The sequence below is a fragment of the Muscardinus avellanarius genome (assembly GCF_963383645.1).
Source record: "Muscardinus avellanarius genome assembly, chromosome: 3".
Classification (NCBI taxonomy): Eukaryota; Metazoa; Chordata; class Mammalia; order Rodentia; family Gliridae; genus Muscardinus; species Muscardinus avellanarius.
The window spans coordinates 40,135,240-40,206,953 of record NC_137788.1 but is presented as its reverse complement, the minus strand read 5'-3'; the positions used below and the strand labels follow the sequence as shown (position 1 = coordinate 40,206,953).

The 71,714-nt window shown below is 43.9% G+C and overlaps 2 protein-coding genes and 1 pseudogene across 3 annotated transcripts in view; 2 read left to right on the top strand and 1 right to left on the bottom strand.

Moving 5' to 3' along the window:
• Positions 1 to 16,787: 16,787 nt before the first annotated feature.
• Positions 16,788 to 44,954, bottom strand: CYP4X1 (cytochrome P450 family 4 subfamily X member 1; the record flags this gene model as incomplete). Its single annotated transcript, XM_080693501.1, has 12 exons — positions 16,788 to 16,962; positions 17,658 to 17,740; positions 18,830 to 18,894; positions 20,194 to 20,327; positions 25,105 to 25,295; positions 26,521 to 26,621; positions 32,981 to 33,135; positions 33,221 to 33,348; positions 35,498 to 35,625; positions 37,682 to 37,726; positions 38,778 to 38,919; positions 44,778 to 44,954. The coding sequence occupies 12 exons, from the start codon at positions 44,952 to 44,954 to the stop codon at positions 16,788 to 16,790; spliced, it is 1,524 nt and encodes a 507-aa protein (XP_080549627.1).
• A 6,215-nt stretch (positions 44,955 to 51,169) lies between these two features.
• LOC308261521 (transmembrane and coiled-coil domains protein 1-like) lies at positions 51,170 to 53,124 on the top strand (annotated as a pseudogene). Its single transcript has one exon. The product of its transcript is annotated as a transmembrane and coiled-coil domains protein 1-like (transcript).
• A 5,737-nt stretch (positions 53,125 to 58,861) lies between these two features.
• The window catches only part of LOC308260075 (cytochrome P450 4A11-like), a gene marked incomplete at both ends in the record, with an annotated part of 14,529 nt that continues 1,676 nt past the window's right edge, over positions 58,862 to 71,714 (top strand). Inside the window, 11 exons of the mRNA XM_080691407.1 lie at positions 58,862 to 59,056; positions 63,066 to 63,207; positions 64,796 to 64,840; positions 65,308 to 65,435; positions 67,187 to 67,311; positions 67,620 to 67,774; positions 68,210 to 68,316; positions 68,399 to 68,589; positions 68,688 to 68,821; positions 70,242 to 70,306; positions 70,459 to 70,535. Coding sequence (XP_080547533.1) covers positions 58,862 to 59,056; positions 63,066 to 63,207; positions 64,796 to 64,840; positions 65,308 to 65,435; positions 67,187 to 67,311; positions 67,620 to 67,774; positions 68,210 to 68,316; positions 68,399 to 68,589; positions 68,688 to 68,821; positions 70,242 to 70,306; positions 70,459 to 70,535 — 1,364 coding nt within the window. The remainder of the gene's footprint in view (positions 59,057 to 63,065; positions 63,208 to 64,795; positions 64,841 to 65,307; positions 65,436 to 67,186; positions 67,312 to 67,619; positions 67,775 to 68,209; positions 68,317 to 68,398; positions 68,590 to 68,687; positions 68,822 to 70,241; positions 70,307 to 70,458; positions 70,536 to 71,714) is intronic.

The following is a 71,714-nucleotide window of genomic DNA, read 5'->3' as shown; positions in this document are numbered from 1 at the left end:
GGCCACTTAGCTGGGATTCTCCTTGCATGAGGCCACGTTCCTCCCACCTCTGCCCCCAGCTGTCCCTGGGAGGTGGAGGTGCACTCAAGCCTCTCCCCTCTGGCTTGCCAGGGCCGAAGCCAGAGGCTCTGTGAGCTGTTACCAGGAGGGGAGGCTTCTGCTTGGGCTCACCTCATCCCTCACAGAGGCCTGGGGCCGGACCTTGGCACCTGTTCTATGAGCCTCCTCAACCCCCACCCCATTGTCTCCCTCAGTTTGGGCCAGACGAGGATGGTGAGAATTCTGGGGGGCCCGCGGGGCTGGGCTGGCACTGACCTTACATCCTCCCACCCTCAGCTCATGATCCTGCCCTGACCAGAAGCACCAAGACCCCCATCCTTATCACTCCTTCCCACCTGCCAGCCTGGCCAGACATGGGAGGGGTAGGAGGCTGGGCCGGGGCCAGGGCGGCTGCTTAATGACCCTCCCGGGGGCCTAATCTCCGACTGGCAGCAGCCCAGTGGCTCAGGCTAGCTCCTGGAGGAGGCTGATAACGCACCAGCTGGGCCCCCCACCATCTATTGGGCGGTGTAAGCCGTCCCCAGGGGGGCGGCCTCCAGGGCCTGGGGGTGTGGCTGGAGGCGAGCTCCCCGCCCCTGGCTCCGGGAGAGGGATTCCGAGTGACTGACAGCAGACGGGAGAGGCTGCAGCACTGGGCTGCGACCCCGGGCTGTGCTCCTCCAGGCTCGCAGGCTCGCTAGGTCTCATTCTGTTTCTTCTTGCGGCTTGGTCTCCCGCTATCCCTTCCACCCTCTGTCCTGCTCCGGGACTAGGATGTCCTCCGACTGTTTGGGGCATTCTTGTTCTTTCTGCTTTCCAGAACAGTGCTGGCACCTTTCTTTCCTGTGTCTAACCCCAAACGCGTGGTTCTCCCAGGAGGGGAAAGGAGAGACTTGCCTGCTCAGGTGGAGGAAGATGGCAGTCCTGCTGACTGGTTAAACGTAGCGGGACTTCCAGCTTGGCTTTTTTTTTTTTTTTTTTTTGGTGGTACCGGGGTTCCTGGAAGCCCTTCTACCTCCGGGCTACACTCCCAGACCTATTTTATATTTTTGAAACAGGGTCTCTTACGCCAGCGCAGCTGGCTTTGAACCTGCGCGATCCTCCTGTCTTTGCCTCCCCAGTGCGGGGATTACAAGCGTGCGCCACCACGCCCGGCTTGGCTTTGGTTTTGACAAAGGCCGTGGGTTCTGTCTCCAGTCTCCCCTGGTGAGGACAGAGGGCCAGGTGGTCGAGAGCAGTTTTAAGATCACTTCTCCTGTGCTCAGGGGAACAGGGGTAGGAAGCATTGTATGCTTCAAGGAGCCTCAGATCCGGACCAAGACTGGAGGTGGGGATAGCAGGTATGGGGGTGGGCCAGGCCCCAACCAGCTTCCCGTCCTGCTGGATGGACCTCACAAGCAATTCAGAGAGCTAAAGCCATCAGAACAGGCTCTGGGTCCAGGGTGGGAGGTGCCCTCTTCTGGTCCAGATCTGGCTGGGGCTCTGGACTTTCCAGCTCACCTCTCCACCCCATCCCCAGTTTTGAGCCCCTGGCAGTGTGCAAGGTGGCCAAAAGCTTAAGCTTGGGAGTCAGACACTGAATCAAATTCCAGGTCTGCTCCTTGCTGTCCAAGTAACCCCCCTAGACTTGCAGGTAGAATTGGTTTGGCAATGGCTTCCCTGCAGAGATGCTGGGAGGAAAGAGAGGTAACTACCCAGAAGCAGGTCACCCAGGGTCAGCTGCTGCTTCAGCCCCATGCACCTGCCTTCATCTTTGTCCCTGTGTCACCGGCCCCATCCTGTCTACTTGTGGTGTCTGACTGTAATTCTGGATGCCCCTCAAGGACAGGAATGGGCCCACACCCTCTGTGTCCCCCAGGGCTGGACAGGGGAAGGGAAACCTCAAGAAGGGGTAGAAAGGTACAAAGGAAGGGGACTGAACTCAGTGGTCTGTCCGGCCACTGTCTCTGCCATGCCCCTTCACTGCACAGGCACAGACAATGTGCACGTGTGCACACCAGGGGGGAGAGTTGTGCTCTCTCTCTCTGGCTGAAGGTTCTGGTGTTTTCGAGGGGCTTTGCTGGAAATCGCCGGTCCATCTGGCCTTCAGTTTCAGAGCTGCTCTCCCTGGGCTGCCTGTGGCCTCGGCTGCCACCTGGTGGCTGCACACTCTGTGAAGGTCCCATTCAGCAGCACTTGAGCCTGAGGCCGACTCTTCCACCCTGGCATGGTCCTGGGAACACCCTCTGGTTGTGGGACAAGCACTGGGTCTTTCCCTGGGTCTCTGTGGCCCCAGTGGACAAATGAACATTATTTACTGGTGGGGCCAAGCTTTGGGGTTTAGCCATCCTGGTCCTAATGCCACCCTCCTCAGAAATGTCTGCCTTATGTCTTATCTTCCCACACCATTTCTGGGACTTTATTCTCTGAATAACCTGGACCCCTGGAAAAGCAGAATAGAGATAGGTGAAAGAAGAGGAAGGTGGGGAGAGAGAAGAAGAGGGGGGATGGGGAGAGAGAGAATGAATGAATGAATGAATGAATGAATTTTCCAGCATCGGTCGGTCCTGAGCAAGTTGGAAGACTTGCAAGTTGAAGCCAGGGCACTGCCCTGGTTGGCACAGGTGGCCCAGTCACTAGCCAGACCCTCAAGCCTGGTTTGGGCCTGTATCACCTGGGGAAGGGGCACCTTTCCCAGATTCTTGAGAAGGCTCTGGAGGCCAGGGCGGGGCACTGAGGATGGCAGGCCACAGTGGGAGCGTGTGGGGTGCAACTGTATTTAAGGCCCGTGGGAGTTTAGAAGCCTGTGGGACAGGACAGGCGAAGTCCTGGGGGGCAACTGGGAGCACAAGTTGGGTCTGAGGTTCAGGAGGGCAGTTAGCAGTTGAGCTAAAGATTTTACCCTAGAGTCAGTCGGATGCTCCTGAGCATCCATGTCTGGGTCAAGCAACCTGCGCACGGGCTGCTCTGGCGCCTAACACTGGTGACTGTGGTCAAATCACCCCATGTTGAGAGCTCTGGGGTTCTGTAAATCGGGTGACTGAATGGTGTCTATTTAATAAGGGATGTTGCAATTTTTTTTTTTTTTTGTGGTACTGGGGGTGGAACCCAGGGGCTTTCTACCTCCAGGCTATATTCCCAGACCTATTTTTATATTTTATTTGGAAACAGGGTCTCACTAAGTTGCTGAGAGCCTCAATAAGTAGCTGAGGCTGGCTTCAAACCTGAGTGATCCTCCTGTCTCAGCCTCCCAAGCACGGGGATTACAAGCGCGCGGCACCACACCCGGCTCGGAATTTTGCAAATATTAAAAGGAGGCATATAGGACACACAGAATAGTGCTTAGCACACAGTTGGTGCACAATAAGTGCTTGTTATTTATTTATTTATTTATTTATTTATTTATTTATTTATTTATTTATTTTTGTGGTGCCAGGGATTGAACTCAGGGGCATTCTACCTCCAAGCTACACCTCCAGCCTGATTTTTTTTTTTTTTTTTTTTTTTTTTTTGGTGGTACTGGGGTTCCTGGAAGCCCTTCTACCTCTGGGATACACTCCCACGGGCTACACTCCCAGACCTATTTTTTTTTTAACATTTTTATGTGGAAACAGAGTCTCTTAAGCCAGCAAGGCTGGCTCCAAACCAGCGCGATCCTCCTGTCTCCGCCTCCCAAGCGCGGGGATTACAAGCGTGCGCCACCACGCCCGGCTTCAGCCTGATTTTTTATTCTATATCTTGAAACAGGGTCTCACTAAGTTGCAGAGGGCCCCACTAAGTAGATGAGGCTAGCCACAAACCCTGATTCTCCTGTCTCAGCCTCTCAAGTACTGGAATTACAAGCATGCACCACCATACCCAGCTTATCTTATTATTTTTTACTTTTTATCTTTTGAATCCAGGATTGAATCCAGGGCCATTCTATCTCAGAGATACACCCCCAATCTTATTTTATTGTATTTTATTTTTTTAAATTTTGAAAAAAGCTCTCACTAAGCTGTGGAGGGCGTTGCTAAGTTGCTGAGGCTGGCCTTGAACCTGCGATCCTCCTGTCTTAGCCTCTCAACTACAAGCACTGGGATTACAAGTGTCTACCACCACACCTGGCGATGCTTGCTATTTTAAGTTGATATCACTATTATTATTATGACAAAATGAACTGAATTAGATGCAAGACCATAGTGTGTCAGAGCTAACGAGCTCCTTAGGATCCTGTAGCCTAATTTACTAATACTACACTGTGGAATCCAAACCCAAGGAAGGGACAGTACCTGCCCAAGGTCCCGTAACAAGGCGGGCGAGGCACAGGCTGGTCCTGCGAGGCTGCTGGACAGAACATGCTGGGCCCATCTGTCCGTCTTCATCTCTGGAGGCATCAGCAGCCTCAGCTGCCCAGGCTTGTTCGTTCCCCATTTGTTCTGCATCGCTGAGCCCCGCACAGTTCTCTATGTGGACTTTGTGAATGAGTAACTGGACCATTGGCCAGTTCTAGCTATGGGCCTGGAGGATGGGGTGCGGTGGTGAGGGTGGGGGTTGGCATGTGGGAAAAGGTCAGGGAAGAGAAGGGACGAGAGAGAGAAGGATGAGGAGGCTGGTGGAGGGAGGGTGTTTCAGGCCCCCAGCGCGAGTAGACTGGAGCAAGAGGCTGGGAAGGGACCGTGCTCCAGTCCCAACACATGGATGGTAGCGGTGGTGGAAGCTGAGGCTTACTCTGTGGTGTGTAGGGTGCGTTCTCAGCAGAGCCGCACAGTGATCCTTCTGGGTGGTTTTAGTAAGGGGGCTACTTGCTCAAGGGCATATAGCCAGTTAGCGGACATTGAAACCTAGTCTTTTGACTGTAGTCTTTCTTTCTTTCTTTCTTTCTTTCTTTCTTTCTTTCTTTCTTTCTTTCTTTCTTTCTTTCTTTCTTTCTTTCTTTCTTTCTCTTTCTTTTTGCAGTCCTGTGGGTGAAACCCAGGGGCATTCTACCTCTGGGCTACACCCCAGCCCTATTTTTTATTCCTTAGGTTTTGAAACAGGGTCTCACTGAGTTGCAAAGGGCCTCACTAATTCTACCCCTGCATAGGGTTCTCTGTAGGGTGTGTGTGTGTGTGTGTGTGTGTGTGTGTGTGTGTGTGTGTGTGAGAGAGAGAGAGAGAGAGAGAGAGAGAGAGGGAGGAATGGGGGCTGAAGAAGAAGGCAGTGTCTGCCATTGCAGAGCTCACATGTCCATTTGGGAAGTTGCTCCTGGGAAAGTAGAGGGTCCCTCTAAGTATCTAAGAAGAGGTGTCGGCGCTCATGTTCATCCTTCACACCACCCCGCACCGCTTGTCGCTCTCACCGAGAGCACCCGAGTTCCCCTCTTGTTGCAGGACACTGTGGCCTCTTTATTCTTCTGAGCTCCATGTATTAGGATAACATCCATTTGCTCTGGGAAACTGTTCCCAACCACCTGTCCTCAGGTTCTCAGCCTCCTGGTCAGGGTGTTGCTCTCTCAGGACACGACTGTGAGATCTGAGAGAATTCTCTGAGCTGAGCCCACACCAACTGTTTATTGTAAAGTGTCCAGCAAAGGTCTAGAATACAGGAGGGTGGCCAGTAAATATTTATCAAGTGACCTTTGTCCCCTCCACTGATTCTCATTTCTTCCTGTGACTGCCAAGCCCCCACCCCGGGTCCTCCGGCACGACTCCTGCGAGACATTGCGAGTACAGGTGGGATCTTGCCCTTTCCCCAGTGGGAGACTCTGGTGCCTGCTGGGAGAGCCTAAGTTCCTCCAGGCAGATGTAGCCTAGTAGCTATCTATGTGCATGGGCTGAAAATCCGAAGTCCCTGGGCAAATCTCATCTGCCAATATTGGTGTTGGGAGAGTTATTAACAAAGGTACCTCAGTACCTGAACATGCAAATTAGTATGAATGACTTCCATCTGAAAAGCTTGTGGTGAAGAGCAAATGAGTTAATATATTTACAAAAAGCCTATAGTAAATGCTCCATGAATGTTAGGAACGGCCATCCTGAGTTTCCTGTCCTTCTTGCCTGCAATATCTCTTACGGCCACTAGATGGCAACACCGCGACTCCACCTCCTCCCTGCGCGGCAGCAGTCGTCCATTCCTACCAGGCACCGCATGGCTGCGGGTCTTCTGCCTCCCTCCCCCATCACGCTGTTGTTCCACACCTCCGTGCCCGTGTTGTTTATGTTCAAGACTCATGTTTTTCCTTCTGCCAGCCTCACTACCTTCCCATCCGTGCCATCTGGGCTTGCTCCGGAGGGAGGGGCAGGGGCATTCCCAGAACCCGGCGCTAGTATTGCACACAACACCGGTTCAATATTTGTTGACTGAATGCGTGTGTCAGCCAGTTCCAGCTCAGCTGCTTACATCATTTGGATGACTTTAGGCAAATTACTTAGCCACTCTGGGTCTCAGTTTTCTTATTTCTAAACGGACAATTAAAAGATGATGTACTGCAGGGCTGGCGACGTGACTGATTTTTAGAGCATTTGCCTAGCGAGTGGACAGCAATCCCAGGCCACGCTCTAGCAAGACCAGGCGCGCTGCGGACCCAGGGCGACCACGCCCAGCACTTGCCTGTCTATGGCGCCTACCCATGGCCCTCAACCATGGCCCACCCTGTGCTCAACACCTCATCTGGCCCAGCTAAGGGTATTAACATTTGTTTTGCCTCTTTTAAAGGGTTCTTCTTTACTAGGGGGAGGGTCTAGAATTAGTCAGCAATGCTGTGGATCAGCTGAGCTTGGAAAGCACAGCCTCAGTCTCCTCTTCCCAAAATCCCACCCAGCCTCCTGGATCACTGTGTGCTGGGCCCCTTTTTGTCTACCTAGGTGGGGCTGAAGGCAGGTTCCTGCCCACCTCCCTCCCTCCTTCATTCCCTTCTTTCCTTCCTTCCTGCACTGGGAATATTTTATTTTTGCGGTATTGGGGATGGAACCCAGGGGCATTCAACCTCCAAGATACACCCCCAGTCCTATTTTTTATTCTTTATCTTTGAAATAGGATTTCACTCTGCTGCAGAGGGCCTTCCTAAGTACCATGCCAGGCACAGGAGTATGCTTTCTGTTTGCTAAATACCTGTTTTTGTTCCATGTCTTTTTCTCTGTATTGATTGTAGTATCTTAAATAGTCGCAAGATGGCAGAGCTTATACAGTCCCCGGAAAGACCAGCAACTCCTCTGTTTTTTTGGCAGGGGAGGGGCCTTGGGGATTAAACTCCAGGATCTCATAAGGTTGCTGAGAGTCTCACTAAATTGCTGAGGCTAGTCTTTTTTTCTTTTCTTCTCCCAGTACTGGAGATGGAACCCAGGGGCATTCTACTTCTAAGCTACACCCCCAGCCCTATTTTTTATTTTTATTTTGAAACAGGGTCTCAGGATTCACAAAGGGCCTCACTAAGCAGCTGAGGCTAGCCGCCAAACTGGATCCTCCTGTCTCAGCCTCCCAAAGGCTGGGATTACAAGCATGTGCCACCACACCCGACCTGAGGCTAGTCTTGAACCTGTAATCCTCTGGTTTCAGCCTCCCAAGTACTAGGATTACAGGTGTGCACTACCACGCCTGGCCACTTTTTTACCTGGTGCAAAAAAGAAGAGTCTGCCCAACCTGGGGGTGGGGGTGGGGTGGCCCCAGTGGAGTTGATAGGATCATTGGGGAGATTTGGGGGTGGCCCTAATGGATAGAATCCTGGTTGGGAACCAGGTGTTTGGGATTCTAGAACTGGCCCTGCTTGCCTCAAGTTCAGCTTCCATTTATTATTGAGGTGTCCACGGTGATTGGGAAACGTATTCAAAAGGTTTCAGATGCAGGTCTGGGGAGTGGTCCTCTCTCATGTACTCGGGAAACAGAGGAGACGATCACATCATACCGCATGCATTTGTCTGCCTTTCCCTACATGTCCCTCCTCCTCCCCCCTGTATGGGTACATCAAGCCTACCTTCTCTGGGCTCTGAAGTTGGAAGAACTGGTACAAAGTAAATGTTCAGTATAATTACACTGACTGTAAAGCACTGCTGTGTGCAAGGGCTGAAGGAAAAAGCTTTGTCCAACTTGCCCGCCTCTGTCGCCTGCATCACGAGGCTCTGCTGGTGTCCTATGTGACTGCCAGGAGATATTTTAATCCTCTCTGGCTAAAGATAACACCAAGCAGAGCCTCTACAATTCATCAATGTTCAGCAGGTAATAAAAACTTAGCAGGCAAGCCAAGAAGCAGTCCAAGTGACCCCAAAAAAGCAAAGGAAAAAACAAAACAGACATCAGAAATATTCCCGCAGGAGCTCCAACTACTGCGTACTCAGACAGAAACATTAAAATAACTATGATTAATACTGTCTAGAAAACTGAAAGAGAATCTCATCAAGAAATTTAATGTAGCTGGGCATGGTGGTATATGCTTGTAACCCCAGCATTTAGGAGGCTGAGACAGGAGGATCGCGGATCAGCTACTGAGTGAGGCCCTCTGCAACTTAGTGAGATCTTGTTTCAAAATAAATAATAATAAAAAAATAGGGCTGGTGGTGTAGCTCAGAGGTAGAATGCCCTTGGGCTCTATCCCCAGTATTGAAAAAAAAAAAAAACAACCCAAACACACACACAAACAAACAAACAAACAAAAGAAATAAAAATAAATTTAATCTATTAAAAAGGGTTAAATGGAAATTGTGGAATTATTTAACAGTGTTTGTAGTTTGGGTTCACAGGCTTTGGACATATTTTTGTAAATTATTCTCACATATTTTTATAATTTTGGCTGCTATTGTAATTAAAATTATGTTTAAATTTCATTGTAGAGCTATTCCTTGCTATTATGTACACGCCTTGACTTATGATGGGGCTACATCATAATAAACCAATCACAGGTTGAAAACTTCTACATGGAACCACCATCAGTTGGGACCATTTGGATTTACAAATATGATTGGCTTTGGTATTTTGATGTTAGGGTTTGGATCTGGAATGTCCCCAGAGACAAATGTGTTGGCCACTTGCTCCCCAATGCAGCAAGCTTGGGGTGGGGCGCTGGGAGCTGATTACTCATGAGGGCTCTGACCACTTCAGTGGCTTAGCTACTTGATGGTGTTATTGGAGGTGGTTTCAGCTGGAGGAGGTGGCGCCCGTTGAAGGTTGGGTCCTTGGGTCATGTCATTGGGGGGTGTATCTTATCCGTAGCCTCTTTCTCGCTCTTTCTCTGCTACCCAGCTCCGGTGAGGTGAGCATCTTTCCTCCCCCACACCTTTCTGCCATGATGTTTTTGTTTTGCCTCAGTCCAAAGCAATGGAACTGGCCAGCCACGGACTGCCTTCTCTGAAATCACGAGCTGAAATAAATCTTTCCTCTTTTAAGTTGTTTCTTTCAGGTATTTTCTCCACAGAGATGACAAGCTGCCTAACACAAGTGACTTTTGGATCAGAAGTCCTTATTTGTTGGGTCTGTGTCTGGGCTCTGTATTCTAAGTGTTCACTTGTCTGTCCGGATGCTAATACCTTATTTTGAGTAGAGAGAGAGAGAGAGAGAGAGAGAGAGAGAGAGAGAGAGAGAGAGAGAGAGAGAGTGTGTGTGTGTGTGTGTGGGTACTGGGAATGGAACCTGGGGGCATTCTACCTCTGAGCAACACTCCCAGCCCAATAGATTACTCTTTATTTTGAAACAGTATCTCACTGAGTTGCAGAGGGCCTCACTAAGAAGCTGAGGCTGAGGCAGGCTGTGAACTGCAATCCTCTGGTCTCAGCCTACCGAATGCTGGGATTACAAGTGTCCGCCACCATGCCCGGCTATGTGCAGATTTTTTATATGATTTTTTTTGGCATTTATGTATTGCTTAAGCAATATAGAATATTGAAGGAAACAGAATAGTGCATATCCTTGTCTAACTTAGATCTCATGCGTGCTTTCAATATCTCACTATTTTGTGTGTGTGTGTGTGTGTGTGTGTGTGTGTGTGTGTGTGTGTGTGAATGTGGCAGTAGGGATTGATCCAGAGGCATTCTACCTCCAAGCTACATCCCAGCCCTGTTTTATTTTTATTTTTTATATTTATTTATTTATTTATTTTTGTGGGTCTGGGGATGGAACCCAGGGGCATTTGACTTCCAAGCTACATCCCCTGCCCTATTTTTTATTCTTTATTTTGAAACCGGGTCTCACTGAGCTGCAGAGGGCCTCACTAAGTAGCTGAGGCTGTCCGCGAACCGCGATCCTCCAGACTCAGCCTCCCAAATGCTGGGATTACAAGCGTGCGCCACCACGCCCAGCTTATTTTTATTTTGAAACAGGGTCTCTCTAGGTTGATGAGTCTCATTACTTCCTGAGGCTGAACTTGAATCTATCATCTCCCTGTATCAGCCTCACAAGTACTGGGTTTGCAGGTGTGTACCGCCACAACCAGCCAATATTTCACTATTAAGTATAATGTTGCATTTGGTTTTTTTGATGTAATTTCCTTATCAGATTATATTAGTTATCTATAGCTATATAACAAAATGCCCCCAAATTGCCAGCTTTGGTTTCTTTCTTTTTCACCAGTTTTGGAAAATTCTTAGCTATTATCTCCTCAAAATATTGTTTTGGGTCATTTTTTCCTAATTCTGGGACTCCACTTGCACAGGTGCTAGACCTTTTCACACATCCCCAATGTCTCCCTTATGTTTTTTCTGTCTTGTCCATCTTTTACCTCTCTGTGCTTTAATCTGAACATCTTAATCTAATATTCCTAGTATTAACTAATTTTCTCTTCTTTTTTTGTGTGTGGTATGGGGAATAAAACCCAGGGGATTTCTACCTCTGGGCTACACTTCCAGACCTATTTTATGCATGTATTTATTTTATTTTGAAACAGTCTCGCTAGGTTAATAAGCACCTCACTAAGTTGCTGAGGCTGGCTTCGAACCTATGATCCTCCTATCTCAGCCTCCCAAGTACTGGGATCACAAGCATGTGCCACCACACTGGCCTTAATTTTCTTTTCAACTTAGTGAAATCCAAAGTCAATATACCCATTGAGATCTTATTTTTTGGTGTTAGTAATTTTAGCTATATAATTTGTTTTATATTTTTTATAATTTTTATTTACTGAAATTTTTCTTTTCTTTTCTTTTCTTTTCTTTTCTTTTCTTTTCTTTTCTTTTCTTTTCTTTTCTTTTCTTTTCTTTTCTTTTCGTGTGTGTGTGTTACTGGTGATTGAACCCAGGGGCATTCTATCCCCATACATTTTTTTTTAATGAGGTCTTGTTAGGTTGCTGAGAGTCTAAGTTGCTGAGGCTGGTCTTGAACTTGCAATCCTCCTGTCTCAGGTGGGATTACAGGTGTGCACCACTATACCCAGCACCTACTGAAATTTTTAGTCATGTGTTTTATCTCCTTGTACTTAGTAAGAAAAATATTTTAAAATTGAGTCTTATAACCCTGATATCTGGAACTATAAAGATCTGATTTATGCTGCTGTGTGTGTTTTCCTGCTGTTTTTCTTTTTTTTTCTATGTCACTTGGGCTCATTTTGTACCTGGCTACTTTTTACTGTGTACCAGGTTGTTGGCCAAATTGGTTATGGGCTTGAACTGACTTAAGATTCTTCCAGAGAAGCTTTATATTTGTTTGTGCCAGGTGCCAGTAATCACCCAATTCAGAATCCCCTTAATCCAAATATAGGAATTTGGATAATTAAAAGCTGAGCTGTTTGGGTAACAGTTTTGCATTTCTAGTTCAGTCTGTTTAGCAAAAAGTTAACTTTTTTTTTTCTTTTTGGTGGTACTGGGAAGGAAACCCAAAGATATTCCATCTCTGAGCTATATCTCTAGTGTTACTTTATTTTATTTTTATTTTGAAACAGGGTTTCACTAAGTTGCTAAGGGCCTCACTAAGTTGTTGAGGCTGGCTGCAAACTTGTGATCCTTCTGTTTTAGCCTACCAAGTATTGGGGTTACAGGTGTGCACCACCCCACCAAGCTATGAAGTTAGCTTTAAATGCTAGTTAAAAGTGAGTGGATTCCCAGGGGCCTTCCCCTGGAGAGCCCTGTAACCTCTCTGTAGTCCTTGCTGCCACATGAGGCTACCCAAGGCAATTCTGAGGTTACCCTTTGCAATTGGTAAGCCTTCAGCAAAAAAAGCATCTACAGGCTGAGCATGGTGGCACACACTTGTAATCCCCGCGCTTGGGAGGCGGAGACAGGATGATTGCGCAGGTTTGAAGCCAACCTTGCTGGCTTAAGAGACACTGCTTCAAAAAAATATATATATATATATATATATATATATATATATATATATATATATATATATATATATGACAGGTCTGGGAGTGTAGCCTGGATGTAGAAGGGTTTCCAGGAGCCCCAGTACCACCATAAAAAAAAAAAAAGCATCTACAAACCCCTGGACCAAATCCCTGAATCTCTGTCTCTCCCACCCCAACCCAACCTGATGTGTTTTCACTATAATATTAGCTCTTTGGTCAAGGGGATTGTGCTTTGCACGCCTGTGACTTGTGCGACCTTCGCTCCATTCCTTTGCTAATAACTGTCTCCTGAGTGTCTACTCTAGGTATCGTGCTTTGTCCTAAGCATGCTATGGTGAGCACAACATCTACAAGGGAATACATCACACATCTTCCCCTAAACCTGTTCTTCCTTCTGGATTCTTATATTAGTAAATCCCTGATTTTAAGACTGGAAGTATTATTGGAGAAAAAGAGGCCACTTTTATCAAAAGAACACAGCAGGAATAGATAACAATTCTAAATGGGTATGGTGGTGGGTATATTTTTGGCTCCCCAAAGTTGCCTGTGTCCTGAGCCCCCCAGTCTGTACAAGAAGAATGCTCAGTGTTGTGACCTGCTGTCTGATCGAGTGTGCCTAGTGTGCACGGTTCACACGCGCTCTGGTCTTGGCCAGATGTCCCACTTTGTCTTTCTACAGGACTGTGGAACAACTGCCAAGGAAAGCTGCCAGAGACTGGCTAGGATGGGCTGTAGCCAGAAACCATGGCTCAGCTAAAGCTTCTCCCTCTGTAGGAGTAGACGAAGGATGGATGTGGAGGATACGGAGAGTGTCTCTGCTCCAAACAACCTATCGTGAGGCAAGGACTGGGACAGGGCTTTTGAAATAGAAAGTGTCTTAGAGAGCACCGACCATGATAGGGTCACAATATTTAGAGTTCAGTAATCAAGAACCACCCTGATTTCCAACAGGATATACATGTTAATTTATAAAGAAAACATCTAGGCCCATTGCAAATTGGAGTAATGCCATACTCATGACCATCGCCCCTGCAATTGCGTTAAGATCCTACTTAATTCTACCCAGGATGAAACGCTGCCTATAGGTTTCCAGTTAAACCAGCTGAGCAGGGGAAGCTTCACCCAGGCGATGGTGGTCTTCCACAGTCGTGCCTACGGACACAGCGGGCACTACAGGAAAGCAGGAGCTGTGTCAGAGTTGTGAGCCTGCCAGATGTTTTTATGAGAGGCATTTGGTAGTGCTACCGCTGAGGAATAAATCTGCTCAATCCCCTCACAGACTTTTGGCAGATTTTGTTAAAGCAGCCAGAGACAGACAGTCTTTGGCCATGCCCCCAGGGACCCACCCCCTCCAGCCATGTCCTGCCTCTAAGCTTGGGTTTGTTGCCCACCAGAAGGCTCAGGGGACATTTTACATTGAAACCATAACACCTAGAAATTTACCATTTTCCTATCAATCTGTAATATTGCTATTAATTTTAGTTATCTATTTTATAGATCATTTAAAATTGTGACTGCTAGGCCAGGCACGGTGGCGCACTTGTAAATAATCCCAGTGCTTGGGAGGCTGAGACAGGAGGATCGCGCAGGTTCGAAGCCAGCCTTAGCTAATTAGTGAGGCTCTCAGCAACTTAGTGAGACCCTGTTTCCAAATAAAATATAAAAATATAGGTCTGAGCCGGGTGTGGTGGCGCATGCTTGTAATCCCCGCGCTTGGGAGGCAGAGACAGGAGGATCGCGCAGGTTCGAAGCCAGCCACGCGCACTGGTTTAGGAGACCCTGTTTCCAAATAAAAATGTAAAAATAGGTCTGGGAGTGTAGCCCAGAGGTAGAAGGGCTTCCAGGAACCCCAGTACCACCAAAAAAAAAATATATATATATAGGTCTGAGCCGGGTGTGGTGGCGTACGCTTGTAATCCCCGCGCTTGGGAGGCAGAGACAGGAGGATCGCGCAGGTTCAAAGCCAGCCGTGTGTGCTGGTTTAGGAGACCCTGTTTCCAAATAAAAATGTAAAAATAGGTCTGGGAGGTAGAAGGGCTTCCAGGAACCCCAGTACCACAAAAAAAAAAAAAATAGGTCTGGGAGTATAGCCCAGAGGTAGAAGAACCCTTGGGTTCCTCCTCAGTAAAACACACACACACACACACACACACACACACACACACACACACACAAATTGTGGTTGTTATTATTAAGGGTGCATAAGAATTATGCATTGTGACAAATAGAATACCATATGTCTTGGGGAGTAAACATAATCACAGGTACAACTAAGCTACAGGATCCTAGGAATACAGCTGCAAGTTACAGTGTTAGGGCCTTATTAGTTCTCAGCACAAGGATTAGCCCTCTCTAACATCTGAAAAAAAGTGAGTTGAATAAAGTTAAAGTCTTTTTTATGTGGCAGAACTTATCCTAAAAAATTCCTAACCTACAAAAATGTTAATAGGTATTAAAATAGCAATCAGTCAATTTGGCAAAATTATTTAAGGTTTTCCATAAAAAGTATTTCAAAATTAGACTTAAAACCTTTCAGAAATTCTAAAGTATTTCAAAATTAGAGACTCAGCCGGGCGTGGTGGCGCACGCTTGTAATCCCCACGCTTGGGAGGCAGAGACAGGAGGATCGCGCAGGTTCAAAGCCAGCCGCGCGCGCTGGCTTAGGAGACCCTGTTTCCAAATAAAAATGTTAAAATAAGCCTGGGAGTGTAGCCCGGAGGTAGAAGGGCTTCCAGGAACCCCAGTACCACAAAAAAAAAAAAAAAAAAAAAAATTAGAGACTTAAAACTTTTCAGAAATTCTATGTTGAAGTGATCAAAATAAAAGTTTCCCCCCTCTAAATAATAAAAAGAAATTCCTATTTAGGTTCTACAACAGTGGTTAGCACCAGAAAAATACATAGAATATTTTTTGTAATATTCCAAATGAAGACTTTCTTATCCAAGACTCAAAATCCAGAAGCCACAAAAAGCCCTGTGTTTATATCTTACATAATGAAAATTAAGAAGTTCCATGTGGTAAAAGACATTAAAAATATAGTTTAAAAGAAAGTAAAAAGAGCCAGGCATGGTGGTGCATGCATGCTTGTAATCCCTGAGCTTGGGAGGCAGACACAGGAGGATTCTGCAGGTTTGAAGCCAGCCTTGCTGGTTTAAGAGACCCTGTTTCCAAATTAAAAGTGTGTGTGTGTGTGTGTGTGTGTGTGTGTGTGTGTGTATAAAATAGGTCTGGGAGTGGAGACCAGAGGTAGAACGGTTTTCAGTAACCCCAGTACCACACACACAAAAAAAGTAAAAAGCCATGTGCAGTGACATACACCTGTACTCCAAGTACTTAGGAAGCTGAGACAGGAGGATCAAAGGTTCAAGGCCAGCCTCAGCAACTTAGTGAGACCCTCTTTCAAAATGAAATAGGGTGAGACTCAGAAGTAGAACTCTCCTGGGTTCAATCATCAGCACCAAAATAAATAAATAAAATAAATAGGGCTAGGGGTGTAGCTCAGGGAGAATGCCCCTGGGTTCAATCCCCAGTATAAAAATAAAAAAATAAAAACATAAGAACATGTATAAGTAAGTAATATAGAAATTGTAGCTGATAGACAAACGCAGAGAATAATTCAGAAATAAACATAAGTGGCCAATATGCACATTTAAAGAATTGCAAATAACTAAAAATATCCAAGGAAAACAGTCAAATAAATTATAGCTTTATTATAGAAACCCATAATGACATAGGAATGAGGTAGACTTTTATTAAGTGAAAAAAATCAGGGAAGTATAAATATCCCATCTATAAGAATGCATATTCTTATAGCTGCATATAGAGGAAATGTACAGAAAAAAATCTGAAAAAGTACACACCAAATTATTCTAATTTTAAAAAGAAATAGGATTGGACAGGGCATGTACTATGACTTAGGTGAAATGGAAGTTAGTTTACATATTTATACTATGTGCTTTTATAGTGAGCAGATATACATTTGTCTATTGTATAATTCTGAAAACTATTTAAAAAAAGCAACAGAAGCTGGGCGTGGTGGCGCACGCTTGTAATCCCCGCGCTTGAGAGGTGTAGACAGGAGGATCGCACAGATTCGAAGCCAGTCGCACTGGCTTAAGAGACCCTGTTTCCAAAAATAAAAAAGTATAAAATAGGTCAGGGAGTGTAGCCCGGAGGTAGAAGGGCTTCCAGGAACCCCAAGTACCACCACCAAAAAAAAAAAAAAAAAAAAAAAAAAAAAAAAAAAAAAATCAACAGAAATATATGGAAGTCATGACAAGATGCCTGTTATTTGGCATTAATAGTCATTAGAATTAAACAGAAAAAAAAATCTAAAAGTCTCTCAGAGTCATACAGAAAGAAATTTCGGTGTCACCCATGTTACCTGAAAATGCTTTGGGAAAATGTGCAGCTCTACAGATACCCCTGTACCCGGACCCACCTTCTCCCATCCCTCCTACATATTTTATTCCTCTCTATATTTTTGGATCATTAGATGTAAATTTAACTTAAAACCACGGTATATTAAGTCATTTTACTCTTGGGGCTAACATTCAGAGAGTTTCTTCAGGTGCAAATGGATTCCATGCTTGGGTGTGAGGACAATGTGGTTTGAGAAGGCAAGAGGCCTGGTGAGGTCTGGAGTCACTTTGAAGCGGAGCAGGATCAAGGCAATGGCCACCTTTAACTCCAGCATGGCAAACTGCTGTCCAATGCAGTTCCTGCAGACACCGAGACAGAAAGAAATGGTGTTCCTTCTGACTCTTTTTTTTTTTTTTTTTGGGTGGTACTGGGTTCCTGGAAACCCTTCTACCTCTGGGCTACACTCCCTGACATCTATTTTTTATATTTTTATTTTGGAAACAGGTTCTCTTAAGCCAGCGAGGCTGGCTTCGAACCTGTGCGATCATCCTGTCTCCGCCTCCCAAGCGTGGGGATTACAAGCGTGCGCCACCATGCCTGGCTTCCTTCTGACTCTCTAGATTTAGAATGACAAGTCTGAAGTTCACAGGGAAGCCACATTTTCATACTAAATGTCACAGGAACTTTTGGACTTTGGCCTTACCCTGCCAGAATGTGGACCAGGAGATTCCAATGTGATGGACTCCCTACAAGGTAGCAGCTGGAGTTCCCTGGAGAACTACTTCTGCATTGCTGATGGACTGCATGGAGCCCACGGGCGGTAACTTGCATCATTCGACTGCTTTCTGTAGCATGACTTGATAGGATGTGAAGATAATGGGGCTGCCCTTTGTGAAACTGGCGCTTTTTGGGTCTCATGTCAATACCAAGGTCTACCTCAGGAGAAGATGGGGTTCCATGGGAAAAATTATTAAGCTGGGGGATGACTAAAGGGAGCAATCTATTCTTAACTAAACATTTTTCTGTATTTCCAACAATTTCAAATTGTTCTCACCTTGGTCCAGCTGAGAATGGTAAGAAGGCATAGGGGTGCATCTGTTCAGAATTCTCCTTGGTGAATCTCAAGGGGTCAAAGATCTGAAATGAGAAGACAATCCTACCACTATTCCCCAAAACAACAGTAACATGTTTCTTGAAGCTACTACATGGTGCTCATCAATGGAAACATAATGTGAACCACATTATAAGGGGGAAGCAAAAAACACCATGTCAGGTGGTATACTTTCACTTTGGAAGTGAGAGTGCACCCATTGAGAAGTTAAGCTCAAACAAGTTCCTGGTCAAATGTTACCAGGATGTGGACTCCAGCTTCCTGTTAGATGGTTTAGAACTGAAACCTTAGTGATATATGTCAAGACAATATTGGTTACTTAAGTGTTTCGAGTTTCAAGAACATTCAATCGAGAAAGTCAAGGTTGCTACACATTTCCTCTCTGCCTTTCTAGATCTTCTCTCCTCTCTTTCCCAGACTATTCTTGGCTCCAGGAAGCTGACCCATTTGGGTTCCCATTCGGTTTAGACAATAAAAGGCACTGACCTGGAGACTGGAAGAATAGAGAATTCTATGTATTTATTCCCTGACTCCTCCCTACCTGTTGTCTCAGGTTGGCTGCATCTCTTCTGGTCCTGTCTATGGCCCTTTCCCTCATGTCTCATTTTTTTCCAGGTTCTATAACTCTCCCTCCTGGGTCCCCTCAGGCCTAGAAGAGATAAACAGTTCTGGCAGATATTTGTTCTAATTTGCTTTACTTAAACCCTGCCCACCTCTTCATAAATAGTTCCTTTACAAACCAATCAAATCACCCAACTCAAGGGTGTCATCATTTCTTGCAATAAGATCCTCATTGTTCCAACCAGCAAAAGAGAGGCCAGGTTGCCTGGGTTACTCTATCAACAGCCCACGGTCTTACAGATATCTAGGTAAGTGCTTGGGAGAGCACTGAACCAGGGGCTGTGGCGATTAGAGACTGTGTGGCCAAATGTCAGTCTGTTTAAAGCAAAGGTGAAGTAGGAATGGGGAAAGAAGGCAAGATCCTATTAGCGGGCAAATTTTACACATTTTGGGGCTTATGTCTATTTTTAATTTGCTTTGTGTTGTTCGCTTGGTGTAGCCACCTCTATGCTTTTGTTCTCTGAAGTACGTCTGTGGAAGAGAGTCATATATACCTTTGGGCTTTTCCAGACAGCAGGGTTGTGGTGAAGACCCCAAATACTGAGAACCACGGTCATTCCTGAGACAGGAGGGAAATTAAGGAGAATGCATGAGAAAGAGAACATTGTGGGCTTCTGCTATAGTGCTGTTCTGCAGGACTTTTCCTCTGGAAGCACTAGCTCCTGGTAGAGCTCTGTGCGGTAGCTGATGTCACCAGAGAAGGACACACGGGAAGACAAAGCTTGGGTTCCCACCTTAGATTTCAAAGCAGTGCTTTACTTCATGCACGAATCTCTCCTAAGGAGCTGTTGGTGTCCTAACAAAGTGTGAAACTGTGCTTACATTTTCTGCAACAACGGAAAATTACTTAAATATCTATAAATGGACTGTAAATAACCCACTAGAGACAGGGTGGGTATGTAAAGTCAGAACTGTAATTCCACTACGTAGATCTAGTGCCCTATTTCCGTGCACTCATGGAAGTGGGGGATTTGGGGAAATATTCATGTGGTTTGAAGAGTAAAGAAAAGGACAAGGGAGAGGGAATTGAGAAATTATTTTGCTACCACAAATAATTCTGGTAAATTAATTCTAGACCTGCCAACAAAGTTACAGTGTCAGGCTGGAGGTGTCTGCCATAAGCCACCCTTTTGGCTAATTCCCTAAGGCAAGAGTTAAGGGGGGGGGGGGGGCGCTAAAGCAGAGCCGTGAAAGGTGACTCGTGCCTCGCTGCCTCCCATGTGCATAGCTCAGAAGGCTGCATGCTTCAAGGGCAGGGCCCCTGTGTGAGTTCCAGCTCTGCTCATACTGGTTAACCTCATCTGTACGTGTGGCTCCCCCACTGGGTGTTTGGTGACATCAAAAGTATTTAGAAGTATAAACTGCAAAACACTATTCAAGGGTTAGTTAAGATCACATTTCAAGGGGAAGAAATGAAATGATGTGTCTGGAGGCCCCGTGTAAATTTTAAAGTACTGGATACTGACAAGGTGACCTGATGACGAGGAGGTCAACACTGGCCCCAAGTCTCCCAGATGAAGGTGATGATGCTCGATCCCATGAAGCCTCACTTGGCTCTCAATTCAATCTGACAAAGATTATCTTGGAAACAATGTCCCACAATGGAAGAAACCTTGGAAATGTGGTTCTGGGCTTAGCTTTGCTGCAGCTGGCTCTGTGCCTTGGGAGAGACTCTGGAACACATGTCTGATCAAGGAGTTTTCTTCTGAGCTCTGACTATCAGGGACCCAACCCTAAAGCAGAGGGCCTAAGGGTTATTATTATTATTTCTGACTTTTCTAAGATCTAAAAAACCAACCAATCATTGTCACTGTGGTCCCCCGGTTCTAGGAACTTCTTAAGAAAAGAATACAAAGACCTGCAGGCAAGGAGCGTCCATCGGGGAAGGTAAGGGGCTTGCTGAGCTCTCTGGAAATGGACGGGAGCGGAGGGACCAACCGCAGCATCTCCCTGATGCACATCGTGGTGTAGGACATCTCACCCAGCTGGTCCCTGTGAGGACGAGGAGGGAGGGAAGGACTCAGACTCCATGTCCAGTTTGTAAATACTGGCTTTATATTTTTTGCACTAGGGATTGAACCAAGGGGTATTCTATCTCCAAACTACACTCCTAGCCCTCTAGCCCTTTCTTTTCTTTCTTTCTTTCTTTTTAAACGGGGCCTCATCAGATTGCTGAGAATCTCACTATTTGCTAAGGCTGGTCTTGAACCTGAGAACCTTCTGTCTCAATCTCCCAAGTACTAGGATTACAGGCACATGCCACCGTGTCTAGTTCTAATTTTTTTTTTTTTTTTTTTTTTTTTTTTTGCTGGTACTGGGGTTCCTGGAAGCCCTTCTACCTCTGGGCTACACTCCCACACCTATTTTATATATATTTTTTTATTTGGAAACAGGGTCTCCTAAGCCAGCGCGGCTGGCTTTGAACCTGCGCGATCATCCTCCCAAGCGCAGGGATTACAAGCGTGCGCCACCACGCCCGGCTGGTTCTAATTTTTTTTTTACTTTGCTGTTTGTTCCTAGTAAACATCACCCTCAGGTTAAAGCTATTTTGTCATGGGTTTATGTTCCAGTTTGTTAAAATGAGAATCTTTCTGCAGAGGTGAAGGAACCAAATAGATACCACATGTCCTCACTACACAGGGTGGTGCTCAGATAACAGGGAAAGATTTACCAAGGAGATTTCCAAAAACTAGTATTGTGACCCTTAGTTCATCGTATAAAGTAAGACTATGTAGGGGATGATGAAGGATTGGAGAGAAAAATCTAGAAAAGCCTGAAAGAAAAAAACATTCTTTGGAGAGAAATGCTGGAATGCTGGAATGCCATGGAGAATAGAAGAGGGCTCTCCCTCCATCTTAAACTCAAAGAGAAGCTTCCCGAGGCTCACTTGGGTGATTTGATACCATCTGATACAGCTCTCTGGAGTCTGGGGGAGCACAGGAGTGATAGGAAAGGCTGTAACTCACAACAGGCAGAGAGGCAGGAGAGTAGCTGAGGCAGGGCAGGAAGGTGCACGTGTGTCCTATGGACCAAAAAACTGCCCAGAGGGTTCTGGCTCTTCCCAGGACCAGAATTCTCTTGGTCTGTGAATCACCCCTGGGACACTGAGTGAGGGGTCTCTGAGAAGCCCACAGACGGACCCGTGAGAGAAAGGGAAGCACAGAATGCCCGCCACACTCCTGGAGCATGATCATAACAGTCCCCGCCTCTTTTTCTTTATCTCCTTTGCCCTGGAATCATTTCTGCAAAGGCCAGAAAAAGCAGCTTCTGAGGTGGGAAGGAGCTGGTCAGTTAAGACTAAGCCAATAACAAAGCCCTCAACCTTTGCTGGCTTCCAAGCCAAAGGAGTGCCAAGCAGGGATGGAGGGAGATGCCCCCCATGGTGAGTAGTCGAAGGCTTCCTCATACTGGGCCAGTTTAATGAGACAATTCTTGTGATTTATTTATTCATTCATTCATTCATATTTTGGTGGTACTGGGGCTCCTTGAGGCCCTTCTACCTCCAGGCTACATTCCCAGACCTATTTTATACTTTTTTATTTTTGAAAACAGGGTCTCTTAAGCCAGCGCTGCTGGCTTCGAACCTGCGCACTCCTCCTGTCTCCACCTCCCAAGCGCGGGGATTACAAGTGTGTGCCACCACGCCCGGCTCTCTTGTGATTTAAATGGATGAGATGTCTATGAGATATCAGGGTTTTGTCCTGGAGATGGGACAAAAACAACCCAGCAAAACAAAACAAAAAGAAAGTGCCGCATAGCGCAAATATGAAGTGGCAGCAGAAGAATAAAGTTGTTTCAGGGTGTGGTGGCATATACCTGTAATCCCAGCACCTGGAGGGCTGAGACAGAAGGATCATAGGTTTTAGGCCAGCCTCAGGAACTTAAGAGTCTCAGCAATGTAGAAAGACTGTTTCAAAAATAAATAATAAAATAGGTCTGAGGATTGTGGCTTGGAGGTAGGACGCCCCTGGGTTCAATTTATAACACCAGCCCCCCCCCCCCAAATAAAAGCTTTTTTTCTTAGTTCTTCTCTGCATTCTAGCTAATCAGGTTGGTTCAAAAAATGCATATATTTAGACTATTTGCTTTATTATATTTGTATTTGCTTTTCTGATTATTTATTTTGAATGCAGGATTTGGCCATTCAGCAATATGAAATTTTAATTTTGAACTCTTCCCTCAAGCTCAGAATAAAAATAAATAAATAATTCTGCTTACCCTGGCACTTTACGTACTTAAGAAAAACAAACTTTACTATCTCAATCATGATGTGAAAAGAAAGCTAGAAAAGGATTTTAATCCAACATAGAAAAGGGCTGACAAGGAGCTAAATGAAGAAGTTGAACAGCTTTCAGCTTTCCCAGAAATTTTCCAGATCTTTGCAGAGTGTTTTGGGGGGGGAGGGGGAGGGGAGGGTGTTCTAGGGATTAACCCCAAAGGTACGCTATCCAGCTTTTCCCAGAAATTTCCCAGATCTTTGCAGAGTGATTTTTTTTTTTTTTTGGTTCTAGGGATTAAACCCAAAGGTACACTATCTCTGAGTTACACCACAGCCCTTTTTATTTTTTATTTTGAAACAAAGTCTTTTTAAGTTGCTGAGGCTGACCTTGAACTTGCGATCCTCCTGTCTTAGCCTCCCAAATACTGGGATTACAGGCATGCGCCACTATACCCAGTTTGCAAAATGGTCTTATTACTGTCTAGAAGAATTTTAAGTTCTCAGAATGTTACATCTAAATTTAATTAACTATAATTACATGTTACAGAGTAAAACAAAAACCTACTTATTTTGTTCTCTAGTATTTTTGCCCTTTCTCTCATTAAAATAAATGGTAGTTAATAGATCATCTGGACTTTGTTTTCTCTCCCAGCAGAGACTTACTGTTTTCACTGTTTGCACAGTAAGAATAAGAAAGGTCAATATTTGAGTTCTGTTGGTATCTATCCTAATCAAGGTTAAAATATCTAACTGATCTCAGAAAGCGCTATTCAGGGTTTCCAGATTTGATGAGGATATCAACAGTGACTATTCAGCAAGACAGAAAAATCGGCAATTCTTACTTGGAACCCTGTACAGCGACACTCACTTCACAGACATCCAGAGACAAGGTGCCTTTGTGAGAGGCACTACCTGGTCTGACAACAAGGCTACAGTGACAAAAACAGGACAATATTTTTTAAAAACCAATGGAATAAGATAGAAAGTCCAGAAATACATCCACACACCGATGGACAATTGTTCTTCAACAAAGGTGCCAGCAACACACAACTAGGAAAGGTTAGAAATGATGTTGAGAGAAAGGGGTATGAACATGCAGAAGAATAAAATTAGACCCTTCTCTCACCCCTCTACAAAAGTCATACAAAAATCAAAATAGGTTGAAGACTTCACCATAAGACCCCAAACTGGAAGAAAAACAAAGGGGAGGAAGATTTTTCTTGGGGATATGATCCCCAAAGCACAGGCATCAAAAGCAAAAGTAGACCAATTTGCCTCAATTATAAAGCTTATGTACAACAAAGGAAAGAACAGGGTGAAGAGACAACCCACAAAATGGGATAAAATATTTTAAAACTATATATATGATAAGGGAGCAATATCCAGAACAAGAATGGAACTCAGATTTGAAAATCAATAACCCAATTTAAAAAAATGGGTCAAGGATTCAGATAGACTATTTCTAAAAAGAAGATAATTGCTGGGCATGGTGGCGCACGCTTATAATCCCAGCATTCGGGAGGCTGAGACAGGAAGATCTCAGTTCGTGGCCAGCCTCAGTTACTTAGTGAGGCCCTCTGCAACTCAGTGAGACCCTGTTTAAAAAAAAAAGAATAAAAAAAAAATAGGGCTGGGGGGTGTAGCTCAGAGGTAGAATGCTCCTGGGTTCCATCCCCAGTGCTGCAAAAAAAAAAAAAAAAAAAAGACACTTAATTGGCCAAAGGCATATGAAAAAATATATTCAACATCACTAATCATCAGAAAAATGCAAATTAAAACCACAGTGAAATAGCATATCACACATTCGAATGGCTATTTCTAAAAAAGAAAGGTAATCGTTAGTGAAGATGTGGAGAAAATGGAACCTTTGTACACTATTGGTAGAAATCTAAATTAATATAGTTATGTGGGAAAGAGCACGGAAGTTCCTCACAAAATTATAGCCAATCATGGTGGCACACAAAAATTAATCATTATTTAGTATCTCAGCACTTTGACTGTCCTCAGCCCATATTTGCTAACTTCAACTACAGCGTGTACTACTTAACACCATGTTCAAAGTCCCAAGTCCATGCAGAGGGATGAAATTGATGGCAAGGGGCTGGGATGTCCCCGACAAACACCGCACCATTCTCTGCTTCTCAGAATTCACTTTTTTAGACTCTATGTACACTGAGCTCTAAGTGACATGGGGGCTCTGTCAGCAGAGGAGCTCACTTGGGCCCACCATTCAGACTCTAAACGTGAGCCTCAGGTCAAGTCCTCATTTCCAATGTGCCAGAGCTTGGGTGAAAGAAAGAAACGGGGCATTTTACAGATCACTGCGTAGAAAAACAATGACAGATAATTTCTGGATGAGTGAATCTCTGCAAAAAACAAGGGTGTTAATTTGGGGCTTTCTTGAGAAAGAACAGAAAAGTAGCCTGCCTCTGCCACTTTACAGACACATATCCTGGGGCACAGTGGTCATGAAGAAACCAGGGCAAATATATAAAGCAAAATGTCCCAGAAGGAGAACTAGGATGGAAAATTTAGGAAGGTAGGTCTTACCAGGTGATGGAAGACCCGTCCCCCAGGATGCTCCTCATCTCCTCCCGGCATCTCTCCTGATGCTCAGGGTTCAGAGCCAGGCAGTAGAGGAGCCAGGAGAGGCCGGCTGCTGCAGCGTCATGCCCAGCCCACATGAACGTGCTCACCTCGGACCGCAGGTCACTCTCAGAGAAGCTGTTGTCATTTTCAGCCTAGAACATACAGTCGGGGTATTTAAACGAAATAACAGTTTGCTGATGCTTGGAGACCCAATTAAAATAATGGTTTTAGAGAAAAACTAGAGTTTTAAAAAGGGTTTAAATAAAAAAATATTTTTTTGTACTGGAGAGTGAACCCAGGGGCATTCTACTTCTGACCTATACTCCACCCCCCCTCCCCTTTTTGTGGTACTGAGGATGGAACCTAGGGGCATTGTACCTCCGAGCTACACCCCCAGCCCTATTTCTTTAGTCTTTTTTTTTTTTTTTTTTGCAGGTCTGAGGATGGAACCCAGGGGCATTCGACCTCCGGGCTACACCCCCTCCGCCCCATTTTTTTTTATTCTTTATTTTGAAACTGGGTCTCACTGAGTTGTAGAGGGCCTCACTAAATAGCTGAGGCTGTCCACAAACCACCATCCTCCGGTCTCAGCCTCCCGGATACTGGGATTACAAGCATACGCCACCATGCCCAGCTCTAGTCTTTTATATTTTGAAACAGGATCTCACTGAGTTGCAAAGGGCTTTGCTAAGTAGCTGAGACCGTCCATGAACCATGATCTTTCTGGTCTCAGCCTCCCAAGTGCTGAAATTACAAGTGTGTGCCATCATACCTGGCTTCACTCCAGCTCTTTTTATATTTTGTTTTGAAACAGGGTCTTGCTAAGTTGCTAAGAGTCTCACTATATTGCTGAGTCTGTCCTTGAACTTGCAATTCTCCTGTCTCAGCCTCCCAAGTACTAGGATTACAGATGTCTGCCACCACACCTGGCAAACAGTATCAATTTTAGTTCAGTTGAACATACCATGAGCCATACTTTCCCCAGAGTACAAAGGAGAACAAATGTTAGGTAAGAAAAGCAGGCTTTCAAAGTGGGCTCCCACTCATCAGGGCCTAGTAACTTTCCTCACACTTCCAGATTTATCCCAACTTTCCTCTTTTTCTTCCTCCTCCTCCTCCATTTTCCTGTGATTGCCTGAATTTTATGCATCTACATGATAATTCTTCAATCCAGTCAAATAAGTGATTTAGTCTTCACTGACTCCCTCTAGTGACAGAGTTGTTGAATTCTATCTTTATCTCCATCTGCATGGGGCCAACCTCTCAATTCAAAGTATTGATAAATTTAGTTTAACGATAGGGGCTTTGCTTCCTGCCTTCCACTCCCCCCAACCTATCCACATTTGTTTGAGCAGATTCAGATATTTGAAAGCTTACCTGGGCAGAAAGGACAATATCCAGCAAATCCTGATACTTCTGAGAGTTGTCCTGCTTCATTCCAACACTGAGGGATTCCTTTCGGTCCTGGATTACCTTTTCTGAGTGGAATGATAGTTTTCTCATTATCAAAGTAACAGCAAAGGGAGCCGGGGCCCATGAGTACTTTCAGATCTTGCCTGCATTTTAGAGGCCAGAGTGGGTACATTACATTTAAATTGGTTTAATTTCCACAGATGGTTTATTTTTCCCATCAAATGGGTAACTTTTGATTAAAGTTCTAAAGACAAACACAGCAGACCAAAAACATATATCAGTAGGTCAGCAATATAATTGAGATGATATCAAATTTAGATACACGTGACAAGTCATTCTTTTGTTCCTCAGTCAAAAATCTTATTGTCATGGGGGTTATCGAATGAAATGGAAGGTGAGCAAAACAAAACCCAAACAACCACCTCTCAGCAATGGCATCATTGAAGGGGCTGAGAGAAAAAAAAAAAATCCACGAATATGGAATAGAACTAATATTTAAAATCATAATCGAAGAAAACTTTCTAGAAATCAAAGAAAATTAAATCTATATATTGAAGGGTCTACCCTATGCCTGAGGAAATTGGAACAGAATAACCAACTCCATTAACATATCCTAGTAAAACTATTTGACATTAAAAACAGAGGAAAAGAATCCTCAGAGACTCCTGACAAAAAGATTAAATGGCTTTTTTTGTGAAACAACTTTTAAGAAAAACAAAACTGGGCTGGCATCAGACTTGAGAGCAGGACAGTAGTAGAACATTTTCAAAGCTGGGCGTGGTGGCGCACGCTTGTAATCCCTGCGCTTGGGAGGCGGAGACAGGAGGATGGCGCAGGTTTGAAGCCAGCTGTGCTGACTTTAGAGACCCTGTTTCCAAAAATAAAAAAGTATAAAATAGGTCTGGGAGTGTAGCCCGGAGGTACAAGGGCTTCCAGGAACCCCAGTACCACCAAAAAGAAAAAAAAAAAAGAACATTTTCAAGAAACTCAGGTAAGGCCCGGAGTGGTGGTGAGTGGCACATGCTTGTAATCCCAGTACTTGGGAGGCTGAGACAGGAGGATCATCAGTTCACATCCAGCCTCAGCTATTTAGTGAGACCCTCTGCAACTTAGTGAGAACCTATTTCAAAATAAAGAATAAAAAATGGGGCTGGGGGTGTAGTTCAGAGGTAGAATGCCCCTGAGTTCAATCCCTAGTACTGCAAAAAGAAAAAGAAAAAAGAAAAAGAAAAGAAAAGAAAAAAGAACCTCAGGAAACAAAGTGGGAGTTGAGCACTTCATATGAAGACAAACTGTCCTTCAAGAACTGAGACTTTAGAACAAGTGTTTTGTATAACTCAGGGGACAAGACACAGGTTCATGCTGTGCTCACGAACCCATCTTGAGGAATCTAGAGAGGATGAACCTCGTCCAGCCTGAAGGTCACACAGCAATGTCAGCAGAGTTGGTGCCACGGGCTGTCCACTTCAGAAAGGCCAAGATGGTAAGTGATGCATTTTGTATTTTTTAACCACAATAAAAATACTGATGAACCAGACCTTTGAAACCAGTAAAAGGTTAAATAAGGGAAGGGGGAGATTAAGATTAAGGATCCTACAAAGGGATTATATACTATGGTAGCCATAGAACAAAAATATAAACATTTTAAACATCAAAAGACAGTATATTTAAAAAGAACAAAAAAGTCACATAAGGAAACATAGTGTACTGAACTAAATAATGTCTCCTCTAAATTTATTTCTACTAAGAATCTATGAATGTGGTCTTATTTCAAAATGCAGTCTTTGTAGAAGTAGGCGAGTTAAGACAAATCAGACTGGAGTAGAGTGGGCATAATTCCATGACTGGTATGTTTATGAGAAGAGAAATATTTGGAAACAGAGGAAAATTAATCATTTGAAGATGGGCAGAAATTATAGTGATACAGCTGCAAGCTGAGGGATGCCAAGGCTTGTTAGCAAACACCAGGAGGTAGAACGAGGAAGGTAAGATTCCTCTCTAGAGCCTTCCTGAGGAAACATGGTCCTGTCCACACCTTGGTTGTTGTACTTTTACCTTCCAGAACTGTGATAGAATAAATGTCTGTTGTAAACCACTCAGTTTGTGTTTTTGTTGTGGTAACCTGAAGAAACTAATGTACACAGTAATTGTATTATAATCACACAGTAATAATAAGATACTGGGCTGGGTGTGGTGGCCTATATTTGTAATCTCAGTACTTGGGAGGCTATGACAGAAGTATCACAATTTCACGGCCAGCTTTGGAAACTTAGTGAGGCCCTCCACAACTTAGCAAGACCCTTTTTACAAATAAAAAATAAAATAGGCCTGGGGGTGGAGCCTGGAGGTAATAGGCCCCTGGGTTCTATTCCCAGTAACTAAGTCACACACACACACACACACACACACACACACACACACACACACATGTTATTACAACACTGTGACCAGATGTGTCAGTCATTTCAATAAGTGAGATTAAGAATGATTTGCTTATTGAAATAGAAAGGTTTTTAAATTGGCTCATAAAGCAAGGCCCAGTTATGTGCTGTATAAAAGAACATACCTAAAACAAAGTAATTCAAAATGGTCAAACACAAGGTGATGGGCAAAGATACACCAGACATAAAGAAGTGGTGAGGCGGGGTTGCCTCTTGGTATCAGACAAGGTAGAAGTTGAGCAAAAACTTATTAAACAAGGCGAATAGGACTCAGGTTTTGATACTAAAAGCCACAATATGACAGGACATTAGAGTTATGAGCATACATAACACATATTAGAGCAGTATCCATGTAGAGCAGAAACTTGAGGCCGGGCATGTGGCGCACACTTGTAAGCCCAGCATTTGGGAGGTGGAGACTGGAGGATCGTGGTTTGCGGGCAGCCTCAGCTACTTAGCAAGGTCTTTCGCAACTCAGTGTGACCCTGTTTCAAAAATAAAAAGACTAAAAGATAGGGCTGGGGGTGTAGCTCCGAGGTATAATGCCCCTGGGTTCAATCTCTAGTATTGCAAAAAATTTTTTTTTAATTAAAAAAAAAAAGAAACTCGAGATGCCAGGGGGAATGGTAGAATCATATTAAGAATATGAATCTGTAACATGCCACTCTCAGTACAAGTGGACCAAAAAATAAGTAAAGATGTAAAAGCTTTAAATAAAATAACATGGAAGAAATGGTAAGCACCATACCAAATAAAGGAGAATATACATTCTTCTCAAAAGCACATGCAGCATTGACAAAAATTGATCACATGTCAAAGAAAACATTAACAAGACCCATAAAGCAGAAATATCACAAAGAATGCTCTCTAATTGCAATACCAAAACTACCATCCATCCATCCTTTCTTTTTGCAGTGCTGGGGATTGACCCGGGGCATTCTAACTCCGAGCTATACGCTCCCAGCCCAATTTTTTATTCTTTATTTTGAAACAGGGTCTAAGTTGCAGAGGGCCTCACTTAGTAGCTGAGGCTGGCCAGGAACCCGAATCCTCCTATCTCAGCCTCCCAGTTACTGGGATTTCAATCATCTTGCCACCATGCCTGGTAAAACTAGCTTTAAAAAGATAAAACACAAAAATCCCTCTTCATCTAAAAATTTATAAACCTCTTTCTAAACAAAATTTGTGTGAAAGGGAAAATACAAAGAGAAATTACATAATTTCAGAAAAGCTAATGATAATGAAAACATTACTTATATGGAATATATTTAATCAATGATAAATATTATAGCCATAGAGTAATAAAAATGAAAACATACATTAAATTATAAGAAACTGCTGGGCATGGTGGTGTATGCTTGTAATCCTAGTATTCAGGAGCCTGAGACTAAGATTGCGGTTCACGGACAGCCTCAGCTACTTAGTGAGGCCCTTTGCAACTCAGTGAGACCCTTTTTCAAAAATAGAAAAGACTAAGCCGGGCGTGGTGGCGCACGCTTGTAATTCCCATGTTTGTGAAGGTTTGAAGCCAGCCTCAGCTACTTAGAAATTATGCAATTTCTCTTTGTATTTTCCCTTTCACACAAATATTGTTTAGAAAGAGGTTTATAAATTTTTAGATGAAAAGGGATTTTTGTGTTTTATCTTTTTAAAGCTAGTTTTACCAGGCATGGTGGCAACATGATTGAAATCCCAGTAATTGGGAAGCTGAGATAGGAGGATTCGGGTTCCTGGCCAGCCTCAGCTACTAAGATCTCAGCAACTAGAGACCCTGTTTCCAAATAAAGTATAAAAATAGGTCTGGGAGTATAGCCCGGAGGTAGAAAGCCTCTTGGGTTCTACCCCCAGTACCACAAAATATATATGTGTGTGTGTGTGTGTGTGTGTGTGTGTGTGTGTGTGTGTGTATATATATATATATATATATATATATTAAAATAAAAAGACTAAAAAATAGGGCTGGGGGTATAACTTGGAGATACAATGCCTCTGGGTTCCATTCCTAGTACTGAAAAAAAAATTATAAGAAACTTTAGCCAGGCATGGTGGCGCACGCTTGTAATTTCTGTACTTGGGAGGCTGAGACAGGAGAATCACACAGGTTTGAAGCCAGGCTCAGGTACTTAGCGAGGCTCTCAGTAACTTAGTGAGACCCTGTTTCCAAATAAAAGTATAAAATAGGTTTGGGAGTATAGCCCAGAGTTAGAAGGCCCCTGGGTGTCACCCCCAGTACCACACACACACAAAAAAAGAAACTATATGTATTAAATTCTAATTAAGAGACTAAGAAAAGCCGGGCGTGGTGGTGCGCGTTTGTAATCCCCATGCTTGGGAGGCTGAGACAGGAGGATCGCACAGGTTCGAAGCCAGCCTCAGCTACTTAGTGAGGCTCTCAGCAACTTAGTGAGACCCTGTTTCCAAATAAAATATAAAATAGGTCTGGGAGTATAGCCCGGAGGTAGAAGGTCCCTGGATTCTACCCCCAGTACCACAAAAAAAAAAAAAGAGAGACTAAGAAATAAAAATATGCCAAAAGAGTGCACAAGAAGGAAATACTAGACAAAATATAAAAAATGACAGGGCAAGGAACCAAAAAATAGATCAAATTAATAAATCAAAATCCTTGTTCTTTCAAAAAAAAAAAAAACCCAACAACAAATACTAGTGAATTTTAAACAGGAAAAGGAGAAAAAGAAACTGGGCTTGATGGTGCACTCTTGTAATCCCAGTACTTGGAAGGCTGAGACAGGAAGATTACAAGTTTATGGCCAGCCTCAGCTACTTAGTGAGGCCTGCCACAATTTATTGAGACCCTGTTTCAAAATAAAGAATAAAAAATAGGGCTGGAAATGTAGCTTGGAGGTAGAATTCTCCTGGGTTCCATCCCTAGTGCCACACACACACACACACACACACAAAAAAAAAAAAAAAAAAAAAAAAGGAGAGAAAGCACAAATATACACTATACACAATAGGAAATATAACTCTTTAAAATTTATAATTAACACATTAATTGTACATATTACTTGACTGTGATAATTCCATATGCATATATTATGCTTTGATTGTATCCATCCTCTCTTCTCCTCTTTGGTCCCCTCCCCTTTTTCCTTCTTTCCCCTTCCTACAAGTCCTCTTTTTTTTCAAGTTTCCACATATGGAAGAAAACATGTGACACTTGTCTCTCTGTGTCTGACTTATTCCAGTTGACGCAGTGCCTTCAGTCCATCCATTTATCTGCAATGATGGGATTTCATTCTTCTTTATGACAGAAGACTTCACTGTGCGCATATGCCAGAGTTGCTTGTGCACTCATCTGTTGATGGGCACCTAGCCTGATTCCATCTCTTACCATTTCTTTCATATGATCACTTTATTTCCTTTGGATGAATACTGAATCGTATAGCTGGGTCATATGGTAATTCTATTTTCAGTTTTTTTTGAGAAACCTCCATACTGTTTCTCACAGTGGTTGTACTAGTTCACATTCCCACCAACAGTATATAAGGGTTCCTTTATTCCCTATATCAATTCTTGCTTTTATCTCCTGAGCTAATTGAGTTTTGTTCAGAAAATCATTGCCTGTGCTGATATCTTGAAGCTTTTCCCTTATGTTTTTCTCTAGTATTTTCTGAGACTGGTTGAAGCTGTGTTTTATTTGAGCAATGTTCATATATGAGTTTAAGACCAGGCATTCTTTTCTGTTCACACTGAGGCTTATTCCTGTATCATAAATTCCCAAACTTACTGGCTTACCACTCCCTATTCAGAAAAAAAAAAATTACTCAATGCTTCCCTGGATGCTCCCACCACCCCCTTATTTTTATTCAGAACCTTCCAGTTGTACCTGGGGTTACTACTGTTTACCTATAAACTTGGTCACCCCTTCCCCATCCTGGGTATCACTGACTTTGGGACTCTGTATAAGCACAATACAATCATTGATGGCATATGGCCCCGGGCAACCCAAACCCAAGAAATACCTGTGTACTGATGTAGCACTTTGCTTAATTCCTGGAAGCGGTGGCCTTTAGGGCTGAATTTGAAAATTATGTCATGGTGATGCCAGAAATTGTACAAACGATAAAAGATTATTTTTCTGAGTTCGAAGGTTGCTTTTACATAAGAATCATGTGTGCTAGAAGATAAAGTTGGGACAACATATTAATAATTGGTTGAGACAATGATGAACAAATATCTTATTCTGCTCTCCTGTCACTGACCCATTTATCTGGCAGTTGGTCTCCTGGCTGAAAGCACATTTCATGATTATGTCCAGGGCCATCAAGCTGATGTGTTCAAAGACCTCCACAGCTGTGTCCTGAGCAACACAAGCCTTTTCCCACTTAGCCTGGCAGAGGAAGTAAAGGTCAACATCATCAGTATCATCAAATAGCTCCTCCCTGATCTTGCCCTTGTGATATAAGGACACAAACCTCAGGAACCAAAGGTCAGGGAATGAATGAACCAAGTGCTTCCTTTGGCCAAGAGGCAGGGAGACATACACCCAGCTGAGCAAGAAAAGTGGCCCTTCAATGATTACTGTGACTCTTTTTCCAAACACACCAAAACTCCTTAAAACAGACCATCTCTGATACGAGCCCACAATTACAAAGGGTTTCCCAGAGCTTCCTTCACTGTCAATCCTCTGCTTGTTAGATACCCTGCCGTTATTCTCAAGCACTACGACCACACTTAAAGTCGACTTGGAACATTTTCAAAAACATTTTAGATTTGGAAGATGGGGATAGAGAGAAGCTGGGTAGAGGAGTTGCTGCAGAGAGCTGGCTTTCAGTCAAGTGCACCCTGTGCCCACCTGACTTCCCCACAAAAAGAAACCTACTCGCACTGCCTGAAATGCTTTGCTTGACTTTTTCAAACTGGCATGAAGTCCCTAGTTGCAAAATAATAAGCATTCTTTGTAGAAAAATGCAAATAAACGGAAATATTCAAGATCTGCGCAACTGCGTTGGTTGGGCACCTACAGGTGCTAAGCTAGGTGCCGAGGACTGGGAGCCTGAACAGAAAGCAGAGTCTGAAAACCTTTTAGCTAAGTGCCAATTGTTTATAGACAGATAGCTTGCATCTGAGTTAGGCATTTTTAGAACATCTTAAGTTTGATTGACATGTATTGGTTTTATGTACAAGTGGGGCTCAGAGTGTTGTTCTAACTGGTGCAGACAGCGTGCACTGATGAGTACAAATGAGGAGTTTAGAAGAAATAAGAACAAAGGCAAGTTCTGAAGCTTGAGACAATCTGCAACCACTCAGTGGAGGGAGGAACTGTGAGATGAACTCAGGGAACGTGGGACTGAGCAATGAGGAGGGCAGCAATAGCTCCTAGAAATGGAGGTAAAACTCAGATATGGCCCCTGGCCAATGGAAAACTGTGCAGGACACTGAGCAGCACCAGAAGCAGAAGGGATGCTCTCTTCCCTCTCTGGCGCTCCTGGGCCTGTCTCGACAGCTCATACTGGTAATGAACCGGGAAGGGGTTAAATCTGCTTTTGTGAGCTTGGTTGAGAACCCAGCTGATGGGCTGGGAACAGTGTGGTTCCTCGGGGCATAGAGGTGGGTTTGCAGATGAAGGTAGAAGGAGATTTGACTTTGTGGCGTTTGAAGTGTTTCTGATGAAACTGTGTTGATGAATAGTTTGTCTGATTTGAAAATAAATACAATTTAAAAGTTAATCTTTGTACAAGTAGAACTTTGGACTATAACTCATTTATATATCAGGGACCACATGCAGGGTGCTCCTTCCCCTTTGGAAGGTACAGGTCCCTTCCTAATGATCTTCCACCAGCTACAAGAGAAAACTCACATCCCAGATTTTAAGACAATTGTCCTTTGCTTAGTTCTTTCTGGCTATTGGAAAAGTCCTTTTTTTTTTTTTTTTGGTACTGGGGGTGGAACCCAGAGGCTTTCTACCTCCAGGCTATACTCCCAGACCTTTTTTATATTTTTATTTTGAAACAGGGTCTCACTACGTTGCTGAGAGCCTCACTAAGTAGCTGAGGCTGGCTTCGAACCCATGCGATCCTCCTGTCTCAGCCTCCCAAGCGCGGGGATTACAAGCGTGCGCCACCACGCCCGGCCTGGAAAAGTCCATTCTAACCTCAAAATCTTTATGCCTGCTGAGTCACTCTGCCTGGAATTCTCTCATCTATGTTAACTATGTACTCAAGTTCAGCTAATATTTCATGCAAATTTGATTCTCCTCTGGAATTAGAGGCTGCTAGAGCTGCTCTTGGCTTCCTTACCTGACACCAACAGGTGCCTGAGAATTACCACTTGTTACCTGGTTCATTGCCATACATTTCAGAATATATCTAAGAGAAAGAGCCAGATTTTATATTAATCACCCAAGAACATAGCAAAAGTGTGCACAGACATGCATTTCTCAGTAGATACGCTTTCACTATCCACTAAATGTTAGCAGAATGCAGTCCCAGGTGGAAGCACTTGCAGTGCACCAGAGCTTTGCTTCCCTCTCCACTTACCAGCATCATCTTCACAGACTGGGCCATCACCTCGACATATGTTTTCAGGATATCACAATGGAATCCAGGAGTTAGCAGGTAACGGTGCTGGAACCACTTGGGCCCATTTAGATTCAAGAGCCCTTTTCCTTGAGAAAGAAAAGGCACAAAACCTCATGCCATGTTATTAGATGAGAGGAAGAAAGGGAGATAGACAGCACAGAAAACCATGACCCACAGGTCGTCATGAAACAGTAGAATGTCAAAGTAATGCTCATAGACTAAGAAGGTGGTGAGTTTTGATACTTACACCTGGGATGGATATATTTAACATCCTCAGAAAGAGTTTTAAAATCTGATCACTTCCCAAAGCCTGAAACAAAAATGCTAATTCTTCTTCTTTTTTTTTTCTTCAGTACTGGGGATGGAACCCAGGGGCATTGTGTCTCCGAGCTACACCCCCAGCCCTATTTTTTAGCCTTTTTTTTTTTTAAATAGGTTCTCACTGAGTTGCAGAGGGCCTTGCTAAGTAGTTGAGGCTGTCCATAAACTGCGATCCTCTGGTCTCTGCCTCCCGAGTGCTGGGATTACAAGTGTGCGCCACCACGCCTGGCCCAAAATGCTAATTTTAAAATCAATTACTACCATCTATGTAGTAATTGAGGAAGTTTCTTAATGCTCCTGAGGCTTAGTTTTCTCAACAATGAAGTGTGATAATAAAGACCTACTTCACTGTGTTATACAGATTAGATTAAGGTGGATAATAAAGTACCCAGCTTCATCCCACCCTAACTCATGATAGAAACCGAACATTTCCTCTCTACTGCAAACCTCCTATCCACCTCCTCCCTACTGCACACCAATCAGAAACTATACTGTGAACACAAGGTCACCAGGAACTAGGTAAAGATGTCCACTCTGTTCCCAGATATCCCCTCAGTGACCCCTGGCCTGTGAATGACAGAGCATGGAAATACTTATCAAGGCTAAAACTTCACAATCTTTTATTGCCAGAGCGGTCATTAAGGATTTCTCTTTAGAAGAACTTTAAGGTCTGAATTGAATGCTTACAATATGCCAGGCTCCTCATTACATGTGGTCTGGCACTGGTTCAGTACAACAAATGCTAGACGTACATGTCTTATTTGTCTTACAACAGCCACAACAGTGACTCATCCTCATTTTCAAAGATGAATAAACAGGCTGGGCGTGGTGGTGCATGCTTGTAATCCCCACGCTTGGGAGGCTGAGACATGGAGGATCACACAGATTCGAAGTCAGCTTTGCTGGCTTAAGAGACCTTGTTTCCAAATAAAAATATGAAATAGGTCCTGGAGTGTAGCCCAGAGGTAGAAGGGTTTCCAGAAACCCCAGTACCACCACCACACACACAAAAAAAGATGAAGAAACAGGCATTGAGAGATTGAAATATTTCCCTAAGATCACATTAAACTAGTCTATTGTGGAAAGAGCAGGGTGGAACTCAAATCTAAAGGGCTCTGAATCCAAGGTCTATATTCTTTCATCAAATTCTTTCCTGGTATAACATACATATCGATTATATGATTAAAGAGTTTAATTTAGCTGCTCACAGAATATTGCCAAACTACCTCAGAGGCAAAATTTTACTGATTTTCATATAGAAATAAGAGAATTCCAAAAGGAAAGGAAAAAATCCAAGAAAACAAGAGATGAAAGAATAAAAACAGTAGGAATGGTGAACCTACTATAATTATTACCGTTATTATTATTCTTTTGGTGGTACTGAGGACTAAACTCAGGGGTATATTAGTACTGAGTGGCATCCCTTGCCCTTTTATTTTTTTGTTTTGAGATGGGCTCTAAGTTGCCCAGGCTGACCTTAAACTTGTGATCTTCCCGTCTTGGCCTCCCAAATACTGGGATTTCAAGCGTGTACCACCACACCTGGCTCGAACCTACAATTTTAAAGAAAGAGAAAGGAAGAACTGATCTATGCTTCCTTGAAGATGGGCTTTGAGGAGAGACATGACCAAGAAGGCTTTCCAGTAAGTGCTGTGTTCCTCCTCTAGATAACTCCTCTGTGACCTCCCTCTAGATAATTTTCATTATAGATCTACCTCAGTCCTGAAGCTTTGAGTTCTCAAAGTTGAGCAGAGCAGGATGCTCTACTCTGGGAAGGGGACTTGGAGGGAAGTGGGTAATACCTCACTGGCACATACATACCAAGACACGGAGTCATGAACTTGCACAAGTACTGGCACTTGGGATCTGGAGAGTCAAGCAGAGGAAACAAAAGACAGCATTAGAGGGGACACTCCTTACCAATTAAAGTTGGTGGTGGCTTTCTTGTTTTCAATTGAGGGACCGCACAGAGTGAGTGAAAGGGAGCCCCAGGTCACTTGCTGAAGCCCTTGGAGGCGGGGGAGCCACAAGTTTTGTTGTTTCCACTTCCTCCCACAGAAACAGACAGCCCGAGGTTCTGTCACATTTCTAGAACAAGAGCTGGGACAACATATATTCTTTTTCGAAGGTAAGTTAATTAGTAGAGCAGGGGTTGGCAGGTACCGGATAGTGAAATACAGATGTCTCTTGATTTTTGTGACTCTAACATGCAATTGTTTTATAGCTCTTGCCCTTAAAGATAAACTTGAGATGGGAAATATTGAAACTTTCAGGAAAAGGGTACTTCCTTTTATTAGGTTTTAATTAAAGATGAAGGATATGAAACATAGAAAAGTAGAATATGAGACCTTTGTTTTACATAGTTGTCAGCAAAATCTGGCCATTTTAGTTTTGTGCTATGGGATAATCCCTGGTGGAGGCCTTGAGAAAGGACTGGCTGGGTGGGGAGATGATTCGGGTCCTCATGAAGAAGATAGTTGAGAAACACACAGAATCTGCATCATCACCAAGAGGGTAGACTGGTCAATGGATGCTCCCATGTCCAGGGTTCCATGCTGAGCTGGCAGAGGCCGAGCTACCTCTGTTTTCCCTGGAGCCTTCCAATCAAGAGAGGCATGGGATTGGAGACTACTGTTGACGCAGAAATCACAAAACCAAGAGAAGCAAAGGAAGCTTGGTGTTACCTGTCCAGTCTGGTAACGCCAGCTGGGCTTCACAGGATTCTGGAGTTGGGAGCTAGACAAGGGACTGGGGAGAACACAGGAATCCCCTTCCCCTGGGTAGAAGATCTGCCACCTCTATTTGTTCTATGACTTTTAAGCACCCAGTACTCATCTTTGCTTCAGGTCCTGCCTGTGGGTCATGTGCACCTCACTCCTAGCAGGGCAAGTCACTGAGATCCCACTCTTTTTCTTACCTGTTCTGGTCAGAAATGTCTTTGCATAGTCTGGGTCATAGATAAAAAAGAATGCCTGAAAGGGCCCAAGCCAGCAAGGAAAGGCACAAGGGTATTTCTCCATAATCTCCTCAAGCTTCTCCATTTTATCTTCCTGAAGAAACTGCAGTGAAAAAAGGTAAAAGAAATTAGGGAACCAGCCAGGCTAGACTTGTCTTAAAAACATAGGCTGAGTTTAGGGACTGTACAAAGTCACACAGCAGAAGGGCGTGGCCCCTTTTCTGGATCGAGTGACCATGTTTCCTTTGGGGTTTCCAAGTTCAGGGGGATAATATTCTAAAGGATATTTTTGTGTTCATTTTCTTAATACAAATACATATTGTAGCCCTAGACTAAGTCACTGTCAAATGATGGATGCTCTAGGCTTCTTTCCCCACAGAGGGTAAAGTGAGTCTCTACCTCACCTGCCAGCATCACACACCTGGGGCCCAGAGGCTGCAGATTCCTTTCATAGTTAGTAAATTGAACATGACCATTATCCAGCTCACCGTTCCTTCTCCCTTTTCCTCCCTCTATTTTTCAATTCTTTCTTGTGGTGTAGTGGTAAATACTTTTCTTTAAAACCCTGACAATTCAATCTACAAGCCCAATTCTTTCGCCCTACAATAGTAGAAGGTTTATGTATACAAGTGTGTTAAGCTTGAAGCAAACTCAAAAACAAAATTCTGAGCACCCACTGATCATGCAGAGAGGTGTTTTTCAACAAGCTGAGCATATTCATTCAAAAACAATAAACACACGTACTTATGGAGGGCCTATTCCATGTAAAAGGTGGCAGAGATATAGAGAAATATAAGATGACCATGTTCTTTGCCTTCATGGAATAAGTTTCCAGACTGAAAAGATATCCCAATAAGTATCAGGCACAATTGTTGAAAAAGAGTGTTACACTTAAGCAAGTCTTAATTAAATTAAATTTCAGAGCACCAGAGACAAAGTGAGGGCCTTAAAGCTTCTAGAAAGGAGAGAAAAAGGTCACATTATAAAGATGAAGAACTGAGAGATAGGACTGATAAAGAGGATTACAGATTGGGAACCAGAATCAGATAGGACACAAAAATCACAGAAAACAGAAGCAAAAAAAAAAAAAAAAAAAAAAAGATGGAAATATATTAAATGAAGAACCTTACTCTGATGTACAATTGCAATGCACTAATAAAATAACTTCTAAAGAAGCTCTGCACAATAAAGGAAACAGTCAGTGGAATGAAAAGGCACATAGATGTCCATCAACAGATGAGTTGATAAAGAAAATGGTGTATACACACAGAATGGAATTTTAGCTGGGTGTTGGGCACACGTCGGCTGAAGACAGGAGGCTCGCTTGTTCAAGGCTAGCCTCAGCAACTTAGCTTGGCCCTCGGGAACTTAGTGAGACTCTATTTCGCTAACTGAAAAATATAAAATAGGGCTAGGAGTGTAGCTCAGTGGTAGATGTATAAAGAAATACAAAATCATGTCATTTGCAAGAAAATGAATGAAACTAGAGAATATTATACTGGGGTCAGTCAGTCTCAGAAAGTGAAGGGTTGTAATTTTTCTTTCATATGTGGAAGCTACAGAGAAAATAGGAAACCGAAGGGACTTCAGGAAGTGGAAGGGGATAGGAAAGTGGGGAGGGCAAAAGGGAGCTTTTAGAAGGGAACAGCTCAAATTATGTTATGTCCATATATGAAGGTATCACTACTAAGCTCATGATTATGTATGGGGAGGGAGAGAAGGGACAGGGAGGGGATGCAGAAGGAAATACACCAAGTGGCCTGTGCAAGCATGTGTGTATCACTGGAAATACACCAAGTGGCCTGTGTATGCATGTGTGTGTCACTCTGACCCTCACTATGATGTATAATTACAATGCGCCAATAAAAGCATATATATGGCACCCTAAGGACTGGAAGAAAATATTTGAGAGCTATTTATGTGGTAAGGGATAAATATACAATACATGTAAGAAATTCATACGACTTGGTAGCAAGACAACAAATAACCTGATTTTAAAAGTGGGCAAAAGACCTGGATATTTCTTAAAAGAAGACATACAAATGTCCAACATTATATGAAAAAGTGCTGAACATTACAAATCAACAGAGAAAGGCAAATCAACACTACAATAAAACATCCTCTCATGCCTGTTAGGGTAGCTTTTATCAAAAAGTTAAGAAGTATTAAGTGTTGGCAAACATGGAGAAAAGGGAATCTTCATACTCTATTAGTGGGAATATAAATTGATACAATATGAAGGTGCCTTAAAAATAAAAAATAGACTACCATATGACCCAACAGTCTATCTTCTGGGTACATATATATCCAAAGTAAATGAATTACCATCTCATTAAGATACCTGCACTTAGCCGGGTATGGTAGACATGCTTGTAATCTCAGTACTTGGGAGGCTGAGAAAGGAGAATCGAAGGTTCACGGCCAGTCTCAGCTACTTAGTGAGGCCCTCTGCAACTTAGTGAGACCCTGTTTCAAAACAAAAAAATAAAAAATAGGGCTGGGTGTATAACTCAGAGGTAGAATGCCCCTGGGTTCAATACCCAGTACCACAAAAATAAATAAATAAATAAATAAATAAATAAATAAATAAATAAATAAATAAATAAAGTGGCTGGGCGACATGGAGCCCGTTTGTAATTCCAGTATTGGGAGGCTGAGACAGGAGGATCTGGGTTCTTGGACAGCCTCAGCTACTTAAGAGGCACGCCACAACTTAGTAAGATCCTGTTTCAAAATAAAGAACAAAAAAATCGGACTGGAGGTGTAGCTTGGAGGTAGAATACCCCTGGGTTCACACACACACACACACACACACACATATACACCTGCACTCTAATGTTGATTGCAGCAGTTCTCAAAATAACCCAGATGTGGAATCAACCTAAGTGTCCATCATTATATGAATGGATAAAGAAACTGTGGTATCATTATGTAATGGTATACGATTTTGCCTTAGAGAAGAAGACAGTCCTGCCATTTGCCACAACATAGATGAACCTGAAGGACATTATACTATGTTACATAAGCCAGACACAGAAATAAAAATAATGCATGATGTCATTTATATGTGGAAGGTTATAAAAAAGAATGAAAACATAGAGAGTAAAACAATGCTTATTAGGGATAGCGCAGGGGTGGGTGGAGAAAATGGGAAGTAGGCTGAAGTTGCAGTTATATAGGATGATTAAGTCTATAGATGTCATGTACAATACGAATATGGTTAATGTTGTATTACATACTGGCACAAGAAAGTAGATTTTTTAGCTGGGTGTGGTGGCACACACTTGTAATCCCAGCATTCGGGAGGCTGAGACTGGAGGATCGTGGTTCGCGGGCAGCCTCAGCTACCTAGTGAGGCCCTCTGCAACTCAGTGAGACCCGGTTCAAAATGAATAAAAAATAGGGCAGGGGTTGTAGCTCGGAGGTTGAATGCCCCTGGGTTTCACCCCTAGACCCGCAAAAAAAAAAAAAAAGTAAGTAGATTTTAGTCACTTTTACCAATGAAAGAATAGGGAGAGAAAATGGGAGAAGGAAGGAGGGAGAAAGAAAGGAAAAGAAGAAAGTAAATATAGGAGGTGATGGGTATGCTTATTTGTTTGATGGTAATAATCACTTTGCTATGTTTATATATGCCAAAGTATTGGTGTCAAAATGTCATGTTGTACATCTCAAATATATATAATTTAAAAACTAAAATGAAAGAATCAGCCAGGTGTGGTGGCACATGCTTGTAATCTCAGCATTCAGGAGGCTGAGACTGGAGGATTGGGGTTCGCAGACAGTCTCAGATACTTAGTGAGGCCCTCTGCAACTTAGTGAGACCCTGTCTCAAAGAATAAAGAATAAAATAAAGAATAAAAAATAGGGCAGGTGGTGTAGCTCGGAGGTCAAATGCCCCTGGTTTCCATCCCCAGACCCGCAAAAAAAGAAAAGAAAAGAATCATAAGGTTATCAGAATTTTCAAAAGACATCCTGAACTCTAAAGGCAATGAAACAATGTCTTCAAAATTCTGAGAATAAACAATTTCTGAAGAGTTCTATACCTAGCCAAACTTAATTCCATTCAAGTTTGAAATTAGTAGAAAGATGTTCACAGCCATTCAAGAGCTCAAAAAATTCACTTGACCATTTCTTCATCCCCTCAAAAAATGAGGAAATAAGTAGGAAACAAAATAAGACACAGTATTCAGGAGGCAAGGACTATGACACAGGACAGAATGGACGGGAGGTCCTAGAACATCATCTGGGTACCAGGCCTGACTGGGATAGAACAGAAGGAGAGATCTGTGGGAGAAATGCTTCCAGAAGAGCAGGTGGGCTTAGAGATTATTTGGTCTGATTGAATATCTGGAAATATTGAGATGTGTTCGACAGATCTATTAAAGCCATTTGGAAAAAATAGTGATAGATACTGAAAAATTATGAAGCTGGGAAACTGAGGAAGTTAGCCACGCCGTGGGGGAAAGAGCTCTATGAGAAAGGAACAAAGTCAACAGGATCCTTTAGATCAGCAGTAACTGACACTTATATAACCAACATAACATACATACCGAGTTTTCTACTTTACCAACAAATATAAAAAGTGTCAAAAAGAAGTTTTCACATGTGGAAGTTTGAAATTATTAAATTAATATATGTGATATAGTGATATTAGTTTACAATAAGGATTTAAATGCCAGAAGAAACAGATGAAAGAGTAGAAAGTGGTTGTTTGGGGGAAGGAGGTCGAGGACTTCAGAGAGCCAAGGGACCCCCCCCCCCAATCTATTTAAGATTCTAAACAGACCTTCTTTCCTATCCTAGGAATTCTCTAAGACTCCATGTCAAATTCCACAAGGCTAAGTACTTGGTATCTTGTAGTTTCATTTTCTCTTTGTGGCCAAAGTCTGCACCTGACTTTAAGGGCAGGCCCCGTCTTCTCTTTGTAATCCTAGTATCTATCACACGACTGCCACTCAAAATTTGTTGAATGAATAAAATTAATCAATTAAAAATGAATTAGGGCTGGGAATTTTCTACTTGCCAAATTTTCTACTTGCCAATTTTCTACCCGCCAAATTTCAATCAACTAATACTTTTCTTTCCTTCTCTCTCTCTCTCTCTCTCTCTCTCTCTCTCTCTCTCTTCCCTTTTGGCACTGGGAATTAAACCCAGGGACATTCTACCTCTGAGCTACACCCCCAGGCTCCCAGGCTTTTTTATTTTGAAACAGGATCTTGCTAAGTTACTATACATTGGCCTCAAAACTGTGATGTGTCTTTCTCAGCCTCTTAAGTACTGGGCTTACAGGTGTGTGTCAAAAATGCAATCAGTGTTTCTTTAGAGACTGGCTGGGGCTGCACTCTGCTTCACAAGATTTAATGACAGGAACAATCCAAATCATGTTCTATTTATGTATGAAGTTATCCGTACCAGCCTCAAAGTTCTGTACGGGCAGGGTGGGGGAGCGGGTGGGATCTGGGGAAAACACACCGAGCGCTGTGTGCGTGTGTTTCTATCACGTGGAACATCGTTATGATGCACCAAAAAAAGGTAGGAAAAGGTTAGTTTTCTCTGGCTAAAGATGCCAACGATTGTGTCCACGTTTCCCTATTTTCTGCAATTAATAAGTTGTTTAGAACAGTATGCTATTTTTTTAAAACAATGCACGTGGGAGGCCTTTTGCAATGCTGGTTGAATGTGCGCGGAAGGGAGGTTGCAGTAATTGGCGGATACACCTCGCTCTCTTTTCTCAATTTTGCGTTTGTCCAAATGGCTCCCTCCCAGCCCCCTTCTCCCTTCATCCTCTCTAGTGACCCTTCCCTTCCCGGTAGGGCGGCAGGAAGCCTCTAGAGTAATGAAGAGGTGCTGAGAGCCCAGGGAGGAAAGGTTGCAGCCGCCTCGTGGCTGTCCCCCCCAGCCCCCGCCCTGCCCCAGCATCCTCCTCCCCCAGCATCCTCCTCGGCCCTTCCTTCCATCTACCTTCTGATGCCCGTAGAACCAGTGGGTGGGGGGCGCGGGGAAGGGGCGCAGGTCCCGCCGCAGCCGCTGCCTCCTCAGGTAGAGCTTGATGACCTGCAGCAGCCCCAGGGCCAGGCAGAACACGAACGCCAGGTACAAGGGCCGCGCCCATCGCGTCTCCAGCCAGGAGGCCTCCATCGCTCTGCGCAAGCCCAGCGCGCAGCCAGCCTCCGAGGACCCGGAGGTCCTGCGCTTTCTCCAGCCTGGAGCTGGCGGGGACCAACCAGCCAGTCGCCTTCTGTTTTCCAGGGAAGGAGGAAGGGCGGTGGGAGGGGCAGCCCAGGCCTAGGGAGAGGAGGCAGGAAGGCTCTCCCGACTTCTAATCCTAATTTGTGGATGCTTTCGGCAGATTTCTGTACCCCCCTGGGGTGTCATATTTTAAGTGTGACACTTTCAAATCATGAAAGATCTGAATTTAGATTTTGAAATAATGCAAAAGCCCACATAATTGGTTTTCCTCGTTGTCACAAATAATACATCACTATACAGACCTTTTCTTTTTAGTTTTTTTTTTTTTTAATTTTTTGAAACAGGGTCTCACTGAGTTGCGAAGGGCCTTGCTAAGTAGCTGAGGCTGTCTGTGAACTTGGATCCTTCCGTCTCTGTTTCCCGAACGCAGAGATTACAAGCATGCACCACCATGCCTGTCCCAAAAAGACCTTTTCTATTCTGAAATTCTACCAAAACCCACAGGGGCTGGACTGGGGGAGGGGAGGTGTTTGATTATTGTGAAGTAATGTGGCCTTCCCAGTAGCGTGGGGGTAAATGTTTTACAATTGCTTCTCACCTGGATTTCCAGCATGTACCCAGGTCTACTTGAGCAATTTCAAACTGCTGGTTTGAGGGCACTGAACCCTAAATTGGGAAGAGATGCATAGTAGCACACCACCGTATAGCATATCCACCATTCAGATCCAATCAGGGACCACCACAGAATTTATGGATCCCAGTGCAAAATGAAAGTGTGGGATAAGAAGATGTATGAATTTTAAGTTAATAATGGCAGAGCATTGATCCAAGCATATGCTCTTCCAAGTTCAGGTCCCAGCCCATGGAGCCAACCCTGGATACAAGATACAAACTTAAGAGCATGAATAATAATAAAATGTAAAAAATACAACCAGCCCTCTGTGCAATGTGGTTTAAGAAATAAGTTAAATAATCAAATAATGACCTTGAAAATGCCTTAACCAAATACCATAACTATCTTTTCTTAGGGCTCATGGTTCTAGATAAATGTCTTGAGTTCTAACATGCTTCTAAGATAGTTGAAAAATGACTGTTCATTCAACAGATTCAACTGCCTGAAATGCGTAAATACATGTTCTCACACTTGGAGAAAAAGTAGTGAGTCGTGTAATCCCGGTACTTCACAAGCTGAGACAGGAGGATTGCAAGTTAGATGAGGCCAGCCTGGCAACTTAGCTAGACCCTGCTTCAAAGATAGATGATAGATAGATAGATAGATAGGTAGGTAGGTAGGTAGATAAGGCTGGGGATGTAGCTCAGTGGTAGAATGCCCCTGTATTCAATATTCAATCCTCAGTACCACCACCGTCGTCAATAAAAAAAAAGAAAATCAGTGAATAAAATAATGCCTCTGTCATGACAGCATCACAATGCTTATTTTTTTTGGTTTGGTCCTTTGTGCTTGAGCCCTAAGCCATAATCATTTAGAGTCCAGCTGTAGTTGTGACTCTTACTAACTACTATACAATTCCCACAGGCAAAAATCTTCTGGTACGTTATATATGAAGATATATATATTTATGGTTAGCTGTCTGTGGATTGAAATATTTAAAAATTGCATCTGTAATAAATATATGCAGACTTTTTATCGTTATTCCCTAAATATACAATTATATGCAGAGCATTTACATTGTATTAGGTATTATAAGTAATCTAGAGAAGATCTAAAGTATATGGGAGGGTGTGTATAGGTTATATGTATATACTATGCCATTTTATATAAGGAACTTGAGCATCTGTGGATTTTGGTACCTCTTCCTGGGTGGGTAGTCCTGGAAGCAGTGTCCCGTGGATAGTGAAGGATGACTGTAATTAGACAGTATTTGGGAGGCTGAAATGGAGAATTGGAGGTTCAAGACCGCACATGACTTAAAGAGACCCTGTTTCAAATAAAAAATATAAAGGACTATAGCTTAGAGGGTATATCTCAGAGGTAGAATGCCCCTAAGTTAAATCACGTGTAACACACACACACACACACACACACACACACACACACACACCCCAAAGAAAAGAGAAAGGAATGTGATAATAAATTTTTGGAGTTTATTGCTTATAAGCTGGTTATCGAGGATTTTAATAGGCCTGACTTTTCAAGCTTCTGTCTCCCCTAGTCCTTTTTTTTTTAATATAAGTACTACTCAACATCCACCTATCTGTTCATTTACTTATGCTAAGATAGGCATACATTAGGTTTGGATTTACAGCCTTGAACAATAAACCCGATCTCTACTACAACTCCTTGCCATCTGTGCTGCCACCCTTCTCCAACTCCCCTCCCAGTATCTGGAGCCAGATTTTATTTTTTTATACTTTTATTGGTACATTTAGTCTCATATCATAATGTAGTCCACAGTGACGGTGACAATACGCACATAGCACTTGGTGGCTTCTCCCGGCTCCTCCTCACTCCACCCCTTCCCCATACAACTGAGACTGACATTATCTGAAGGGTAAGTGGTGTGACAGACTCTAGGAGAAAGGACACTCTCTAGACCAAGTGCTGGTGCTTTGCATGTTCCATGATGCCATAGCAGTAAGTATTACAGCCTGGTCTTCTCCAGACCTTCCCACATCCTGCCTCCTCCATCCTTCAACTGGATGTGCTATTTGACAGTCTCCGAATCTTCTAGTTTACACCATTTCTTGTGGAATTCTCATAGCACCTTGGTTTTTCAGATTCTTATCCTGTACCCTGTTGCTTGCCCGAAACATGACAAGCATATGGTGACTTTCCTGGTGATAGGGCTAAAGCCTCTATGCTCTACCCTCAAGGACCTGGCTATCAGAAACCTCATGATGTTTAACTTGATCCTTTGTGCTAGCTTTCAAATAACAGGGTGTGACTGGTGAACTTCCAATTGGTTCTCTAGCCAGGGTTACAGCCTGGGTGCTAATTAGCAGATCTAGTCTCACACAGGCTCTTGCTAGTGGTGTGAATTGCTCTGAGACCTGTGCATCTCCTGAAGTAACTCCTCTGCTCCAGGGCCAGTTTCCCCCCACTCAGTACCATCCCATGTCCTCTTGTGGGTAACAAAGTCACTTTGGTACTTTTTGCACTATATCTAAGAGCCTAAGAGAGGCTCAAAGATCAGGACTACCTTCTGCTTCTCTGCCATTTTCACCCTGGTTTCTCCTCCAGAGGAAATAAACTCCAAATCTCCTGTTCTATCAACTTTTCTTTCGATATATCTGCTATAGTTTGGGTGTCAAATGTTCCACTAAGGCAGTGTGCTTTGGAATCAGGGTTCCTGCAAACTGGTCCCTATAGGGTAACGTATAATGGAGCTTTGGGAGTGAAGCCAAAGCTGCAGTGGAGATACAAGGAGGACAGAAGTGCCAGCAACATGTATAAAGGAGAGCTGCAGGTGGTGTGCAAAGCCAGCCCTAGAGTACGGCCATGTGGGTTGCAACTAGCAAAGCTGTGGGAGTAGAGCTGCCTAAGTGTTCAAGAGCCCACCTTTTACCACAGAGTGGTCTAGATGCTAGATGTAGAGCTTTAGAATTTAATGTTTGCTCTGTTGGGTTTTGGTCTTGCTTTGGGCTAATCTCTTTTTTATTATTTTCCTCTTTGGGAATATTTACTCTGTGCTGGTCTCACCATTGCATCTTGGAAGTATGCTACTTGTTTTTTTTGTTATTTTTGCAGGGAGGGACTCACAGTTGAATTTGCCTTGAGTCTTGGAGGAGACTTTGGACTTAGACTTTTGAGCAATGCTGGAATACTGAAGACTTTGGGGACTCTTGGCACTGAAGGAGTACATTTTGCATTGTGTAAAGGTGTGGCCAAAAAGGGTGCCGTTACTCGTGTTAATAGAGAAAGCCAAGTGCTTTGCTACTTTGGGCCATGAATTTTTGAGTTCACGAACCCAACGATTGATATGAACCTTTGGAAGTCAGGGGAGGAATGCTATAATATGGATGTTGAACGTCTCACAAAGGTCTGCGTGTTGAAGGCTTGGTCCCCAGAGTATTGTTATGATGTACTTCTGTGAACTTCTAGGAGACAGAGCAGAGCGAAAGATCCTTAAGTCACTGCGGTGTGCTCTAGAGGGGATTGTAGGACCCCAGTCTCTCCATCTTTCTCTTTCTTACTGGTTCATAAGGTGAACAGTTTTCTTTGCCACACATTCCAACCATGATGTATCACCTCACCAGAGGTCCAAAGAATTGGGGCTGCCAGATCTTGGTCTGGAACCTCCAGAACGGTGAGCCAAAAGACCTTTTCTCTTTATAAGTTAATTGGTTCAGGTATTTCCTTACAGCAACCAAAAAATAATGCCCTATATAAACCTCCCATGTGCTGCATTTTAGCCTAGATAGGAAGAATCAGATGTTCTTCTACTATTAGCTTCCTGACCTCTGCTATTCCTTATTTTAGTGTATCAGGCTGCAAAGGTGGGCTTTTCCCACAATTTCCATTTCATTGTGTAGAACTATCCTTTTGTTATGGCCTGTATTTTCTCTATTCATGGTTGAGAATTAAGATCTATAATTTAATCCAACAAGGCATGCTAACTGGTGATAAAAGAAGTTAGAAAATTATTTATTCTAGCCAAAGATTATGTTTTAATACTTACTACAGAGCTGGGTGTGGTGGCGCATGCTTGTAATCCCCGCGCTTGGGAGGCAGAGACAGGAGGATCGCGCAGGTTTGAAGCCAGTTGCGCGCGCTGGCTTAGGAGACCCTGTTTCCAAATAAAAATGTAAAAATAGGTCTGGGAGTGTAGCCCGGAGGTAGAAGGGCTTCCAGGAACCCCAGTATCACACACACACACACACAAAAAAAAAAAAAAATTACTGCAACTCAAAAAACTCTATGCTGGAGACCAAAAGCAGAGCAGTGACTCTTTACTTCACTCAGCATTCCTTCACAAATGTCCACTGAACTACATTTCCTAGGTACAGGGGCTGAAGATTCTGAAAAATCCCAGCAATATAGATAAAAAGTGGTGCCTCTCAATAAAAACTAACCCCTGAGAATCTAAGTGCAAATCACTGCCCTTGTTTTCTTGGTTCCACACTTGGGCTCCAACTGTCCCAACCACATTCCTTTCTTTGTTTCCATGCAAGACATTCAACATCCCTTCAGCTATCTTACTTTCTTTCACAGCACCACCTCTCTAGGCCCCAGCTTTATCCATGCCTTTCTGGTCAAACTGCAAGTATAAAGACTCTGATTTGCTTTACTTTTCTGAAATTCAGTGTAAAACTGGCTGAATGCAGACATCAATATCCATAATGCAGTTTGAACATTTTGCCATTTTGGCATTTCCTCTGCCCGTTTATTAATCAGTCCATCATCTTTAAATTCAGTCTCACACAACTCAGGCCCTGAGCAAAATGCTCATATGCTCTTTACTATAATGTAACATGCATGGCCTTTACTCCATTTCCCATGTAGTCCTCTTTGCCCTCCAAAGTCCCCTGAGCACCGTCTCTACTATCCACCTTTCCAGCCACATTCTGGCCCTTCCAACTTCCCCAGCGCTTGAGCGCGACCTCCCCTCCCGGCTGATGTTGCCCTCTGGAAAAGACACACTCACAGCTAGCACTTCCTTCAGATGCTGACATGTGGTGAATTGCTGCTCTTGGTCACAAGATTTGGAAGACTGTTCGCCCTCCCAGACTGCATCTCTTTTTGTATGGATCTCCTATTTCTATGTCTTTTTAAAAAAGAACTTTTTGGGAAACATTTTTGGTTACAACTGTTCATCCTCATCTATGCAAAGAAAGGAAAGCTGTTGCTGGGATTTTGAGGAGTCTTCCGTGGACCTTGTTTGAAGAGACTAACAACTTTGACAAATGAGGATCTTGCTAAGTTGCCAAGGCTGGTCTTCAACTCGTGATTCTACTGACTTATCCTTCTAAGTAGTGGCTGGGATTACAGGCATGTGCCACCACACCTGGCTCAAAATAGCTTTTCCTAGCAGGATTCCTGTACACCCTAGAAGTACTTGAGGAACAGTGATGAAGATAGGCATGAAGCCTCCGTCTCTCAGCTGCATGCATAGTCGCCGCCGTTGAAGCAACGCCTACCTAATCTGACAGTCTTGGTGTGTTTAAAATTTTTTGAGTTTGCAAATGAGCATATAAGTCTACTGATGGAGCCTTCAAGCAGCGAACAGTTATTTGAGGACCCTGATCCCGGAGGCAAATCCCAAGATGCAGAGGCCAGAAAGCAGACAGAATCAGAACAAAAGTTATCTAAAATGACCCACAATGCTCTGGAGAACATTAGTGTGATTGGCCAAGGCTTGAAGCATCTCTTCCAGTACTAGCACAGGAGGTCATCAGTGTCTCCACACGATGTGCAGCAGATTCAGACAGATGCAGAACCTGAAGTGGATCTAGAAAGCCAGAATGCATGTGCTGAGATTGATGGTGTCTCCACCAACCCTACAGCTCTGAACCGAGTTCTGCAGCAGATCCGAGTGCCACCCAAAATGAAGCGAGGGACGAGCTTGCATAGTAGGTGGGGCAAGCCCAAGGCCCCAAAGGGAAGTCCCCAGATCAACAGAAAATCTGGCCAGGATATGGCAGCTGTTATACAGTGAGGCCGGCCCAGGTCTTCATCCACGACTGATGCTCCCACCAGCTCCACCATGATGGTAATAGCTTGTGCCACGGCTGCTGCCTGTCTTCCAGGAGAGAAAGCCACTGCAGAACGGACTAAGCGTTTGGAAATAAGCAGCCTCGCCCAGACCTCCAGTGCTGTGGCCTCCAGCACCGATGGCAGCATTCACACGGAGTCTGTGGATGGAATACCAGACCCTCAGCGCACAGAGGCTGCCATTGCTCACCTGCAGTAGAAGATCCTGAAGTTCATCGAGCAGATTAAGATTGCACAAACAGCCTGGGACAACAATGTTGCCAAGTACCTAAAGCTTGCCAACAGTGCAGACAAGCAGCAGGCTGCCCGCATCAAGCAAGTCTTTGAGAAAGAACCAGAAGTCTGCCCAAACCATCCTCCAGCTATTAAAGAAGCTTGAGCACTATCACCGAAAGCTCCGAGAGGTGGAACAGAATGGGATCCCCCGGTAGCCGAAGGATGTCTTCAGGAACATGCACCAGGGTCTGAAGGACGTGGGAGCCAAGGTGACTGGGGTCAGTGAAGGTGTGGTGGATAGTGTCAAAGGTGGATTCTCCAGCTTCTCCCAGGCCACCCATTCGGCAGCAGAGGCCAGTCTCAAAACCCAGAGAGATGGTATCACTGATTCGGAACAAATTTGGTAGTGCAGACAATATCCCTAACCTGAAGGACTCATTAGAGAAAGGGCAAGTAGATGATGGGGGGAAGGCTTTGGGGGTGATTTCGAACTTTCAGTCAAGCCCAAAATACGGTAGTGAGGAAGATTGTTCTAGTGCCACTTCAGGCTCAGTGGGAGCCAACAGCACCTCTGGGGGCATAGCTGTAGGAGCATCCGGCTCCAAAACCAACACCCTGGACATGCAGAGCTCAGGATTTGATGCACTACTCCATGAGATCCAGGAGATCCAGGACACCCAGGCCCGACTGGAGGAATCCTTTGAGACCCTCAAGGAACGTTACCAGAGGGACTATTCCTTAATAATGCAGACCTTACAGGAGGAACAATATAGATGTGAACAATTAGAAGAACAACTAAATGACCTAACAGAACTCCACCAGAATGAAATCTTGAATTTGAAACAGGAATTGGACAGCATGGAAGAGAAAATTGCATATCAGTCCTATGAACGGGCCCGGGACATCCAGGAGGCTCTGGAGGCATGCCAGACCCGCATCTCCAAGATGGAGCTGCAGCAGCAGCAGCAGCAGCAGCAGCAGGTGGTGCAGCTGGAGGGGCTGGAGAACACCACTGCCGGAACCTTCTGGGCAAACTCATCAACATCCTCCTGGCCGTCATGGCGGTCCTTTTGGTCTTTGTGTCCACGGTGGCCAACTGCGTGGTCCCCCTCATGAAGACTCAGCAGGACGTTCAGCACTTTGTTCCTCATGGTTTTCATGGCCTTTCTCTGGAAGCACTGGGACGCCCTCCTCGGCTACGTGGACCGGCTCTTTTCATCCCCCAGGTGATGCTGGCGCAAGGAAGCAGTGCTCCCCAGGTGAGTGCATGCAGCAGAGCTAGACAGCAACTTACTACTCTGAAGTCTCCTACAACAACAAAAGAGTTGAGTGAATCTGTTTACATTTAGAATAATGTTTTTTTCTATGCCGGGAGTGGTGGCGCACGCTTGTAATCCCAGCATTCGGGAGGCTGAGACCTGGAGGATCGCGGTTCGCAGACAGCCTCACCTACTTAGTGAGGCCCTCTGCAACTCAGTGAGACCCGGTTTCAAAATAAAGAATAAAAAATAGGGCAGGGGGTGTAGCTCGGAGGTCGAATGCCCCTGGGTTCCATCCCCAGACCCACACACACAAAAAAAGAATAATGTTTTTTTCTTCAAGAGACGCAATTGCAATAGTATTTTTTAGATTTTATCCAAGAAGTTTTTTGGGCGAAAATCTTGGATCATTTTTATGTAGCATGATTTTCCTTGGGATGCAAATCCTAAACAGTCCTTTAACACGAACCAACAATCTGGAGCACACAGAAGGGCATTCTAAATTGTGGCTTGAAGGACCGCACTAAAATCCACTAAAAGGAAGTGGAAAGTGGATTAAGGCAAACCAGAATACCCAACACCCTGCCTTGTCTGGGCTCAACACCTCTCCCCATCCCAGACTAACTTTATTGTGAAGTCCCACCATATTCCATGTCTGAATTTTTGGATTCAGGGTAGATTTTCCTTATCCGTGGAAGAACACTTTGATCTCCCTGGCGTCCTCACCCACGTTGGCCATTCACGCTAACCCTGGAAGTATGGTCGCTTTTGAACCTGGCCCCTTCACTTTGCTAGGACAGGGAAGCGAGAGCGTCAAGCCCCACAGGATCACTGCACAGTCCTGCTACAGTGTTTTGAAGTAGCCCTCCAAATCCGTAATTTTAAGCAAAATCCCTTGGCTGCACTTTTGAGGTTCATATATATATATATATATATATATATATATATATATATATAGTTACCAACTTAAAAAATCCGAACAGCATACTTGAAGAATGTAATACTCAAACTCTCAGTGCTTCCTTATGGTTTCTAATTGAATTTTTTATTACTGTTATTATTATTATTGGGGTTTTTGGGGAAGGGTTGGGAGGGTCTTTTATTTTTCCTTTGAAATAAAGAAGTGATGCCGGGCGTGGTGGCGCACACTTGTAATCCCCGCGCTTGGGAGGCAGAGACAGGAGGATCGCGCAGTTTCGAAGCCAGCCGCGCGCGCTGGCTTAGGAGACCCTGTTTCCAAATAAAAATGTAAAAATAGGTCTGGGAGTGTAGCCCGGAGATAGAAGGGCTTCCAGGAACCCCAGTACCACCAAAAAAAAAAAAAAAAAAAAAAGAAAGAAAGAAGTGATGTTTTTAAATGAAGACATGTGGATATTTAAGTGTGCTGCTCCCTCTTGTCTGGAAAGATTCTGAGTAAGAGAGACCTGCTGTGAATGCTGCCCTCTGCCGCCCTGGTTTTGAGGCACAGCTTACATTCCCTCTGGCTGCCGCTGCTCTCTGGTGTCCTGGCACCCCACACCACTGTGACCTGGCTTGGCTTGGTTGGAGAGGCAAGGGCTGTCCAGGGAGAGGGGGCTGTTGTTTCCACAGGCCAGCATGGTAGGACTAGGATATTTTTTTGCCCCAAGTAAATGTTCAACCCAGTGACCTTGAGCTGGGTTGTGTTAGGGAAAATTTGAGACTGTATTAGGAGAGTCATAAATAATTCTTTGTGTTTCCTTAATTTATTGTTTAATGCCCCCTAATTACCAAAACCAAAGTGATGTGACGTCTTCTGTCTGCATTTTGGCCCCAGCATCCTTAATTCCAAAGTTTTATTCTGTCTGCCTAAGAGGATCTACTGAAGGCGATTCTAAAGAGCAGAAAGGAAATGTCAGGTTAGGACTCAAGTTTTGGGCATAAAATGTTGCCAGCTTCCTGTAAATCTAGACTGACTTATTAGCCTAACTGTGCTCAGTGGACTTTCATGGACAATTTAGGAAAATAAACTGAGCCTTCTTCCCCATCCTATAACCAGTCCCATCACCCTGACGGAACTTGAGCCTTTAGAACTCACCTAGAGAGCTTGGTTAAGCTTTTTGTCTTATCCGAGGTACTGGGTCTCCTCATGGCCTCATTCCATGCAACCAAGCCACACACAGGGTCATATATACTGTGCCCTGAGAAGAGAAGCAGATGCCTCCCCCTTATCAGGAACTTCTTTCGGAACTAGATTAGCATTGCCCTGTCTGTCTGAAAAAGATGGTGTAAGTAACAGCTCCAGCGTCCCTCTCCTTTGGTGAGCTGGCCACCTTTCTCAGAGTCATCATGTCGTCTCCATAACCACTTTGATATTTTAACTCAGGTACCCCAATCTTCACCCCAACCCCAGATGATTGTAGTTCACCTCACAGCTAGCACCTAGAGCAGGGACTGCAGGGGTGTTTTCTTTTTTTAAAAAAATTATCATTAGAATTGATTCATGTTCATGCCAAAAACCAATTGTCCCCAAGCCTATATACTGAAGATGTTAACTTTGCCTAAAAAGAATGCAGTGACTGTAAGTAGGTATGCCAAAGGACACAATGAGGATGTCAAGCCAGCAGTTTCTGCTTTAGCTTAATCACTCCAAAAGCCCCCACACAGTTGTAAAACAAGGCTCTGGCAGCAATCCACCCGATTTTGAGTCTCCAATTGGTCAAGGCCACTACGTTTAGCAGGCACTGGAAGTCACTGACAGAAGGGTTGAAACTTCCCATTTGCCCTGGGAGAGGGTTTTTTTTTTTTTTTTAGCAAAAGAAGGTTTTCACCTCCGGGAAGCCCCAGAGCTCCAGCCCAACAGGCCCACGCTGATTCTCCACCTTCCTTTCTCAAACTGTCCTGGGAAGGACCTTCAGCTGAGGCCAGGTACAGGAATGGCTTTCTTGCTCTCTTGTCCCCAGGCCTGACAGTTGTCTGCATTTAATGTTCTTTGTAACCACGCATACGTTTTCATGCCCGCCCCTCCTTTCTACTGCCTTTGAGTTTCTTTGCTCTGTGGCTGTTCTCGGAATCTCTTGTCTGTTCAAAGCCCTATAACCTCACTCACTCTCACAGTTGTTCTAGGTGGAAACCTGCCCTCACTTTAATGCTTCTTCTCTTAAAAAAAAAAAAAAAGACTATGTGCATTCCCCTTGAAATGCAACATTCCTGAATTATTTGTCCATGCTGGTGCCTCACCGGGATGAGTGATGCTGGCTGTGTTGGCCTGCGTGATTGTTCAGGTTGTAGAATGACCATGATTTGACGCTGTTTGTGGTAATTTAAGGGCTATCTGCTCCAATTTCAATTCCTTGGTATACTTAATGCATCTAGCAAGGAAGGCTTTCTACCCACTGGCTCCTCCAAAAGGAGCTAAAGTTTTATACACCATGGAGGTCTTCGTTTCCAGGAACCCTTCTACCTCTGGGCTACACTCCCAGACTTATTTTATATTTTTATTTGGAAACAGGGTCTCTTAAGCCAGCGAGGCTGACTTCGAACCTGTGGGATCCTCCTGTCTCCGCCTCCCAAGCGCGGGGATTACAAGCGTGCACCACCACCCCCGGCTATAGACAATTTATTTTTGACAAAGGTGCTAAAAACTGTTGGAGGAAAGATAGCCTTTTCAGCAAGTAGTGTTGAAAAAACTGATTTTCTATTTGTAGAAAAATGGAATTAAACTCCAACTTCTTACCTTGCAAAAGAATCAACTCAAGATGGCTGATAGACCTAGAAATTAGAGACTTTGAAATGACTAAATAAGGCATAGGACCAACAGTCCAAAATATAGGTACTGGTAGGAACTTCTTCAATAAGACTCCCAAAGCTCAGGAAATTAAAACAAGAATAAATAAATGGGATGATACTGGGCATGGTGACCCACGCTTGTAATCCCAGCATTTGGGAGGCTGAGACAGGAGGATTGCAGTTTGAAGACAGCCTCAGCTACTTAGTGAGGCCCTCTGCAATTAAGTGAGACCCTGTTTCAAAATAAAGAATAAAAAAATAGGGCTGGGGGTGTTGCTGGGAGATAGAATGCCCCTGGATTCTGTCCCCAGTATGAAAAAAAAAAGGGATGGCATTAAATTACAAAGTTTCTGTGCAGCAAAGGAAACCACTGAGAGTCTGAAAGAGAGCCTACAGAATGGGAGAAGATCTTTCCCAGCTACTCTTCAGATAGAGGACTTATATTTAGAATATATAAAGAACTTAAAAGAATCAATACTTTAAAAAATCCAATCAAGAAATGAGTAATTGAACTAAATAAACACTTCACAAAAGAAAAAAAGAAAATGACCAGTGAATATATAAAAGAATGCTTAAATTTTTAAAATTTTGAAACAAGATCTTATTAAGATACTACACATTGGCTTTGATCCTCTTGTCTCAGCCTCCCAAGTATTGGGATTACAGATGTGCACCACCATGCCTGGCTCGGAGCATACTTTACCTGAAGTTGCTCGGAAATTTTCTTTCAGGTGATTGGAATGGAATTTCCCCTTCCTTATTGAGTCCCCAACAGCCAGTATAAATTATGCAAATTATTATATAACGAACTTCAGACAATGTGTTTGTTTTAAAATATTGTGAACTCTTGTCCCTGGGAGAGCTGGCTTAGAGAAAATTTTCTGAAACATCTTTAATGTTTTACTTTTTGAGTTCTGGACATTGGAATTGTGTTTGGGGAGGTAATCATGGAGAAAGTGAGGGTTAGAGAAATGAAGCAGAGGCTGCCCCGTCCCTTGCTCTTTTATGTGGGATCTCTTGACTTGTTGGTGCCCAGCTGCTATGTGTCACTACACGCCTAGTAAACTACTGCTCGTCTTTTGTGATCTCATTCTTTTCTCTTTTCAAGTACTCTCCTTTCATGGGTGGAAATTTTATGCCTTCAGTATTGCCTTATTTTACATTTTATTGCACTGATTATATTTTCTACCATTAGCTGCAAGAGTGTGAGGCCAAGAAATTTTTGGAAGAAAGAAAGGTAGGAAAAAAGAAAGGAAGGAGTCCTATGAAGAATTTATAAAAGGGATTATTATCGTGTTACACAAAATGAGACATTGATCTCAGAGAAGGTAACTGGATGCTCACATGGGTAGTGAGGCTGACGGGCCTTGATCCTTCTGAGTTAAAGCTTCATCTACCTGAACAGTCGCCCTGGGTCATGCTGCAGAGTACACTTGGGGAACATTTCTGAAACAGCTGGAGCAGAGAATGTAGTAGAAAAAAGCAGAAGGTTTATAGTGTAACTTAGAACTTTCAGTGGCTCTTTTCCCGTGACTGCATTGTTTAACTCTGCAATCAGTTTCTTGTCACTGAAATCATGGTAATAGTACAAGCAGGCACGCCTACCGAACATTTGGTAAACTAGACTCTGAATCCCTTGCATTTGGAGTTCATGTCTATTTTTCTCGAAACTCTGCCCCATCACTAAGGGTACTGTTTGGCAAACAGGTGATCACTAAACATTTGAGGGCAATACTGAGAGTAGAAAGTGGGTAGATGTATGGCCATCTCCACTGCTAAAGCTCTGTTCTCAGTATTCCTAGGTGGATTATTCAGACTAACAGATTCTGGACTTTGAGGTCAAATTCTGCCCTCATGCTCCTTACCCCAGTAGATTGGGCAACCCTCCTAGTATTTATGCAGAGAAGATCAGAGTAGTTGAGTGGAGGCCAGGGCAGTCAGTGATCCAGAGCTGCTGCGCCATGAGGACCCCTGCACTGAGCCTCGCAAGCCTCCTGGGCAACACTTTGGGTGTCCTCCAAGTGGCCTCTCTGCTCATCCTTCTTCTGCTGCTGGTAAAGGCAGCTCAGTTCTACCTGCGCAGGCAGTGGCTGCTCAAGGCCCTCCAGGAGTTCCCAGCCCCGCCCTTCCACTGGTTCTTCGGGCACAAACGGAAGGTAGGAAGGAGCTGGCGAGGGTAGTAGGAGAGTGGGAGGACTGGGGCTCTAAGAGCCAGATCAGCAAATCCAAAGGACAGAACCTTGTTTTCTGTTGGTGCTGGGGACCCAATTCAGGGCCTCATGCTTGTGAGTCAAGCACTTCATTACTGGGCTACCTCCCCAGTCCTACAGGACAAGTACATGGCCCCCACGGAACATTCACATTACCCCTCAGGCTGGGCTCATCCCAGAGCTCACTACAGAAGAAACCTGTCCTGATGCTGTTTTGCGCTGATACTCTCCTTCCTTATATATCTGATATCTGTCCTGGCAGCCATGTACTGGGAGGGCTGTGGTTGGTCTTTCTGGAGTCTCCTTTTCTCTAACCTGAGTACCTCCAGCAGCCTTAACTGTTCTCAAAGAACCAGGGTTCTAGATTTTTTTTCCTGCCTAGTCACTCAACACCATCCTCTCTGCTGACCTAGAATTTCCCTGGGAACACTTATATCAGTATGATGGAATCCCCTCCCTGTGTTGTTCTTGTTATGTGGTGTCAAAAGCCACAATTCTCAGGTGTCAGTACACAGGGTAAAGGTTCACTTCTGCTTGCGTGAGTGGGTCTGATGTCAGACGGAGGGACCAACTGACTTGATTTATTTGAGATTAATCACCACAGTGGGTGATTTAGGACTAAAGCCTTGATGGGGGCAAGGACAGATATGAGGGAGAGAGTGCAGGGTCTCTGATAGTGCACTGTTGGGGTACTGATTTTTGAGTGGCCTCATTAAAAAGTATCAGTTCACTTATGAGCTCTCTTCCCACGTGTGAGCTTGTTGGACCCAAGCGCAGCGTCCCCTTTGTGTACCCCAGTGATCAGAGCAGAGCCTGGCATAGGGCTGTGAGTAAAGGAAGAGAAATAGCCTGAAGGCCAAGAAGAGTTGATCCTTGTACCAACAGAACTAGGGATCTGGGGCACCAATTAGGGCACTTTTTTGAGGAAGACAAATGATTATCATCGGAGGTGAACCTAATACTAGGGACTATTAAATTTTGCCATAGAAAAATAGTTAAGTCCATACAATATTTGATTATTAAAATCATTATACTAAGAAGATATAGATGAGCAAATTAGGTGACATAACTGAGGGGATGGGAGGGGGAAGAGGGAAATTCTCTAATGTTCATGATGTACATTCATAAACATCAAAGTCAATCATTAAGCCAAACATGAGAAGGAGGGAGGGGGAGAGAAATGGGGTGGGAATTGGGTAAGAGCTAATTGGGTGATGTGGGCATGTATGCCTCCACCATCTTGTACTCCATTAAGATATATGACTACATTTCACCAGTAAAAAAATTTAAAATATAAAATGAAATCAATACTGTCAGAAAATTGCCCTCAGGCACTATGCAATTAGAAAGGACGGTGACAGTAGCTCAGGACTGACTAACCCCCATCCCCACAAACACATCAGAAAAGCATTAGCTTCACAAGAGCAGAAACCCTGTTTATTCACTGATTAATTCTTAACCCCTCAGAAGGTAATTCATGCATAGTAGGTGTTCAAGAAATACTTATCAAATGAATGAGTGGATCCATCCATCCTTCAACTCAATCATGCATTCACTCATCACCTGTGACAGAAACGTTTGCACACATCTACCTAGCTCACTCATAGACTTCTATTCCTCCAATAGATGAATGATAAAAGCCCTCTGAAATCCTAGCTACAGTTAACAGGACCAGGTGGACTCTGTGACCAGGTTACAACAGAGTCTCAAAATAGGATTCAGCACACCACAAACATGACTTATGGTTGCATGGTGATGCGTCAATACAGGAAGAGTAGAAACTTCCTTATCACCATGGAAACTGCAGTGGCACAAGAGCAGGTGGTATTGACATACAGCTGAATTGCCGGCTTCTAGAAAAGGGCCTGACACACAGCAGGGCTTCAATGAATATTTTCTGGATAAGTGGATGCAGAAGAAAGGCCTGGCCACTAAGTCCCTGGTTCTGTCGCTTCTGCATCTTGGCTGACGCTATCATTGGGCTTCCTGGACACACCCCTAAGCTCCCAGCCTTCTTTTATTTCCTTTTCTTTTTCTTACACTAGCCTAAAATTATACCTTTCCTCTGTGACAAGAATTCTTTTTTTGTATGTGGTACTGGGGATTGAACCCAGAGACATTCTACCTCCGAGTACACCCCCAGTTCTATTTTATTCTTTATTTTGAAACAGGGTTTCACTAATTTACAGGGGGCCTCACAAGTTTCTGAGGGTAGCCATGAACCTGCAATCCTCCTGTCTTTGCCTCCCAAGTACTAGGATAACAAGTGTGTGCCACCGCACCTAGTTTGTAACAAGATTTTTTTTTTTTATGGTGGCACTGGGAGTGGAACCTAGAGGCTTTCTACCTCTGGGCTATACTCCCAGACCTATTTTATATTTTATTTGGAAACAGGGTCTCACTAAGTTGCTGAGAGCCTCACTAAGTAGCTGAGGCTGGCTTCGAACCTGTGCGATCCTCTTGTCTCAGCTTCCCAAGCCCAGGGATTACAAGCGTGCGCCACCACGCCTGGCTTTGTAACAAGAATTTTAATGAAGGCTTACCTATTCACTCTTCCACACGAACTCATTGGTCCCTCGATGCACTTATTTGTTACTTTAAAAATAAAACATAATTTCTGTGAGTCATACAGGATGCTGGGCTCCAAGAATATAGAGGTGACCGACAATGAAGCTTAGTTTGTCAGCAGAGGACCAAGGATTAGCACCCTGAGTAAAATATGATACTAGAGAGACAACTTGGAGCTATGGGAACCCAGGGAAAGAAACCCTGGGGTCCGAAGGGTTTGGTATAGTGTACTTACATGGGCGTATCATCTAATATTGGTTTCCTCATACTTCAGAAATACAGGATGAACTAATAATCTCTCCCTGATCACCAGATGGCCTTGAGCATTACATAATTTTACCAGTGTGCTAGGGCTGCGATAGCCAAGAACCACAGACTAAGTGGCTGAAATAACAGGGAGACTAGACGCCCCAGGTCATGGTGTTGTTAAGACGATTTCCTTCTGTAGCTAAGACCTGTCTTGTCCCTATGTCTCTTCATATTGTCTTTTCTCCATACATATCATGGTGAGCAAAATCCTCCTCCTCCTTCTTCTTCTTCTTCTTCTTCTTCTTCTTCTTCTTCTTCTTCTTCTTCTTCTTCTTCTTCTTCTTCTTCTTCTTTCTCCTCCTCCTCCTCCTCCTCCTCCTCCTCCTCCTCCTCCTCCTCCTCCTCCTCCTCCTCCTTCTTTTTCTTCTTCTTCTTTGCAGTACTGAGATGGAACCCAGGGGCTTTCTACCTCCGGGTTACACTCCCAGACCTATTTTATATTTTATTTGGAAACAGGGTCTCACTAAATTGTTGAGAGCCTCATTAAGTAGCTGAGGCTGGCTTCGAATCCTGATTGAGGCTGCACAATCTTCCTGTCTCAGCCTCCCAAGTACTGGAATTACAAGTGTGAGCCACCATGTCTGGCTTAATACCTTTTTTATTTTTTTCTATAAGACTTCAGCCATGGTGGATGAAGGTCCAACCTAGTGACCTCACTTCACTTTTATTACCAGTATAAGGACCCTATGTCCAAATAACATCACATTCTGAGATACTAACAGATTAATTTGGAAAGAACACAGTTAACCCATAACTCTAAGTCTGTGAAAGAGTTTTATGCACAATGGTGTCTATCTCGGAACACTAATCAAACACTTACTATATATATGGTACTAAGGGTAGTTTTTATGTGGGGTCTTAAGTGGCCAACAGGGAGACAGAACCTGAACTTAGGTTAAGTCCTAGGGAGACTGTAAGAGTCTGGAACAGAAGCCAGGTCCTCAGAAACAGTCCAGGTCTCTGATTTCTGTAGTTAGATCCAGTACTGTTTCTACCTGGCTGTCCAACTCTTCATCTGAACTACAGGAACTACACTTAAATGTAAAACTATTATTGGTTTTATTTCCCTTGCTGACAGCTCCAAAGTGACCAAGAGTTGCAACAGATGCTGAAATGGATAAATAAATTCCCTAGTGCCTGTCCTCGCTGGCTATGGGGGAGTGAGGTCTTGGTATATATCTATGATCCTGACTACATGAAGGTGATTCTGGGACGATCAGGTGAGTGAAACTCCAGCCAGCAGCAGCAGGTTTTTTTTTCTCCAGAGCACATGATCTGGGTCAGAATTCTAGGAAAAAAAGTGGCCATTTAAATGTTGACATGTGAACTCTGTTCTATCCCTGTGCTCAGCCCACACCCAGAACAAAGGCAACAGTACAACAGTATATTGTACTGATTAAAGAATATTTGCCGGGCATGGTGGCCCACACTTGTAATCCCAGCATTTGGGAGGAGGAGACCCAAGGATCACAGTTTGCAGACAGTCTCAGCTACTTAGCGAGGCCCTTCACAACTCAGTGAGACTCTGTTTAAAAAATAAAAGGACTAAAAAATAGGGCTGGGAGTGTAGTTTGGAGATACAGTGCCCCTGGTTCCATCCCCAGTACCCCCCCAAAAAAAGATAAAAAATAGGGCTGGGGGTATAGCTCGGAGGAACAATGCCCCTAGGTTCCATCCCCAGTACTGCAAACAAAAAATTAATAAAACAGCTCTTCAGAACCAAAATTCATATTCACATTCTCTCTCTCTCTCTACACCCTAAGCCCATTTTTTATTCTTTATTTTGAAACTAGGTCTCACTAAGTTATGGAGGACCTCACTAAGTAGCCAAGGCTGGTCTTGAACCTGCAATCATGTCTCAGCCTCCCAAGTACTGGCATTACAAGCATGTGCCATCATGCTCAACTCTTTTTTCTTTTTTCTTTTTCTTTTATTTCTTTTCTTTTCTTTTTTAATTTTTTAAACAAAATTTTTATTGAACATAAATGGTATACATTTAAACTATATTTGGTGCCCTCTCCCCCAGCCCCTGTTTTCCCTCCCCCCTCCCACCAATGGTTGTCCAGGTTAACCATGTCATATTCATAATTTTACACATATTCAGATGTAGACCCTCATTAATCAAGATCAGCCTTCCTCCTCTCCTATGTTTCCATGCAAACTTTGATGATATTTCCCCTCCATTATCTGGAGTCCCACTGGTATCCTTTGTGTTTCCTAGTTTGGGCATATTAGAGGAAACATATGTACCTTCTCCTTCTGTGCTTGGCCGATCTCACTTAACATAATGTTCTCCAGGGCTTTCCATCTTCTTTTTATTTTATTTTTTTTTAACAAACTGAGTGATCTGTAAAATAAATGATCCCAGAAGCAAAACAAACAAACAAACAAAAACCCCCCAAACCAACTTTAATCCACATTGACTTGGATTTGAAACATCTAATACTCACCCATCCTGGGCTATAAGATGACTAAGTGACTGCTCATTCTAGACATAATGTAAGGCTCAGCTCAGCTCTGACTTATTCTTTGTCATTGACATGTTGCCTAAATGGCTCATCAAGTCCTCAGTTCAGTCCTAGGGGTGCTCAGCTGCTGGTCCATGGAGTTTGCTTTCCTGAACCCAACTGACTATTAGGACAGAGGCAGATGGACATGGGAATCTATGAGAAGAGACATGTGACCAACTGCCAACTGAAGATCATCAGGAATTCATGGCATCCCATGGCTTCTACCACATCTTCCTGAAGGCTACATGGTTAGGTCAACACCACTTTTGTAAAAAGCCCTTTCTTTTCTTTCTTTCAGACCCCAAATCTAATGATACTTACAGATTCCTGGCTCCCTGGATTGGTATGTACATCTAAATTTGGTTATTTCCTGCTATTGATGATAAAATGTATCTTTCTGACTCAAGGAGAACAAAATTAACAGGTAGTCATACTGACTTATCCCTTACTGAAGCCACATTTCTCTTCTAACTAGACCTTCACCTCTTTTCCTGCTGTTATGAGTTCTCCTAATTCTCAGCTCCTCCTAGTTATCTCCAAACAGCCTCAGCCTGACATTTATTCATGCCCCTCCATGCACTGGCCTCAACACCTTTCAACCTTTACTTCACAGCTGTCATGATTTCATCAGATGTACCAGGTCAATTGGGAAACTCACATTCTTAAAAAATCCCCATCATTACTGTCCATGAAATGTTAATATTTGGGTTTTCTTCTCCCAGGCCCCACCACCACCATCTGTCCTGTCAGATATTTCCTAGTCTGATGCCATTGTCCACACACCTATGAACACAACTATGTTTGTCCTAGGGTACGGTTTGCTCCTGTTGAACGGGCAGAAATGGTTCCAGCACCGGCGGATGTTGACCCCAGCCTTCCACTATGACATCCTGAAGCCTTATGTGGGAGTCATGGCTGACTCTGTCAGAGTGATGCTGGTAAGCATGCCTCTGCCTTTCATTTCCAAACACCCTCTCGCAGCACACATTCAGTCCCCTCCCAACACAGCTAGCTCTCAGAGTCACATGGAGTAACTCTCTCAAGACATTAGTGTGAGAGTAGGTTCCTCAGTAGTAAATGGTGCAGAGAGAACCCAGGCACCAGTGTTGAGCACACTTTGATCATCGCCCAGGGCAGATAGTATTACAAGGATTACAGGCCCCATCTCCCACTTCCAAGTTGTCAGCACAGTAGGCTGGAGGAGTAGTTGGTCCCACTAGATAGCAAGAGACTTATCTCTGGCTGGCTCAGGCAATTTGAGTAACATGTGAACTTCTCAGGATATAACTCAATCAGCCTCAGGCTTTTTGCCCAGGACTTCTGCAAGGACTCGAGTAACTCATGCAGTGAAATGTATACCAGGTCCACATTTATCAGCCAACCTGTTATACCACTGCTCCTTTCAGGATTGTTTTTGTTACCAAATTTTGCTCAATTAAAGTTTACCAAATGAAAAGGAATTACGGTTCTGATGTTGCTTCCTTCACAGCTGCATCTGGTTCTCTAGGTGTCAAGACGCTGTGACTCAGCTCTCAGAATAACAAGTGTTTCAGTTCTTTGCACTCAAAAATTAATGTTTTCTGACTTAACAAAGACAAATCTCTTACTAACTTCTTCCTAAATTTCAAATCAAAGTGTACCACTATGAGAAAACATGTTTAACTGTAATAAAAATTTTTAATATATTTTTATTGGGACATTGCTCTTACCCATTATAATGAAATTTGGAGTGATAGAAACATACACACACACAGCACCTGGTACCACCCCTCTATAGCACACTCCACTATCTCCCTCTCTCAACACATATTAAGATTGGTATTAATAATTACATACATGTACTTAGCATTATTTAAACTGTTTGCTTCATTAAGTTTCTTCCCCCTCTTCCCGTACCCTTTCCACTATTCAAAATTCACAACAGTCAAATTACAGAAGCAGCTGGGCGTGGTGGCGCACGCTTGTAATCCCCTGCGCTTCGGAGGAGGAGACAGGAGGATCGCGCAGGTTCGAAGCCAGCCTCAGCTGGCTTAAGAGATCCTGTTTCCAAATAAAAGAAAATAGCGGGGTGTGGTGGCGCACACTTGTAATCCCCGCACTTGGGAGGCGGAGATAGGAGGATCGCGCTGGTTCGAAGCCAGCCACGCTGGCTTAAGAGACCCTGTTTCCCAAAATAAAAAAGTATAAAATAGGTCAGGGAGTGTAGCCTGGAGGTACAAGGGCTTCCAGGAACCCCAGTACCACCAAAATAAATAAATAAATAAATAAATAAATAAATAAATAAATAAATAAATAAATAAATATATAAAATAGGTCTGGGAGTGTAGCCCGGAGGTAGAAGGGTTTCCAGGAAGCCCAGTACCACCAAAAAAAAAAAAAAAAATTATGGAAGCATCCTAGATGTCTGTTAAAAGACAGATTATGAAACTGGGGCATATGCACACAATAAAATTTTACTCAGCCATAAAAAAAACAAATTTGTGTCATTTGCAGGAAAATGGGTAGAACTAGAGAAATTATGTTTGCAAGAAAATAGACATCGCTTTACAAATACTTGCCATAGAGCCCGAATTTGTTAAAATATATCTGCCTTATAAAGTGTAGAAATCTCATCAGAATATTACAGACACAGAGGAGAGCTAAGCAAGTCTTACAGAAGAACTGAGGCCAATGCCCCCTCCCACCACAGGACAAATGGGAGCAGCACATCGGCCAGGACTCTCCTCTAGAGATCTTTCAACATGTCTCCTTGATGACCCTGGACACCATCATGAAGTGTGCCTTCAGCTACCAGGGCAGCATCCAGTTGGACAGGTCAGTGACAACCTTCAGCTGCAGTCCCTTGTTCTCACCAGCTGGTGTGGACTCACCTGAGAGGCAGGTGGGCAGTATGGATGCTCACGTCCACTGAGAGGGATATTCTGACCAGAGCCCAAGGTCAACTTCTAATTCCTGACCAAATTCAACATGTCCAGCCACAGTTCCCTGATCCCAGCATGGATGGAAGCCTGGCTGCTCATGCCGTCTTCTAAAGGCTTGTGAGCTGTCTACACCACATAGGGAATGTCCCTTTATCTCCAGGTCAGACCTCCCACTCACATGTTGTGCCTCCTCTCACTCAGGAATTACCAGTCCTACCTCCAGGCCATTGGTGAACTGAGCAAACTGGCAGTTTTACGTTTGAGGAATGCCTTTCATCAGAATGACGCTATGTATAGGCTGACCTCTGAGGGCCGCTCAGCCAACCAGGCCTGCCAAATCGCTCATGAGCATACAGGTTTGTCCTCCTCCTACTGTCTCCCGTCCTTTACCAAGATCAGCCCCAAAGAGCTGGATATGATCCCTCAGGCAGTGGCAACCCCCCAGTGCACGTGGACCTGAGACATGCACACGCTGGGTACTTCGTTAGTGCAAGTGTTGGGAGCTGAGATGTTAGGGCATCGGGCAGTGTGTAGGGAGTAACCTGTGGCATCACATGTTGAGGTTGAATGAGACCCATCCCAGGAGCCCAAGCAGAACCTCTATGGGCTGTGTACCTGAGGGGAGGCCTGTCCTGCATCTGATGCTGCTGCACTCCCACCCCTGACCCACGCTCCACCTCACACCTGCATCCTGAGCTCTACTGGCATCCAGATCAGGGCAGAAGGGGACCTGTGCCTACTAGGGGTTGCTATAGCTCTGTACTTGCCTGATAACTGCTGTCCTGGGATAGAGCAAGTGATCAAGCAGAGGAAGGCTCAGCTGCAGGACGAGGGAGAGCTGGAGAAGGTCAGGAGGAAGAGGCACTTGGATTTCCTGGACATTCTCCTATTTGCCAAAGTGAGTGTGTGGGAGATCCCTGGAGTCTTGCTCAGAGCAGAGGGAGGAGGAACCCTCCTCACTTGCCCATGGCCTCCCTCAGATGGAGAATGGGAGCAGCTTGTCTGACGAGGACCTGCGTGCCGAGGTGGACACCTTCATGTTTGAGGGCCACGATACCACAGCCAGTGGCATCTCCTGGATCTTATATGCTCTGGCCACGCAACCCAAGCATCAGCAGAAGTGCAGGGAGGAGGTGCAGGGTCTCCTGGGGGATGGAGCCTCCATCACCTGGTGAGTGGGAGCTCATGAGGTGAGAGCCCTGCCTCTGCTGGGAGAAGCCTCTTGTCAGCCCAGGACCTGCTGACTTCTCAGGATGGACCTCATTTCAGGGACCACCTGGACCAGATGCCCTATACCACCATGTGCATCAAGGAGGCCCTGAGAATTTACCCACCTGTACCAAATGTGAGCAGAGAGCTCAGCCAACCTGTCACCTTCCATGATGGACGCTCCTTACCCAAAGGTCTGAGCTTCCCAGCAGGGACCAGGGAGGACTGAAATCCACATAGATTTCAATGAAGGTTGTGAATGAGGTTGTAAACTTTGCTATGTCTCCTGGGAAAAAAAAACTTTTTTTTTTTTTTTAATCTTGAGATACTGTCCTAAAGCTTTGTAAGACCCCTTTCTTTTCTTTTCTTTTTTTTTTTTCAGTACTGGGGATGGAACCCAGGGACATTCTACCTCTGAGCTACAGCAGCCCAAGCCCTATTTTTATAATTTATTTTGAAACAAGGTCTCACTGAATTGCAAAGGGCCTAAGTAGAAGCTGAGGCTGGCCGAGAACCGCGATTCTCTTGTCTCAGCTCCCAAATGCTGGGATTACAAACGTGCGTCATCATGTCCAGTTTGTAAGATCCCTTTCAATTTTGTAATTCCATGGGAATGTAATCATAAGCTCTCTTCAGGGCTAGCACTTTATCACATTTTGAGTCTGTGCTAATAATACTATAGTTCTCCTCTTTGAGATTTCACTGATGTTTTATTCCAACACTACAGACTTTAATTCCTGACTCAAAGATTACAGCATGCACACACACACACACAGACACACACACACAGACACACACAGACCCCCCCCCTACACACCTTTTGTTCTCACTGTCAGACTTTTAAAAACATCCTTTATATTTGATGGAATGGATAGTTCCTTTGTAGCACAGGGAAAACGATATACCTTTAACATGCTCACAACTCATGCCCAAGAATCTTCTCTACACAGATACTCACAGCCTCTGGACTAGGCTCCTAAATTTCTCATTCTATAAGAAGTTGAGGGTTCAAGAAAGAACCAAACCACAGAGATACGTGGTTCTTTCTTGGGTCAAGACAAATGAGTAGACTAAAGAATCCTATCTCATAGGTGAGATGTCATCCAGTCTCTGAGGGGTCATCAGCTCCTTGGCCATACCCGAGTTCCCTGTCGTGATAGAAGGATGTCATTGCCTCATCTGCCATTGGGCCTGACCTATGTTCAGCCACCCCCTAGCTCAGTGATCATATAAATGTCACTCAGCCTCTGTGAGCCACTGGCACCTTATCTAAAAAATGAAGATATAAGAGTGCCTTCTTTTGAGGGTAACTGTAATTACTGAGTGAATTAATATATATCCCTGAAGACACATGGAAGGCATTGCATGAACATGTAAACAGCAAGCCAACAATACCTTTTTGCATCTCATTCCTGAATTGTGTTTTTCTGTTCCTCACCTGTGCCCAGATGCTTTGCCAAGCCCAGTCCAACTCCCCGTTGCAGGATCATCCTGCTCTGAGTCATGATTTATGGTACCAGGCCTTCTGTGTATGCATGTAACCTGCTGGCTGAGGAGACAAGAACCCCCCACAAGGGCATAATCAGTCTTCTCTGCCTCCTATCTGCCCCACAGGAATCAAGGTAACACTCTCCTTTTATACCCTTCACCACAACCCGAAGGTGTGGCCAGACCCAGAGGTATGAAACTCCTCATGGGAAAGGAGGGGAGGGGAGGGGAGGGGAGGAGAAGGAACAATGCCTCATTCATTTATTATGTCTGGGCTTCCTGGACCCTCTTAGGTTGAAGGCAGGGGGCTTGATTTTCTGACCCTGGTACTCTCTCTCTGCAGGTGTTTGACCCTTTTCGGTTTGCACCTGGTTCTACTCAACATAGCCATTCCTTTCTGCCCTTCTCAGGAGGATCAAGGTAAGGCAACCTGTATGATCAGGGAAAGTAGAGTCTCTGGGCACATACCAAGTGTTTGTGACTCCCTAAGTCACCATGTGCATCTTCAGGTATGCTCTTGGTGGTAGTTGTGGGAAGGGGTTCGGGTGGGGGTGTTTGTGCCCACAAGCCGGTGGCATTTCAGGGTATGGTGTCCCGCTGCCCTTCCTGAGAGTCAGTCAAGTCCCAGTGTCAGTGAATGTTCCACATTTCGGTGTGTTCTGGAGTTTTCCTCACTTCAGGGCTAAGACTTTATGAACTAGAAATTCTCTCGTCAACTTAACTTCAGGAGTTCTAATTTTTGGTTGCCGGGATTCTTACGGGGTAGATTCCTCTCTTGTCACACATTCTCAATCTAGTCCACTGTCCTTTATGTTCAAATTGACAATTCTTAATCACTGAAGCAAGCGATTAGTTTACCTGGGTATACTGTCCAGACACCTGACACGTGCCCACCATGCAGTCAGATAATTCAAAGGTTACAGTTGCTCTTTAAGATGATTTACATCAATGTGCACTTGGAACAGCTACAGATCTGGGCAGGAATACTCTAAAAGGGCTGCTTTTTTCATCCATAATAACTTAAGGAATCATCCTGTGACATATGCATTGCCATTAACCTTGTCAATATTGCTAGAAACAAGGATTTTTTTTGAATCATGAGTATGTGATTTTTTCAAATGCTAAATCAACTTTCACAAAACAGCCTTCAAGGAAATTAATCATTCATAAATTGTTTTTTCAATAATTAGTTTATTCCAGGGCTGAGTAGTTCCTCTTAGGCATTCACTATAAATAATGTTGTTTATACCAGGAGACAGAACAATACAGGTAGATCAATTTCTCAGTAATCCAATAATTACTATCAATATATTAATGTCATGCACATTCTTCAATTGAATTAACTTGGTTCAAATAAAAATATTGAAGAGGTATATTTCTGTGTTCCTGTGCTAAGAGATGGGGACACATAGGTGTCAAATTCCACCCATGGGTCAGTAACCAGATCAAAAATGCGTGGTACAGACTGAGACTCTGTACCTGAGATGGACATCATTCCTTCCTTCAACTTCTCAAACTGTTCGTGATTGTGCATTTTCTGGGGTATTCCAAAGCCCTGGCACTGTCCGAGGCCCTGGACTGTGATGTGTCTTTCAATAG